Below are 69,859 nucleotides of genomic sequence, written 5' to 3'. Positions count from 1 at the left end.
AGAGCAATTTGGGCTTAAGCCAAAGGATACTGGAAACTTATATCGGCATCCATATCCTGAGTAGTTCGAGAGGGTTCAATTGCCTAACCGATACAAAGTTCCAGATTTTTCAAAATTCTCAGGACAAGACAATGTCTCGACCTATGAACATGTCAGCCGATTCTTAGCTCAATGTGGTGAGGCATCGGCTGTTGACGCCTTGAGGGTCAGGTTGTTTCCTTTGTCTTTATCCGGATCGGCATTTACTTGGTTTTCTTCTTTACCATACAATTCAATCAACAGTTGGGCCAATTTGGAGAAACAATTTCATAGCTATTTCTATAGTGGAGTCCACGAGATGAAATTGTATGATTTAACAGCAATTAGACAAAGGCATGATGAATCTGTGCAGGATTATATTCAGAGATTCAGAGAGATGAGGAATAGGTGCTACAGTTTGAGTTTGACTGATTCCCAGTTAGCCGATTTGGTTTTTCAGGTCTAATAGCTCCAATCAAGGAGAAATTCTCACCCAGGAGTTTGATAGTTTATCGCATCTTGCACAGAAGGTAACTCTGCATGAACAGAGGTTTGCAGAGGCTAAGAAGAGCTTCAAGAAGATCAATCATGTGTATCCTTATATATATGATTCTGATGATGAAGATGATTCCGAGGTAGTAGCAGCCGAGTGGGTTAGGAGCAAAAAGGTTGTGCCATGCCCATGGGTGAGGAGTTCTGGAAAAGAAGAAAGATTTGATTTTGATATCACCAAAGCTGACAAGATTTTCGATTTGTTACTTCGGGAGAAGCAGATTCAACTTCCTGCTGGTCATATCATACCATCGGCTGAAGAGCTAGGAAAGAGGAGGTATTGCAAGTGGCATAATTCTGGTTCTCATTGTACTAATGATTGCAAAGTTTTTAGACAGCGGATTCAGGCGGCTATTGAAGGAGGAGAAATAAAGTTTGACGACTCCAAGAAGCCGATGAAGGTCGATGGTAACCCTTTCCCTGTCAATATGGTGCATACGTCTGGAAGGGCAGACGATGGAGGGAAGAATAGGAATTTTCAGATGAATTCGGCTAGAATTATCAGCAAGTACCGAAGAAAATATGACAAGCAACAGCAGGAAAGGTATTATGAAGAAGATGATGGTGGTTTTGATCCTCATTGGGAATGTGAGTTTTTCAGATTTTGCTGGAATGAAGGAATGAGGCTGCCATGTATCGAAGATCGTCCTGGATGCAGTAATGTTGCAGAAAGTTCAAGCAGATCTTACAACAGAAGTAATCAGCTGAGGCAAACAAGAGTTCCTGTTCATCAAAGATTGGGCCAAGTAAACCAAGAGTGTGATCAAAGAGATGATGAGGATAGAAAGACTCAATGGTGTCCTTCTGGTATTTTCACGAAAAATCAGAAGAGAAGGGTTCAAAGGTTATGGAACAGAGAACGTTTTGATGAGGTGGAGCAGGAGATTAATCATCGGCCGAGGCAAGAGTGGCGTGTTAAGAACCAAGCTGCTATAGCCGATGAAGTCAAAGCCGATGAAGCAAAAAGATTGGCTAAAGGGAAGAGTGTCGTGACTGCGTCGGTTAACATGGTTTTCACGTTACCTGCGGATTTTGGAGCTAAACAAGCCGATGTTGATGAAGTTGAGGAAGCTTCGGCTAGGTTGGTTTTGTCACCAGAGCAAGCAATCTTTGAGAAGCCAGAAGGGACAGAGAATTGGCTCCTTAACCTATTGTATATAAACAGCTATGTCAATGGGAAGCTGATGACCAAGATGATGGTTGATGGTGGGGCTGCGGTGAATTTGATGCCATATGTTACATTCAGGAAGCTGGGCAGAAATACTGAAGATCTCATCAAGACAAACATGGTTCTCAAAGATTTTGGTGGCAATCCATCGGGAAAAAAAGGAGTTTTGAATGTGGAGCTGACAGTCAGCGGCAAGACCGTCCCTACAACATTTTTTGTCATCGATGGGAAGGGTTCCTATAGTTTGTTGCTTGGAAGGGATTGGATTCATGCCAATTGTTGTATTCCTTCGACCATGCATCAATGCTTGATTCAATGGCAAGGCGACAAGATTGAAATTGTGCCAGCCGACAGGTCAGTTAACGTTGCCAGTGTCGATTTAGCTCTTTGGGAGATGGACGGTATTGATTGCTTGTCAGGAAAAGTTTGGGATAGAGATATTCTAAAAGTGTCCGATTGTGATATACAACCAATTGAAGACGGAGAACCCAAATTATTACTTTGAGGGCATCGTGGAGGGTTCAAACGTCTACACAAAGGACACAGTAGACGATCTCGATGACAAGCAAGGACAGGGTTTCATGTTGGCTGATGATTTGGAAGAAGTTGATATAGGTCCATGTGATAGGCCAAGGCCAACATTTATTAGTAGGAATTTATCTCTGGAATTCAGAATCAAGTTGATAGAGCTCTTGAAAGAATACAGAGATTGCTTTGCTTGGGAACATTACGAGATGCCAGGACTCAGTCGATCGATTGTTGAACATCGGCTCCCTATCAAGCCGGGGGTTAGACCATACCATCAGCCGCCGAGGAGATGCGAAAGCCGATATGCTCAAACCTGTCAAGGCTAAGGTTAAATGTTTATATGATGCTAGTTTTATTCGTCCATGCCGATATGCTGAGTTGGTTTCCAACATAGTTCCAGTTATTAAGAAAAATGGCAAAGTCAGGGTGTGTATTGATTTCCAAGACCTAAACAAGGCTACTCCAAAGGATGAGCACCCAATGCCGGTTGCCGATCAGTTGGTCGATGCTGCCTCAGGACATAAGATATTGAGTTTTATGGATGGTAACGATGGTTACAATCAGATCTTTATGGAAGAGGAGGACATTCATAAGACAACTTTTAGATGTCCTGGTGCAATCGGCTTGTTTGAGTGGGTCGTGATGACTTTTGGCTTGAAAAGTGCTGGAGCTACATATCAACGGGCTATGAACTATATATACCATGTTCTAATCGGCTGCTTGGTTGAAGTTTATATTGATGATGTGGTTGTTAAGTCAAAGGAAATAGAAGACCACATAGCCGATTTGAGGAAGGTTTTTGAGTGAACTAGGAAGTATGGCCTAAAGATGAATCCAACAAAGTGTGCTTTTGGTGTATCGGCTGGTTAGTTTTTAGGATTTCTTGTTCATGAAAGGGGATTTGAGATAACTCAGAGGAGTGTTAATGCGATCAAGAAGATTCAACCTCCGGAGAACAAGATAGAATTGCAGGAGATGATCGGCAAAATAAATTTTGTTAGAAGGTTTATCTCTAATTTGTCTGGTAGATTAGAACCTTTTACACCATTGTTGAGATTGAAAGCCGATCAAAAATTTACTTGGAGGGCAGAGCAGCAGAAGGCTTTGGATAGTATTAAAGAATATCTTAGTTCTCCTCCAGTTTTGATCCCTCCGCAAAAAGGGATACCTTTTAGATTATATTTGTCGGCTGGTGAGAAGTCAATCGGCTCGGTTTTGATTCAGGCACTTGAAGGAAAAGAGAGAGTTGTGTTTTACCTGAGCTGTCGGCTTTTGGATGCAGAGACAAGCACTACAAGAAAAATGCTTTGTAGAGACATTTTTCTAGTACTATAGAGACACTTTTCTAATGCCTTTACAATACTGTAGAGGCATTTTAAAAAATGTCTAATTAGTGCCTTATGGTGAATTGTCTCTACAAACGAAGAGGCATTTTATAAAATGTTTATAAGGTGGTAGAGGCATTTTCTAGAGACATTAAATTGTACCACAACCATATAAAACCAATGTGAAAAGGAGAATAAAATATTTTCCCTTGTTTTTGCCAATCCTTGAACTCATGATCTCTTGAACAAATCATTCTTATCTTCAAGGCACTAACCAACTCAACCCCATATCATGTTAGAAGATTGTTTCAAATATTATAAAGGATGTCAAGATTATCAAAAGTTTGGATCAATTCAAAGAGCGCCAGCATCGGCTATGAATCCTATCATCAAGCCATCGCCATTTAGAGGTTGGGGAATTGATATGATCGGTATGATTAATCCACCATCGAGCAAAGGACACAAGTTTATATTGGTGGCAACCGATTACTTTACCAAGTGGGTAGAGGCGATTCCTTCAAAGAAAGAGCATATTATTTATCGATTTGGTATTCCTTAGACCATTACAACTGATCAAGGCTCGATTTTTGTGTCTGATGAGTTTGTTCAGTTTGCCGATAGGGGTATTAAATTGTTGAATTTTTCGCCTTATTATGCACAAGCTAATGGGCAAGCCGAGGCATCTAACAAGTGTTCGATTAAACTGATTAAGAGGAAGATTTCCGAATATCCTCGGCAATGGCATACTAGATTGGCCGAAGCATTATGGTCCTATCGGATGGCTTGTCATGGTTCGTGTCACGTCCTGATAAATTCATCCCGAATTAAAAATCATTCGCTAAAAGGAATAATAGAATTAATTAAAATTCGAAAAGAAATTGGCAAACACTAAAATACGTACAAGAAAAAAAAATTCGAATGTGGCCCGGAGAATTTTTGTTAAATTCTCCTTGGTCTAAAAGGAGCCCTCAAATTTTACTTGAATTTTCAGAGCACCGGAAATAATTATTAAGCAACAAAAACAATTATCAAAGTTTATTAAAAAGAAGACCTAAAAATAATCCTCCTTTTCTTTTGGGCCAATTTTGGCCCAAAGTCCTCCCTCTCTCTCTCTCGGTCCGCGGCCGAAGTCCTCTCTTCCTCCCTCTATTCCTCTCCCTCTCCTTCTCTCTTGGGCCTTCCCTCCCCCTCCCGGCCCAGCTCCCTCCCCTCCCATCTCTCTCCCGGGCCTCCTCGCCCTCCTCTCCTCCTGGGCCGCCTCTCGGCCCAAGCCTCCCTGCCCCCTCCCACCTGGGCCGCCGCCCGGCCCAAGCCGAACGGCGCCCTCCCGCCCGTGCCGCGCGCGTGCGCGCGCTGACGACGCCGCCTGACCGGTGGGTCCCACCCGCCCGATCGTCTCCTTCCTCCCGCCCGGCATCCTCTCTCTCTCTTCTCTCCCGTGAAACCTAGCGTCGATTCCTCCCTTAAATCCACACGATTCAAGCCGGCTCTTTCCAAATTGATTAGGGGGAATTAATCCCCTTTCCCTCCTCACTCTCTTTCCCCCTTAATTCCCCCTTGAATGACGCCCCCAATCGTCGGGAATGCCCGCGCCTTCCTCGGCAGCCTCCCATGGCCGCCGGCCGAGTTTTCCGCCGCCGTTCCTCGCTCCTCCCGTGGCCGGCTCCCTCCCAGCGCCTATAAAACAGAATCCCCTCGCTCCGTTTTATCGTTTTAGCCCCCTCCCGCGGTCTCCCGTGGTCCCTAGCCATCTCCCCGCCATCCTCTTCTCTCTCCCGTGCCGCCGGCCGCCTCCAGCCGCCTCTCCCGCCTCGCCCGCGCGCCGTCCGGCCGTGCCGTCGCCTCCCTCGGCTCTGCAACACCGTCCCCTTCACCGGCCTCACCGTCTCCTCGCCGGAAACTCGCCGGAACGGTGCCCCCGCCGGCAACCAGTGGCATTGGTGCCACTGTACTCCCTCCAGCCGGCTGCTGTTCGTCGCCGGTGCGCCGATCGACGCCGCCGTCTCCTCCTTCGACACCGCGGCATCGCCTCCTTCCCCGGCATCACCTCCTCCTCGCCCGAATTTCGCCGGAACGCCGTCGCCCGCGCCGGCCTCTCCTTCCTCCTCGTCGGCATCTCCTCCGGCAGCCCCTTTCGCCATGCCCGTGCGTCAGTCGGTGCTGCCGTCCCCTCCCTCGGCACGGTGACGTAGCCCTCCACCTCGTCCACCCCTCGGCATCGCTTCCCCTTCGGCCGAACACCGCCGGTGTCCGACGTCGTCTTCACCGTTCATCCTCGCCGGCTCGTCGTCTCGCGGCGCCGCCTCCGTCGTCGGCATCGCAGCGGCGCGTTCCACGGCATCCTCGCCTCCGTGCAGCCACTGCCGGCTGCCCTCGTCGTCTCCTCGCCGGCCCCGGTCGTCATCGTCGTCCTCTCGTCGTTCCCGGTCGTCGGGGCGTTCGTCCCTCCGTCGAGCCGTTCTCGTCCGTCCTCGGTGTTTCGTCAAGGTCGCTGCAGCCCCCGTCATCGTCTTCGTCCACGCCTCCGCGTCGTCAAGCCTCGTGCCGGCCGCGTCTCGCCTTCGTCCAAGGATCGCCGCCGAAGTCGTCCCCTCGCCGTTCGTCTCCGTCGTTCCCGGCCGCCTCCGCCGCGCCCGGTCGTCGTTGTCGTTCCCACGCCTCGTCGCGTGGTGGTAAGGATCCCTCTCCCTCGCTGCCCCGTCTTCGTCCTTTCGGTGTCGCCCGTGCTCGTTGTGCGGTTGTCGACCCCGGTACCCGTGTACCGGTGTCGGTAGTCGTTCGCTTGTGCGTGTGGTGACCGTGTTAGTGTGCCCGCTCGGTAGCCGCGTGGTTTCTACGTGTGCAGCCCGTGTGGTGTCTAGTGGAGTCCGTTTGTCGGCCACTCGCCTCGGTTGACACACGGGATCTGCTTCCGTCGACCCGTGGACCGTCTCTGTGTACTCGGTCTACCGCGGTCCTTTAGGTTGACATGTGGGGTCCGTATGTCAACGGCGCAGCCCTCCTGTCTTTTCTAGGCTAGCACTTACACATGTTTTATAATTGCAAAGCTTAATTATAATAATCCGCAAATCTCCATATAACAGCATTAAACTTCGGATGATCATATTTTGGTCATACGAACTCTGAATCGACCCGTTCAAGTCTCCTAATGTTTGTTATAACCTAAAGAACTGTGTGCTTTCTTTTTATGTGTTGTTATTGCTTCTTTATAGGCTTGTAGCTTTGCTTGTGTGCTTCGCGTAGCTTTCGTCGTTCCGGAGGTTCCCGAAGCGTGGTTCGTGGTCGTCGCCGAAGGTTCGGAAGGCCGTTCTCTCTGAGCAAGGCAAGTCACATCATCCTTGAACATATTGAATCCTAGTTTATAAAATTATTTTGATTTAAATTATTGCATTATCGCTTTATTTAAATTCCCGCGTTATCACTGTTTTATCTAGCCATGCCTATTTACCTTTGTTATGACCTTATTATTGCTATTGTTATTATTATCTTGTTCACCCTAGGAAAATAAAACCCCAACTAGTGGGTACTCTATTCATGGTTCCACTAGTATGAATTTAGGTAGATGCTTCGCTGATTAATTAGGCAACATTAGGTGGTTTTATAACTTTAGACTTTGGGAATTCTCATATCATTTGGACATTATGGAATTGTTGGATTATGGTGGAATTGGACATACCCCTCTCTTCCTCTTTCAAAGCCCCTAAAACCTGTTTTTCGGTGGGGTTTGGGTGCATGCTAGTTGTGGGAAGTAGCACCCCGGCCACTATAAGGATTAAGCTCGGGCCTCTGTTGCAAAGCACTACCGTACTTCCACATGTCTAGTGGGTAAGGCTTAGTTTGTGGCTCAGTCTGGTTATAAACAAAAGTACACGGATGGAGATGGACGAAGTCGGGGGTCGATGGACATCTCTAGGACAAATGAAGGCTACACGAGCTGCGGCCCGGTAGTCGAGATGTCATGGCACAGGGCTGGTGTCCTGCTGCTAGGGGCTCAATCCTGCCTACCTGTCCCGGAGGTTCCGGCCGTAGGTGGGGTTGGGTCGGTACTCTTGTCTATGGCTAGGATGGGTTGGAAACTATGTCACGTCTTCCGTCCGTATACCATGGTGGTATGTGGCACGTGGTTACACGTGAGGAAGATGTGTCTTGTGGGTAAAGATGTACACCTCTGATCAGAGTATAATCTATTCGAATAGCCGCGCCCTCGGTTATGGGCAAGCCAAGCAATGTACCCAAGTTAGTGTTTTAAATCTTAAAATTTGCTTAACAACTAAAATGTGGAATGGTTGGCCTGGGTTGGCTTGGGACGAGCTGGGACCCAGGGTCGGGTTGCCAGTTCGGTCTGAATCATCGTAGGCCTTGGGTTAAGGCAGGTTCGTGAGGGTTCACGGCCTTGATTAATAATTTTGTGTAGCTCTAGGATCGTCTTTATAAAATGGCTTTGGGTAACTAAGTGACTTTTAAATGCTGTTTACTGCAAAACTTAACCCCTATATTATTACCCCTTGTACCCCCTTGCATTAATCATGCATCTGCTGGTGTGGCTTGCTGAGTACTGTGGTTGTACTCATTCTTGCTCAATCTTTTCCCCCATTCAGTAAGAGAAGCTTTGGAGAAGAAGTCTTAGGTGGAGTCCTGGCTTATACTCCAGTTAAGCGCCTGTGATGATGGAGCCGTAGGCCCGCTAGTCCGCTGCTGTTTATTCTTGATTGTCAGGCCTTAAGTGCCTTTGTAATAATGTAAATATTATCGATATAATAAAGATGTGTCTTTTATATCATGTTTGTATGGTGTACCCCGGCTTTTCCTGGGACGGGGATTAATACACTAGCGTTCGGGAAAATGCAATTTTCACGGTCGCGACAGTTCGATTCAAGTTCCTCCATATAAACTTGTTTATGGACATTAGGTTGTTTTACCATGGGAAGTTCGAATTGGCTCAAGAAGGATAGACTTACAAAATGAGGTTACAGCCGATGAATATTACAATATCATGGCCGATGAGAGGGAGGACTTGGTTCAATCAAGATTGAGGGCCCTTGCAAAAGTTAACAAAGATAAGGAGAGAATTGCTCGACATTACAACAAAAAGGTGGTGACCAAGTCTTTTTCGAAAGGTGAACTTGTGTGGAAATTGATTTTGCCGATAGGAACTCGAGATAACAAGTTCGGCAAGTGGTCACTGAATTGGGAAGGGCCGTTTCAAATTCATAAGGTTGCCTCCAAAGGGGCTTATATGTTGCAAGGACTTGATGGAGAAGTCTATGGACGAGCGCTCAATGGCAAATACTTGAAGAAATATTACCCAAGTGTTTGGGTTAATGCATGATCGGCTGGTGTTGCCGATACATGATAGCCAATGTATTTACATCGCCTTGAGATGGCCGATATGGTTATATCGTCCTTAGTCATTTTTATTATTGTAATCGGCTGTGTTTGGCCGATGTACAATGGCCGATATGGTTATATCGCCCTTAGTTGTTTTATTATCGTCATCGGTTGTGTTTTGCCGATGTATAATGGCCGATATGGTTATATCGCCCTTAGTCCAAATTATAATTTTATCAATGCCTTTATCATTGCAAAATTAGGGGGGCACATATACATGCAAAAGTTGCAAATTTTTGCAAATTTTTGGGCAAAATGAGAAGTTATATTAATCGGCACATCAGTTCAGCAATAAATGAAGTACCAGAATTTCTTAGCCGATTACAAAAATTTTCCTAAGTCCTATTACATGGAAAGTCACTGAGATAAGTATCGCCGGATAGTCGACACAGCCCGTTGTCTGATTTGTTCTACTCATTCGATTGCCTGGGCATCTTGGGCATCGGTTCTAGGGATGACTTTTAAGGATTTAGTCATATCGGCAACATTTCTAATGGCCGATTTCAGCCTAGACTTCTGTTCTTCAACAGCACTTGGAAGATCGGCTAGCTTTTGCTTTTCAAGATCAAACTCGGCATTGCATTCTTCGAGTTGAGCTATAAGATCAATCTTGCGGGCTTCAAGCCAATCTATGTTTGACTGAATCGGCCCAACAGAGAGTTGATCGAGCTTGACTTTCTCCTCATGCACAAGTTGCCGAGTGGCTTGGTGTTGACAGAAAACACGAGGCCTGGGAGATCTGCTTAACTCCAGTGCAGGTCCAAAACTTGCATTCAGATATGTGAGTGTGCCAGCTGATTTGATCCAGCAATCAACAAGAAATAAAGACAAAGGAACTGTGGTTAAATTTATAAATGATAGCCGATCGGCCAGATGCCGATGACATATCATTTATATCCGAGCCGATGTCATCTGTGTATCGATCGGCAATCGTGAATGACTAAGGAAAAACTAAATCTACTTGATCGGCTGTAGATATTAACGACATATAATCCTTATGTTGATGTTTACTTAAATCAGGTGATTAGGATAGATCGGTCATCATGCCGAGACAGTATAAATCACTTAGATCGAAATATGCATCCATAACAGGATTATATATGTTTATAGCATAGCCGATCAGATAGGTCTAGCATGTATCGGCTAATACTCCGATACTACTTTATATTAAGATGTTAAAGCAGTAATAGTATATTGAACAATAGTTTACCACATTTGAATATAGCAATGTCTTGATATAAAGGGCAGATTTAACATAACAGCGAAGCAAATAGGGATTATTGTGGTTAAATCAGATACGATCGGCTGAAACTCCGATGCTATTCTAATCGACAACTAGGTGGCAGGCTAGAGATCAATATTCTAAGCACGACTTAATAGATCAAACTCAATTGATGCAGCATTAAGTATGAAAAGAAGAATAATATCTAGACAATCAAGCCGTTAGAAGATTCATAGAATGGTAGATATCTTATATAATCTGGATCAACATCAAGATCTAACCTAATCGGCTGTCTTCTGCATACAGATGTTGGCCGATAGTAGATTAGATAACGATATTGCTGAAGATTATGTAAGATATATGATAACTTGACGAATTATATAAATAAGATTAGAGTGTCATGAAGATGGAAGCACTAATCCTAAAAACACGATCCGTCATAACGAATTTTACCTCTTGTTGAAGATCAAAACCGATGCAGCTCAACCCAAAAGCAAGAACTCGTCGAAACAAAATTAAAGCAAAAGGATGGCGATGCGCCGGAATTGTATTGAACGTGTGTGTTAAAATTACATAGGGCTCGGGGTCTATTTATACCCGAGGATTACAAGATATGCCCATACCGGACACGACCATTATCTCTAACAAACTCTAAAATATCACAAGTCTTTGCGGCAGACTTTTGCCCACACTTATCTATAAGGAATTTACATAAAACATCCTAATTAATAGATACAATTGCCTTCCCAGGACTCTATCCATGCATGCCAATCATCTTGAAGTACATCAACCTGCGCCTGACGTCGCGCACAAGTTGTATTGTCAGAATTGGCTATATCAGCTAATTTAGCTTAACTCAACCTCAGCCGATCCTAGCCGTAGCCGATCCGGACTCCAGCCGATTCCTGCTCTGTTCCAGAACTCGATCTCCGCCTCCAACTCTTCTTTGATCAAATCCCCTTTCCTGATCCAAATGCTACCAAATTCGGTTGTTAACACATGCCCCCTAAGTCCGGGATATTCGATAATGTTCCGGATTTGCTGCAAGCCGACTCCGAGCAAGTTTCGCACTTTACCGTTTTCCGACCGTTACCGCCATGCTTTAAATATTAACCGTCACCCCCGAGAAACCTCACACCGTGACTTCCGTTTTCACCGCTCAAGCAAACTCAATCCCCTTTCTTCTCCTGCGATTTCACCGACGCAAAGGTGACTCCCAGGCAATCCCCTTCTCGATGAGATCTCCGCCCGCGGCCATGTCTTCTTCCGCCAGCCCATCGGGTGCGCCAATAGCTGAGTACGCCGAGGTAAGTTCTAATCGGCTAAATCCCCTTTTCTCAGCAACAGATTGATTTTCTTTCGTCTCATGCTGCTTTTCTCTTTTCAATTGCTTTTGGATTCATAGCATCTTTCTCACCAAGTTGCAATTCCAAGTCTTTCACACCAAAACCACTATTTCCTTGGCCCAATCGGCAATCTCGACCCTACCGATTTTATCACTGGTGAAACCAACCGGATTCCTTTCAGGCTAGCCAACCCCAACCTAGGTCATTGGAAGAACACCTTCAAGTCCTGGCCGTCTCTCGAAAAACTTTCACCTGACAGGAGTTGGTCCACTTGGTATCAACGTGTATCGGCTAGCAAGAAAGTTCATTGGGATGAGATCGGAATCAGCCAAGCACTCGCCCTAACCATAGCCAATTCTGCCAAAGACGAACCCCTGATGGCTGCTGCCACTTATTTTTGGTCAAACACCATCAATGCTTTCCTGTTTAATCAGGGGCCGATGACTCCAACCCTAATCGATATCACTATGATCACTGGATTAGATGTAACTTCATCGGCCAACCCCATGAGCATGAACACCCGGAACCAATTTGATTTCAAGACCAAGAGCATAGGTGGCTGGTCCGGCTATGTAGCAGCATACATGGGTCAAGGATCCGTTACCCCCCGAGAGCATGTAGCCTTTTTGCTCATGTGGCTAGAAAAGTTCCTTTTCTGTGGATCCAGTTGCGGCCCTACAACCAACTGGCAGTTCGTAGCCGAAGCCCTGGAGTCAAAGAAAGAATTCCCCTTGGGAAAAATTCTTCTCGGCTATTTGTACCAGATGTTAAACAACGCATCGGCTAGAATCGCCGTCGGCTCAGCAGTTGGAGCAGGTGGACCCTGGTGGTTACTGCAAACCTGGTTAAATCTGATGGTTATGAAAGTTGTCAATCGGCCTCCTGTGACAGAAGCTGAGTTCCCACTGCCAGAGCCGATTGTTGGTGATGATGGAGAAGAACGTACTCATCGCAGGTGCACATCATATGGGGAATATGCATCCACACCAACCGATGCTGGAGCAAAGCTATCGGCTGAACTGCTTAAGGACTGGTTCTACAGCTTCTATGAAGGCTTCAAGAAAGATGCTCGGATCTGGTTCCCTTATGAAGATTCAACAGACCTCGAACTTCCATCAGATTTCAGATTCGAAGACATAAATCATGAGAAATTCCAGAAATCCAGAGAAGTCCTTATAGCCGCAATCAGCCCTTGCATCCTTCCCGTCGGCATTCACCAAGGAAGAAACATCCAAGTGTCCTATGAATTTTATCATCCAATGAGCTCAGCTAGGCAACTCGGATTGGGCCAACTTCCGATCGGCCTATTCTTTGCCGACAAGATTCAATGCCGAGGCCAAATTACATCTGCTCTAATGATGGATTGGCTGCTCAATCTACCGGGACCTCCTCTGGGCAGCATTGAGAATATTGAGTTGGCCGGTTTCAGAAGCAAGAACTTTGACAGATGGTGGGGTGAGTGGAAGCTACATCTATTTCACCAATCGGCCACGATGTATATGACAGATCTATTCCCCGACGTCATACCCCAGGTAAACATTGTCATTATCGAATTGCATAATCAATTGCTCGATTTATTACTTAACCAATTTCTTTTCCTTACTTTGCAGACAACAGAATCATCTCCTCCTCATCAAAGTAATAGTGGTAAAGATATTGAATATGCTGCAGGCTTAATTCCAAATGGAGGTGGACTATCTCCCCCTGTTATCGGCTACCATGCCCCCAAGACCTCAACTCTCCTTCACGGCCTCACTAGAGAACCAGCCGATGCAGGCCAAAAAAGGAAAACCAGATCCTCAGCCATGAGCACCTCAATCTTGGCTCCAAAGAAAAAGACCAAGGTCAAGAGAGCCAAACCAACTGACAAGCCAGCCGATGATCTACCCGACTTGGATCCATCTATTGAACAAGCCTTAGATGAAGAGATAATCGGAGACGAAGTCGATCAGGCTGCAGCCGAAGTGAGCGATAATGAAAAGACACCATCGGCCTCGCCTAAGCAAACCCTTCCAACTGCGTCTGCTCCAGTCCACTTCTCAAGGGTAAGTGCTCCCCACTAATTCTCTTCATAATTCTTTTGCCTTATAGCTGATCATTCCCAAGTCTTACGATTACAGAAAAAGAAGACAGCGGTGAAAAAGAAATCGGCTGCAACAACATCTAAACCAGCTCCACCAGTAAGATCATTTTAACTTTCAATGGTCAACTTTTAGCCGATTCTACTTAACACTTGCATTCTTTTCAGCCTTCACCTCCTCCTTCTCCTTCTGCTCAACAATCGTCAAGTGACCAGACCCCTTCAACTGTAGGAAGTCATCATGTTGAGGAAGAAGAACAACCAGCCGCTCCTGCTATCCCAGTAAGTTTCTCCTAATAAGCATCCAAATCGGCTACAATTGTTTAACCTCTAACTGCTTTCATACTATCACCGCAGGTCCTAGCCGATCTTTTCTCTTTTGATATCAGAGATTATCTGGACGAAGGAGAAGAAGATACTACAAGCAAAGCACTGGCCCCTCTATCTGATGATCTAAAGAAGACTCTAGAAAGTATTTCAGATCGGCTAGAGGCATCATCGCTAGACAGCTTAGTAGTTAACTGTGGCTAGATCAGGGCTCGATTACATGAAATTCAAGCTTTAATCCCAGATGAGTTAGCCGACATCCTTACTCCAGCTGTTTATCTTGAGCAGCACCAATTCAATCTGGAAAAAGCCAAATTAAGATTAGCCAAAAGACGAGAACGCAAGGACATTGAGGCCACTATCCAAGCCAACCGTCAACTTGTGCATGAAGAAAAATCCAAGCTTGATCAATTATCTGAAGGTCCAATCAAATCTAACATTGATCGGCTTGAAGCTCGCAAGATTGATCTCTTAGCACAACTTGAAGAATGCAACGCCGAGCTGGATATAGAACGCAAGAAGCTAGCCGATCTCCCCAAGTCCATTGAAGAGCGGAAAGCCAGGCTTAAATCGGCTATTAAGCATGTTGCTGAACTGACCAAGTCCTTAAAAGTTATTCCTGGAACCGATGCTCAAGATGCTCAAGCCATAGAGGAAGTAGAGCATATTAGGCAGAAAGCTATATCGGCTATCCAGCAATACTTATCACAGTAATCTTAATGTAATAGGACTTAGAACTTTTGTAATCAGCTAAACATTCTGATACTTTATCACTTAACATCCTTCTGTGCCGATTAATATGACTGTGAGATTTGCTCAAAAAAATTTGCACTATATTTACTGCATTTTAACAGATATATGCCCCCCCTAGTTTTACAATGTCAATAGAATTGATAAAACTATAAAACAACTAAGGGCGATATAGCAATATCGGCCATTGTAAATCGGCAAACCTCCACCGATTACGTTAGAAAACAACTAAGGGCAATATAGCAATATCGGCCATCGCAAGGCGATGTAAACACATCGGCTATCATGTATCGACATTAGGAGCCGATCATGAATTAATCCATACACTCGGATAATATTTCTTCAAGTATTTACCATTAAGCGCTCGTCCATAAACTTCTCCATCAAGCCCTTGCAACATATATGCTCCCTTAGAAACAACTTTATGAATCTGGAACGGTCCTTCCCAATTCGGCGACCACTTGCCGAATTTACTATCATGAGTACTAATCGGCAAAATCAACTTCCATACAAGTTCGCCCTCTGAAAAATCCTTAGGCACAACTTTCTTATTATAATGCCGAGAAACACGTTCCTTATCCTTAGTAACTTTCGCAAGGGCTCGCAATCGTGACTGAACCAAATCCTCCCTCTCATCGGCCTTAAGATTGTAATACTCATCGGCTGTCAAATCATTCTGCAACTCCGTTCGTCGAGAGCCGATTCTAACTTCCCATGGCAAAATAGCCTCATGTCCATAAACAAGTTTGTAAGGGGGAACTTGGATCGATCCATGACAAGCCATCCTATAAGACCATAATGCTTCGGCCAATCGAGTGTGCCACTACCGAGGATAATCGGAAATCTTCCGCTTGATCAACTTAATCAAACTCTTATTAGATGCCTCGGCTTGCCCATTAGCTTGTGCATAATAAGGTGAAGAATTCAACAACTTGATACCCACGCTATCGGCAAACTGAACAAACTAATCGGACATGAATATTGAACCCTGATCCATAGTAATAGTTTGAGGAAGACCAAATTGATAGATTATATGCTCTTGAACAAACTGAATAGCATCCCCCGAATCAACTTTCTTCAAAGGAATTGCCTCTACCCATTTGGTGAAATAATCGGTCGCCACCAATATAAATTTATGTCCTTTACTTGATGGTGGGTTTATCATGCCGATCATATCAATTTCCCAACCTCTGAATGGCCATGGTTTAATTATAGGATTCATAGCCGACGCCGGTGCGCGTTGAATTGCTCCAAACTTCTGACAATCTTGACAACCCTTATAATATCGGAAATAAACCTCCAACATCGTCGGCCAAAAGTATCCTGTACGTCGAAGCAACCACTTCATCTTGTGAGCCGATTGATGAGTACCACAAATCCCCTCATGAACTTCACCGATTGCAACCTTAGCCTGATCGGCACTCAAGCACTTAAGTAATACCCCATCAATCACCCGATAATAGAGCTCATCACCCAGCAACGTATACTTCAATGCCTTATATCGTAATTTTCTGGAAGCCGATTGAGATGGATTGCTCAAATACTGATGCACATCATACCTCCAGTCATCGGCTGACATTGCCGCAATTTCAACCTTAACATCTTTGATCATCGGCTTATACCCCGACGCCCCTTGAGCCAAATCATTAGCTTCAAGATTTTGTTCTCGAGATACATGCTTCAAAGTAACCAGCCGAAATTCTTTCATTAATTCCAGGCACTTCTCATTATAAACTATAAATGTATCACTCTTGCATTCATATTCGCCCGCCAACTGGCTGATTACTAGCAAAGAATCTCCCATGATTTCAATAATATTGGCTTCAACTTCCTTAAGTAATTGCAACCCCTTAAGCACTGCTTCATATTCAGCCTGATTATTAGTCGCATATGATTTAATAGTATAAGCAAACTCAAAACATGCCCCCCTAGGGGAAATTATAACTAAGCCGATGCCACAACCATGAGTGCAGACCGATCCATCAAAGAATAAAGTCCATGGCACTATTTCAACTGAGCCGATTGAATCATCACGATGTTCCACAATAAAATCGGCTATAGCTTGTCCCTTAATCGCCTTCGGTGATTCATACCGAAGATCAAACTCAGTCAAAGAAAATATCCAATTTCCAATTTGTCCCTTTAATATTGGAGCCGACAGCATGTATCTGACTACATCGGCTTTGCATATAACAGTGCACTCATTAGATAATAGATAATGCCTCAACCTCGTACACAAAAAATAAAGGCACAAGCATAACTTCTCCATAGGGGAATACCGAGTCTCAGCATCCAAGAGCCGTCGACTAATATAAAACACAACTCGCTCCTTCCCTTCCAATTCTTGAATCAGAACTGAGCCGTTTGACTTCTCACCAGCCGATAAATACAACCTAAACGGTATTCCTTTCTGTGGGGGAATCAAAACAGGAGGAGAACTGAGATACTCCTTGATATTGTCCAAAGCTTTTTGTTGCTCTGCCCCCCAAGTGAATTGTTGATCGGCTTTTAACCTCAATAAAGGTGTAAAAGGTTCCAACCTTCCAGATAAATTAGAGATAAACCTCCTAACAAAATTTATCTTGCCGATCATCTCTTGTAGCTCAGTCTTATTTTCAGGGGGCTTAATTTTCTGGATTGCATTAACGCTCCTTTGGGTTACCTCAATCCCTCTTTCATGAACAAGAAATCCCAAAAACTGTCTAGCCGATACGCCAAAAGCACATTTTGTCGGATTCATCTTCAAGCCATACTTCCTGGTTCTCTCGAAAACTTTTCTTAAATCGGCTATGTGATCATCAACTTCTTTGGATTTAACAACCACATCGTCAATATCAACTTCGACCAACGAGCCGATTAAATCATGATATATATAGTTCATGGCCCTTTGATATGTTGCTCCAGCACTCTTTAAGTCGAAAGTCATGACAACCCATTCAAATAAGCCAATGGCACTAGGACACCTAAAAGCCGTTTTATGGATATCCTCCTCAGCCATAAAGATCTGGTTATAACCTGTGTTCCTATCCATAAAACTCAAAATCTTGTTCCCTGACGCGGCATCAAACAGCTGATCGGCTACCGGCATTGGATATTCGTCCTTCGGTGTCGCTTTATTCAAATCTCGAAAATCAATGCACACCCTAACCTTGCCATTCTTTTTAATAACTGGAACTATGCTAGAAACCCATTCAGCATATCGGTAGGGATGAATAAAACCAGCATCATACAATCGTTTAATTTCAGCCTTAACAGGTTCAAGCATATCAGCTTTGCATCTCCTCGGAGGTTGCTGACGTGGTCTAACTCCCGGTTTGATAGGTAGCCGATGTTCGACGATCGATCGGCTGAGTCCAGGCATTTCATAATATTCCCAAGCGAAGCAATCTCTAAACTCTTTTAGGAGCTCTATCAGCTTGGTTCTAAACTCTGAAGACAAATTTTTGCTAATGAATGTCGGTCTTGGCTGATCACCTGTGTCACGACCGGAAATAACCCAACGGGCGTTCCTTACGTGCGTGCATTAATCCTTGTCCCAGGAGGCAAGGTACACCAAAAGTTGATACAATTCAGAGTTTAACAAGCGGAAGCGTAAATAGTTAATTTATTACATGGGCAGCGAAGGCCCAGCACACACAAAGACAAACGAGAAACAGCGGAAGACTAGGGCGACGACCACAGGCACTTGACGGCAGGCACGAGCTAGACACCAAAGCCTTCATCCTCCAGGAACTCCTCTTCTGGGTTTGGGAAAAATTGAGCAAGACTGAGTACAACCACCGTACTCAACAAGACACACCCACAAGTGCAGAATAAATGCAAGGGAGTACAAAGGAGTTATACTATAAAGGGTTAGGGTTGCAGTAAACAGCATTTAAAGACATTAGTTGCTCAGGGCTATTTTGCAAACATGATTCTAGTACTATACAATATTATTTATCAAGGCCGTGAACCCACACGAACCTGCCTTAACCCAAGGCCTACGATGATTCAGACCGAACTGGCAACCCGACCCTGGGTCCCAGCTCGTCCCAAGCCAACCCAGGCCAACCATTCCACATTTTAGTTGTTAGGCAGGTTTTAAGAATTAAAACACTAACTTGGGTACATTGCTCGGCTTGCCCATAACCGAGGGCGCGGCTATTCGAATAGATTATACTCTGATCAGAGGTGTACATCTTTACCCACAAGACACATCTTCCTCACGTGTAACCACGTGCCACATACCACCACAGTATATAGACGAAAGACGTGACATAGTTTCCAACCCATCCTAGCCATAGACAAAAGTACCGACCCAATCCCACCTACGGCCGGAACCCCCGGGACAGGCAGGCAGGACTGAGCCCCTAGCAGCAGGACACCTGCCCTGTGCCACGACATCTCGACTACCGGGCCGCAGCTCGTGTAGCTTTCATTTGTCCTAGAGATGTCCATCGACCCCCGACTTCTTCCATCTCCATCCGTGTACTTTTGTTTATAACTAGACTGAGCCACAAACTAAGCCTTACCCACTAGACATGTGGAAGTACGGTAGTGCTTTGCAACAGAGGCCCGAAGACCGGTCCTTATATGGCCGAGGTGCTACTATCAAAACCATGCACCCCGAGCCCAGCCTAAAACCATTTTTGGGGATTTTGAATAGAAGGAGCGGTGTGAAGCCAATTCCACAATAACCAAACCATTCCATGGTGTCCAGGTGATATGAATATTCCCCAAAGTCTAGAGTTGTAAAACCGCCTAATGTTACATAATTAAAAGCGAAGCATCTACCTAAAATCATACTAGTGATACCATGAGTAGAGTGTCCACTAGTTGGGGTTTTGTTTATTCTAGGGTGAGCAAGAAAGTAATAACAATAACAATAATAATAAGGTCATAACAAAGGTAAATAGGCATGGCTAAATAAAACAGTGATAATGAGGGAATTTAAATAAAGCGATAATGCAATAAGTTAAATCAACATAATTTTACAAACTGGGATTCAATATGTTCAAAGATGATGTGACTTGCCTTGCTCGCTTTCCCAAACGTCGGCTTCAACCTCCACGAAGAGCGGATCTTCCGAAGCTGCAGCGTCTACACGACCAACGGAAAAGAAACGGCTTTTACTCTACTAAACTCCATATAACAAGCAGAAACAAAGCACAAAAATGAGTTCTTGGCTTCTTAAGGAAAAATTAGAGACTTGAACGGTCCAATTCCGAGTTCAAATGGCCAAGTAATGGCCATTTGAAGTTTATATGCTCTTTAAATGGATATTTACAAATTTCTTCATTTAATTTTTAATTTAAAAACATATTTATTGCGTCAGCCGGGAGAGAGGAGCGCGCGGACCGGGTCCACGGGAGTGGGGCCCACGCGGCAGCCTCTCGGTCCACGGTGGACCGGGTGCACGCGGCTTACGCCGGCCGGCGCCGTGGGTCCCACGCGTTAGCCGCACCCGAGGGCGCGGGCGGCTGACGGCCGGGCCCCACATGGCAGCCGCGGGGCGCGCCCGAAGGCGGCCTCGCAGGCACAGCCGACGGGAGGCGACGCGCCCGCGCCCCTATGGTCGCCGGTGGCGGCAATAGGCACGGCGGAGCGGCGGCCGAGAGAGGGGAGGGAAGGGGGAAATGAAATGGGCGGTCCACGGCTCACCCCGGGTCGACGACGACGACGGGAACGGCGACCGGAGCGGAAGAAGGCGGCGGCGTGGCACGGGTCGACGGGGACGGCGGCGTTCCGGTGGTCGGCGGGCGAAACGGAGGGGTGGACGAGGTCGGCGAGGACGCGGCGGAGCCGAAGGAGGCGACGCCGAGGCGGGAGAAGGTCCGAGGCGACGACGGCGACGGACCGGAGCTCGGCGGTGACGGCGGAGAGAGAGAGCGACGGCGCGAGCTCGATTCCGGCGGAGAGAGAGAGCGGCTGTCACGTCCTGATAAATTCATCCCAAAATTAAAAATCATTCGCCAAAAGGAATAATAGAATTAATTAAAATTCGAAAAGAAATTGGCAAACACTAAAATACGTACAAGAAAAATTCAAATGTGGCCCGGAGAATTTTTGTTAAATTCTCCTTGGTCTAAAAGGAGCCCTCAAATTTTAGTGGAATTTTCAGAGCACAAATAATAATTAAGAAGAAATAAACAAAGTTAAAATGGTTTTATAAAAAGAAAAGCTCTAAAAAGTCTTTTTCCCCCCCTTCCCCCTCTTGGGCCGGCTCGGCCCATCTCCCTCCCTCTCTCTTCTCCTCCCCGCGGCCCACTCGGCCTCTCCCCGCGCGCGCGCCGCTGACGGGCGGGCCCGCCCGCCACCCTCGCTGACGGGTGGGGCCCACCCGTCATCCCCTACCTCGCGCCGCGCCCGCCGCCTCGCCCGTGCCCTAGCGCCGCCGCCGCCGCGGATTCCGCCGCATCCCGCCGCCCGCGCGCGCAATAAAGAGGGGGAAATCACTCCCCGTGATTCCCTCCCTCTTTCCCCCCACTTTTCCCTCTCTCTCTCTCGGATTCGTTTGGAAATCCTCCCGCAAACTTCGCCGGCGTCATTGATGGAGCCGAGATCGCCGCGCCGGTTTCCTTCCCCTCCGGCCGCCCTCTCTCACTCCCAACACTATTTAAGCACTCCCCGTGCCTCCCTCCTCCGTTTCCGACCCTTGCCGCTTTCTCTCCCCGTCGGAATCGAGCTCGCGCCGTCGTCCTCTCTCTCCGCCGTCGCCGCTGAGCTTCGGTTCGCCGCCGTCGTCGCCCCGGACCTCCTCCCGCTTCGGCATCGCCTCCTTCGGCTTCGCCGCGTCCCCGTCGACTTCGTCCACCCCTTCGTTTCGCCCGCCGACCGCCAGAACGCCGCCGTCCTCGTCGACCCGAGCCGCGCCGCCGCCTCTCTCCGCTTCGGTCGCCGTTCCCGTCGTCGCCGTCGACCCGGGGTGAGCCGAGGACCGCCATTTCGCTTCCCCCTTCCCTCCCCTCTCTCGGGCGCCGCTCCGTCGCGCCGGAGGTCGCCGCCGGCGACCATAGGGGCGCGGGCGCGTCGCCTCCCGTCGGCTGTGCCGGCGAGGCCACCTTCGGGCGCGCCCTGCGGCTGCCATGTGGGGCCCGGCCGTCAGCCGCCCGCGCCCGCGGGTACGGCTGACGCGTGGGACCCACGGCGCCGGCCGGCGCAAGCCGCGTGCACCCGGTCCACCGTGGACCGTGAGGCTGCCGCGTGGGCCCCACTCCCGTGGACCCGGTCCGCGCGCCCCTCCCCTCGGCTGACGCAATAAATCCGATTTTAAATTAAAATTTAAATGAAGAAATTCGTAAATATCCATTTAAAGAGCATATAAACTTCAAATGGCCATAACTTGGCCATTTGAACTCGGAATTGGACCGTTCAAGTCTCTAATTTTTCCTTAAGGAGTCAAGAACCCATTTTTGTGCTTTGTTTCTGCTTGTTATATGGAGTTTATTAGTGTAAAAGCCTTTTCTTTTCCGTCGGTCGTGTAGACGCTGCAGCTTCGGAAGATCCGCTCTTCGTGGAAGTTGAAGCCGGCGTTTGGGAAAGCGAGCAAGGCAAGTCACATCATCCTTGAACATATTGAATCCCAGTTTATAAAATTATTTTGATTTAAATTAATGCATTATCGCTTTATTTAAATTCCTGCGTTATCACTGTTTTATTTAGCCATGCCTATTTACCTTTGTTAAGACATTATTATTGCTATTGTTATTATTAACTTGTTCACCCTAGGAAAATAAAACCCCAACTAGTGGGTACTCTATTCATGGTTCCACTAGTATGAACTTAGGTAGATGCTTTGCTGGTTAATTAGGCAACATTAGGTGGTTTTATAACTTTAGACTTTGGGAATTCTCATATCATTTGGACACTATGGAATGGTTGGCTTATGTTGGAATTGGACACACACCTCCCCCTCTATTCAAAACCCCCAAAATGGTTTTAGGCTGGGCTCGAGGTGCGTGGTTGGGTTTTGTTAGTCGTACCTCGGGTACTATAAGGATTAAGCTCGGGCCTCTGTTGCAAAGCACTACCGTACTTCCACATGTCTAGTGGGTAAGGCTTAGTTTGTGGCTCAGTCTGGTTATAAACAAAAGTACACGGATGGAGATGGACGAAGTCGGGGGTCGATGGACATCTCTAGGACAAATGAAGGCTACACGAGCTGCAGCCCGGTAGTCGAGATGTCATGGCACAGGGCTGGTGTCCTGCTGCTAGGGGCTCAATCCTGCCTACCTGTCCCGGAGGTTCCGGCCGTAGGTGGGGTTGGGTCGGTACTCTTGTCTATGGCTAGGATGGGTTGGAAACTATGTCACGTCTTCCATCCGTATACCGTGGTGGTATGTGGCACGTGGTTACACGTGAGGAAGATGTGTCTTGTGGGTAAAGATGTACACCTCTGATCAGAGTATAATCTATTCGAATAGCCGCGCCCTCGGTTATGGGCAAGCCGAGCAATGTACCCAAGTTAGTGTTTTAATTCTTAAAATTTGCTCAACAACTAAAATGTGGAATGGTTGGCCTGGGTTGGCTTGGGATGAGCTGGGACCCAGGGTCGGGTTGCCAGTTCGGTCTGAATCATCGTAGGCCTTGGGTTAAGGCAGGTTCGTGAGGGTTCACGGCCTTGATTAATAATTTTGTGTAGCTCTAGGGTCGTCTTTATAAAATGGCTTTGGGCAACTAAGTGACTTTTAAATGCTGTTTTCTGCAAAGCTTAACCCCTATATTATTACCCCTTGTACCCCCTTGCATTAATCATGCATCTGCCGGTGTGGCTTGCTGAGTACTGTGGTTGTACTCATTCTTGCTCAATCTTTCCCCTCTTCAGTAAGAGAAGCTTTCGAGAAGATGTCTTAGGTGGAGTCCTGGCTTATACCCCAGTTGAGCGCCTGTGAAGATGGAGCCGTAGGCCCGCTAGTCCGCTGCTGTATATTTTTGATTGCCAGGCCTGAAGCGCCTTTGTAATAATGTAAATATTATCGATATAATAAAGATGTGTCTTTTATATCATGTTTGTGTGGTGTACCCCGGCTTTTCCTGGGACGGGGATTAATACACTAGCGTTCGGGAAAATGTATTTTTCTCGGTCGCGACAGGCTGGTATCAGAGCCATCTCGACTGTAGGATAAGCCAAATGGATAAAACCTAAGGACATATTTTATAAATGAAACTATTTGCGAAAGTCCCTTTTTCCTCCTTTCCCCTGTGCTATTTGCAAAATGTTTATTCTCTTTTCTTCCTCCTTCGGATTTTCCACTAGTACTAGATGGTTAGTTTTGCAAAGAAGAAGATGTCGTCAATTGTCTGCCGAAGCTCCAGAAGGCTGCAGGATCCGCTAGTGAAGTGAGGGAAGCAGTGAAGCCAGCTGTGAAGCAGGAGTGAAGATCTTGGAGAACCCGTCGCAGAACCTAAGCCACCCTCTAGTGTTTCGTTTGTCATGTGTTTCCTTGCTTGTGTGTGTAGCGCGTGGTTTGCATCGGTGGGTTGTGATGTAACCATGCTAGGTTGTTTGCTTAATCAACCTGCAGAATAAGCAAAACAAACAACACATCAACAAAAAGAGTTAGTTCCTTTAAGGTCTTGTCCCTAGTTCTGGTCGATTCTTTCCTTGTATGCTTCCCCTCTCAACCTCTACCTTGTGACAGATGGATAACACTGGTAACAAAGGCTATGGGAATGATGGATCCGATGACTCAAGAACCCAAGCCAATGGGAATGAGAAAAGCATCAACGAAACCTCACCAGAGCTAATCCAAATTGTGGTTAACCAAACCAACATGTTGGCAACAGCCTTTCAACTATTACAGAATTGGAACAACCCAGCAGGGGCAACCAACGTTCAAGTACCCACAGTCCAGCAACAGTGCAAGTTATCAGAATTTCTCAAAACTGAGCCTCCAACCTTTGCCATTGCCGTCGATCCTATGGAAGCCAGTGATTGGTTGCGCACAGTCGAGAAGAAGCTAGGGTTGATTCAGTGCACCGACCAGGAGCGGGTTGGCTTCGCAACTCATCAGTTGGTTGGACCGGCTTCAGAGTGGTGGGATAGCTACGAAGCATCACAGCCAGAAGGACATACCATCACCTGGAACGAGTTTTCATCTGTATTCAAGAGATCACATGTTCCCGCAGGAATGATCACGCTAAGAAAACGAGAGTTTCGCTACCTGAAGCAAGGAGATTTGACCGTCACAGAGTACCTGCACGAGTTCTATCGTTTGGCTCACTATGCACCAGAAGATGTGGAAACGGATGAAGACAAACAAGAGAAGTTTCTCCAGGGGTTAAAAGATGAGCTTGCAGTGCAACTACTCCTAGAGGATTTTGAAGATTTTGAGAAACTTGTGGACAAAGCCATGCAACTTGAAAGTGAGCATAATCGGATGACGAACTGCAAGAGAAGGATGGTCAACATCCCAGTATTTCCATGTGGTAACCAAGGACAGCGCACTGAGCCACTTCAGATCACCGGATCTTCTGTTGCGCATCAAGAGTTTCCGCCCCAAGAAGATGGACACAATGCAGACAACAACATTAGCAATACTAATGATGATGATGTTACCACCAACAACCATGCTTCTTGCCCCAATAGTGACCACTCGAATCAAGCGTGCAATGTCAACATCATTCACCAAGATGTCGACGATAGTATCAATGATGGCACCCAAAATGACAACCCTAGCAATTGGGACTCTGGGAAAGACTCCGATGGTGATAGCAACTATGGTACCACTGATGCCAATGTTAGCAAGGATTTCTAGCCACCAATTCCAACTCCAAGTCAGAATGACCGTCCCCAGACGGATAGCTCAGCAAAGAAGACGTTGATTTGCTACAATTGCAAAGAAACAGGGCATTACTCGAGGGACTGCCTGCAACCAAGGCAAAGTCGACCTCCACATTACCGCCAATTTACACAAAGCAGACATCCCAATCGTATTGTGGTCACTGGAGCAAACGCCGTACCCGTGAGGCCTCGTGTTAATCAGAACCCATAGCAGAAACAATGTACCGATGCTAAGCACTGCCTAAAAGGAAAGGTGCTTACAGACAAGTTCTATGAGGATTCTTTTGGAAGATGCGGATATGTGATTATGTGTATAATTGCTTGCTGATAAAGGAGACCTAGGGTCTCATTTCAGAGGAACTATGTTCTAACCTCGAGTTAATAACCAACCTGTTGATGGAAAAGAAAACCAATTAAACTGTGTTGGGTTAAAAAGCCAATGAGACAGTAGTTGGGGATAGGAGTTTGGATACGCCTTTTACAGATCAAGATAAGGATTGTTGGATGAAACCCATAAGGGTACCCGCCATGCCTCTACATTGATAAGTTCGGATATACCTACAAACAGTTAAGAAGATCCAGGAGACATCAATATTTGAGAACATAGTAGTCGATGGTTGGTAATTAGTCTATCAGGTATCAGAAAAGGGTCAAAGGTGATATGGCAGAAGAACAATTTGGATGCTCCCCATCTCGAGGAAGCACTAAAGATGATCATCGGCAATTAAACCCTAGTGGCATAGATATAGATAGCAAGCAATGTATTTCCCTGAAGGTAGTCAGTGCAGCTTTTTGACAAACCACATCAAGGTTTCACTGAAAGGCAGCAAGCCAAAGGACCTCATCGTCCCCAGAAGCGTCCGCAATCCACATTAAAGAATACCACCTGTTAGAGATAAGCCGAAAGAAGATTGATAAAAGAGATTGGCAAAGATGTTCTCTAGCATGAAAGAAGTAGGCCGAAAGGTGATTGATAAACAGAAACATGCTCTGCATCGCTCAAGGAAGACCCCTAATTGTAATTGCCCCGCAACTGTCACCTTGTCATTAAGTAAGCAAGATGACCTAGGTAAAAGTGTTTCTATGAAGGCAAAGATTGAAATCTTCAACTCGGTATCAGATGCTACACGGAGTGAAAAGTGCAAGCACCGGTTACCAGGCAATGCCATGTCTTGGGAGATGATCCAATGGGAAAGAACACATCAAGGTTAAAGGTGTAAAGGAATACGTTGAATGCTAACTGAGGACAACCTGAAGATAATAATGGGAAGTAAACTGAATGTAAAGAAAGTGAATCCGAGTTGCTTGTTCGTGGGAGCTATTCCCAGTTATGAACCAAGTGATATGTTCGAAGATAGTCTACAGAGGTCAGATTAAAATCACATCTAACAACGAAGCTTCAAATTTGGCAGGATAATGATTAGACAATAACAAATCCAGCAATAAAGCCATTTGGGAAGACGTCAAAGTATGTCAAGTGGGATAAGTTGGTTCTCTTGGGAAGCATAATTCAAAGGCAAAGTTACCGACCCTTGCATCGAATAGCAGAAGTAGCTAGCACCCGGAGAGCAGGAGAGCTAATATGAGGCAGTTGGTGGCAAGTTAGAAGTAAATGACAAGCATGGTATTCTCATGATGACAAGCATGGTATCTTAGTAATGACAAGCTAGTGTTGACGCATGACATGAAGTGGTAACTTGTATGAGGGTGACTCCAAAGATATGAGTTATAAGAAGTTCTGGAACTGAAGCCCCATCTTCCAATGCCGCCGCCAGTCGAAGTCAGCTAGAGGTGCAACCAGGGAAAAGTCATGTGAAGAGAAGATTCCATCTATAACAGGAGATCGAGCCAAGCAGTCCAGAGTGGAGAAGTTTTGCTAGGCAAGTTTGTTATAGAAGACGCGACGGAAGAAGTCAACCAAGAAGAGAAGACCGCCCAACCTATCTTCTTGCTAGCCTCCTCGAATCTCGGGGACGAGATTCTTGTAAGGGGGGTGGATTTGTCACGTCCTGATAAATTCATCCCAAAATTAAAAATCATTCGCCAAAAGGAATAATAGAATTAATTAAAATTTGAAAAGAAATTGGCAAACACTAAAATACGTACAAGAAAAATTCAAATGTGGCCCGGAGAATTTTTGTTAAATTCTCCTTGGTCTAAAAGGAGCCCTCAAATTTTAGTGGAATTTTCACAGCACAAATAATAATTAAGAAGAAATAAACAAAGTTAAAATGGTTTTATAAAAAGAAAAGCTCTAAAAAGTCTTTTTCCCCCCCTTCCCCCTCTTGGGCCGGCTCGGCCCATCTCCCTCCCTCTCTCTCCTCCTCCCCGCGGCCCACTCGGCCTCTCCCCGCGCGCGCGCCGCTGACGGGCGGGCCCGCCCGCCACCCTCGCTGACGGGTGGGGCCCACCCGTCATCCCCTACCTCGCGCCGCGCCCGCCGCCTCGCCCGTGCCCTAGCGCCGCCGCCGCCGCGGATTCCGCCGCATCCCGCCGTCCCCGCGCGCAATAAAGAGGGGGAAATCACTCCCCGTGATTCCCTCCCTCTTTCCCCCCACTTTTCCCTCTCTCTCTCTCTCTCGGATTCGTTTGGAAATCCTCCCGCAAACTTCGCCGGCGTCATTGATGGAGCCGAGATCGCCGCGCCGGTTTCCTTCCCCTCCGGCCGCCCTCTCTCACTCCCAACACTATTTAAGCACTCCCCGTGCCTCCCTCCTCCGTTTCCGACCCTTGCCGCTTTCTCTCCCCGTCGGAATCGAGCTCGCGCCGTCGTCCTCTCTCTCCGCCGTCGCCGCCGAGCTTCGGTTCGCCGCCGTCGTCGCCCCGGACCTCCTCCCGCTTCGGCATCGCCTCCTTCGGCTTCGCCGCGTCCCCGTCGACTTCGTCCACCCCTTCGTTTCGCCCGCCGACCGCCGGAACGCCGCCGTCCTCGTCGACCCGAGCCGCGCCGCCGCCTCTCTCCGCTTCGGTCGCCGTTCCCGTCGTCGCCGTCGACCCGGGGTGAGCCGAGGACCGCCATTTCGCTTCCCCCTTCCCTCCCCTCTCTCGGGCGCCGCTCCGTCGCGCCGGAGGTCGCCGCCGGCGACCATAGGGGCGCGGGCGCGTCGCCTCCCGTCGGCTGTGCCGGCGAGGCCGCCTTCGGGCGCGCCCCGCGGCTGCCATGTGGGGCCCGGCCGTCAGCCGCCCGCGCCCGCGGGTACGGCTGATGCGTGGGACCCACGGCGCCGGCCGGCGCAAGCCGCGTGCACCCGGTCCACCGTGGACCGTGAGGCTGCCGCGTGGGCCCCACTCCCGTGGACCCGGTCCGCGCGCCCCTCCCCTCGGCTGACGCAATAAATCCGATTTTAAATTAAAATTTAAATGAAGAAATTCGTAAATATCCATTTAAAGAGCATATAAACTTCAAATGGCCATAACTTGGCCATTTGAACTCGGAATTGGACCGTTCAAGTCTCCAATTTTTCCTTAAGAAGTCAAGAACCCATTTTTGTGCTTTGTTTCTGCTTGTTATATGGAGTTTATTAGTGTAAAAGCCTTTTCTATTCCGTCGGTCGTGTAGACGCTGCAGCTTCGGAAGATCCGCTCTTCGTGGAAGTTGAAGCTGGCGTTTGGGAAAGCGAGCAAGGCAAGTCACATCATCCTTGAACATATTGAATCCCAGTTTATAAAATTATTTTGATTTAAATTAATGCATTATCGCTTTATTTAAATTCCTGCGTTATCACTGTTTTATTTAGCCATGCCTATTTACCTTTGTTAAGACATTATTATTGCTATTGATATTATTAACTTGTTCACCCTAGGAAAATAAAACCCCAACTAGTGGGTACTCTATTCATGGTTCCACTAGTATAAACTTAGGTAGATGCTTTGCTGGTTAATTAGGCAACATTAGGTGGTTTTATAACTTTAGACTTTGGGAATTCTCATATCATTTGGACACTATGGAATGGTTGGCTTATGTTGGAATTGGACACACACCTCCCCCTCTATTCAAAACCCCCAAAATGGTTTTAGGCTGGGCTCGAGGTGCGTGGTTGGGTTTTGTTAGTCGTACCTCGGGTACTATAAGGATTAAGCTCGGGCCTCTGTTGCAAAGCACTACCGTACTTCCACATGTCTAGTGGGTAAGGCTTAGTTTGTGGCTCAGTCTGGTTATAAACAAAAGTACACGGATGGAGATGGACGAAGTCGGGGGTCGATGGACATCTCTAGGACAAATGAAGGCTACACGAGCTGCGGCCCGGTAGTCGAGATGTCATGGCACAGGGCTGGTGTCCTGCTGCTAGGGGCTCAATCCTGCCTACCTGTCCCGGAGGTTCCGGCCGTAGGTGGGGTTGGGTCGGTACTCTTGTCTATGGCTAGGATGGGTTGGAAACTATGTCACGTCTTCCGTCCGTATACCGTGGTGGTATGTGGCACGTGGTTACACGTGAGGAAGATGTGTCTTGTGGGTAAAGATGTACACCTCTGATCAGAGTATAATCTATTCGAATAGCCGCGCCCTCGGTTATGGGCAAGCCGAGCAATGTACCCAAGTTAGTGTTTTAATTCTTAAAATTTGCTCAACAACTAAAATGTGGAATGGTTGGCCTGGGTTGGCTTGGGACGAGCTGGGACCCAGGGTCGGGTTGCCAGTTCGGTCTGAATCATCGTAAGCCTTGGGTTAAGGCAGGTTCGTGAGGGTTCACGGCCTTGATTAATAATTTTGTGTAGCTCTAGGGTCGTCTTTATAAAATGGCTTTGGGCAACTAAGTGACTTTTAAATGCTGTTTTCTGCAAAGCTTAACCCCTATATTATTACCCCTTGTACCCCCTTGCATTAATCATGCATCTGCCGGTGTGGCTTGCTGAGTACTGTGGTTGTACTCATTCTTGCTCAATCTTTCCCCTCTTCAGTAAGAGAAGCTTTCGAGAAGATGTCTTAGGTGGAGTCCTGGCTTATATCCCAGTTGAGCGCCTGTGAAGATGGAGCCGTAGGCCCGCTAGTCCGCTGCTGTTTATTTTTGATTGCCAGGCCTGAAGCGCCTTTGTAATAATGTAAATATTATCGATATAATAAATATGTGTCTTTTATATCATGTTTGTGTGGTGTACCCCGGCTTTTCCTGGGACGGGGATTAATACACTAGCATTCGGGAAAATGTATTTTTCTCGGTCGCGACAGCGGCGAGTGGCGGAAACGGTGGAGGGAGGCACGGGGAGCGTTTATATAGTGTTGGGAGTGAGAGAGGGCGGCCGGGGGAGAAGGAAACCGGCGCGGCGCTCTCGGGCTCCATCAATGGCGCCGGCGAGATTTGCGGGGGCAAATCCGCCCGTTTGAACGCGAGAGAGAGAGGGAAAAATGGGGGGAAAGGGAGAGGGAATCACGGGGAATGATTTCCCCCTCTTTATTGCGCGCGGGGACGGCGGGAGGCGGCGGGATTCGCGGCGGCGGCGGCGCTAGGGCACGGGCGAGGTGGCGGGAGCGGCGGGAGGTAGGGGATGACGGGTGGGCCCTACCCGTCAGCGAGGGTGGCGGGCGGGCCCGCCCGTCAGCGGCACGCGCGCGGGGAGGAGGCCGATTGGGCCGCGGGGGAGAGGAGAGAGAGGGAGGGAGGTGGGCCGAGCCGGCCCAAGAGGGGAAGGGGGGGGAAAAGGACTTTTTAGGGTTTTTCTTTTTATAGAACCTTTTTAACTTTGTTTATTTCTTAATAATTATTATTTGTGCTCTGAAAATTCCACTAAAATTTATTTACGCATTTTAGGCTTTTAGGAAATATACAAAAATCCTCCAAGCCTTATTTGACTTTTAACTTTGCACATTTTAATTGTTGGAGGCTTTCACATGGATTTTACTTATTCTATGCATAATTTTGAGGATGTATTTTAGAGTCGTTTTGGGACGCGACAAACCTACCCCCCTTAAACGGAATCTCGACCCCGAGATTCGGAAGAACTGGCGAAGAGATCAGGATGGGCTGCCTTCAGCTCGTCTTCACGCTCCCAGGTAGCTTCTTCTTCGGCGTGGTTGCTCCACTGGACCTTGCAAAAACGGATTACCCGGTTCCTGGTCCTGCGCTCCATGGTGTCCAGGATTTTCACTGGCCTCTCCACGTAGGTCAAGTCTTCGCGAACTTCAATTTGCTCTGAGTCGGCCTGCTCGGATGGCACTCGAAGGCATTTCTTGAGTTGCGACACATGGAACACATCATGCACGTTGCCCAAGGAGGCGGGCAGCTCCAATTGGTAAGCGACTTCTCCGCGTCGGGCAACGATACGGAAAGGACCCACATACCGAGGTGCGAGCTTCCCTTTTGTCTGAAACCTGTGTACACCCCGCAATGGCGTGACCCGAAGATACACAAAATCGTCCGCTGCGAATTCCAGGTTACGGCGACGGTTATCTGCATAACTTTTCTGCCGGGACTGTGCCACCTTTAGATTATCCCGAATGGTTCTGACTTTAGCTTCAGCTTCTCTCAGGATATCAGTCCCGAACACTTGGCTTTCCCCAACTTGATCCCACAAGAGTGGTGTCTGGCATTTGCGCCCATACAACGCTTCATAAGGTGCCATTTGTATGCTGGCTTGATAGCTGTTATTGTAGGAGAACTCGGCATAGGGGAGACTCTTATCCCAGGTCTTCCCGAAATCCAGGACACATGCGCGAAGCATATCTTCTAGGATCTGATTTAGACGCTCGGTCTGCCCATCTGTCTGCGGGTGGTATGCGGTGCTGAAGTTTAATCGGGTACCCAGCTCTTCTTGGAGCTTCTTCCAAAAGTGAGAGGTGAATTGGCTTCCCCTATCAGATACGATTTTCTTGGGAACGCCATGGAGACTCACGATCCTAGCGAAGTAGAGCTCGGCTAGTTTGTTCCCTCCATAGGTGGTCTTCACAGGAATGAATCGAGCTACCTTGGTTAATCGATCCACCACTACCCATATAGAATCATATCCACCTTGGGTCTTTGGAAGTCCGGTGATGAAATCCATCCCAATTTCATCCCATTTCCATTCAGGTACTTGGAGAGGTTGGAGAAGTCCGGCCGGTCGTTGGTGCTCTACCTTGACACGCTGGCACACATCACAAAGGGCCACGAACTCTGCAATTTCCCGCTTCATACTAACCCACCAGTATTTCTCCTTCAAGTCTAAGTACATCTTCGTACTGCCAGGGTGGATGGAATAAGGACTTTCGTGGGCTTCCTGAAGTATCAGCTGTTTAAGTTCTCTGTTATCTGGAACGCATACTCGATTTCCGTTCCATAGGGTTCCGTGTTCATCCTCTGTGAAACCAGCGGCTTTACCCTGTTTCATATTCTTGAGGAGTCCATGCATGTCCGGATCGTTCTTCTGAGCCTCGCGGATTTGATCGAGCAAGGTAGGCTTGGCTTCCAACGCAGCCAAGAATCCGCGACCAACTATGCTTAGGTTCAGGGCTTCCATCTGTTGACTAAGTTCGGGTGGAATGCCACGGACGTTAAGAGTGTTGCAATGGCTTTTTTGACTTAGAGCGTCGGCGACCACGTTGGCCTTACCAGGATGATAGTGAATTCCCACATCATAATCCTTGATGAGTTCTAACCATCTCCTTTGCCGAAGATTCAGGTCCGACTGAGTGAAGATGTATTTCAAACTCTTATGATCAGTATATATTTCACAGCGATTCCCAATGAGATAGTGCCGCCAGATTTTTAGAGCATGAATGTCACGCCCAGAAATTTAGCCCAAATTTCCAGACTATTTTGTGTATTAAATCCCTGTCCAGGACCAGCCAGGGTACACAAAACGACAAGTAATATACAGTTCCAAACGTAAATAGAGCGTAAAATACTTACAGAAGAGGCACTTAGTCCTCACACCGAAACAAAAGCAGCAGCAGCGGAAAAAGGCGATCCTAGCGGGGCTTCAGCTCCACTCCACAGGCAAAACTCAACTGGGGTCTGAGCCTTGGTCCTCTAACTTCGTCTTCAGCTCAGAAGCACTACACTTCTGAAAAGGGGGAATAATAGCAAGACTGAGTACAACCACCGTACTCAGCAAGCCACACCAACGATGTAGACGTGCAAGGGGGAACACAAGGACGGTTTGTGGCTATTTGCATAAAGGTGGTTGTAAAACATTTTATTGAGCAAAACAGTAAAACTGTTGAGTAATTAAAGTAATATTGAATCTCCACTGATCAACGCTACACCACGTTGAACAGGCCCAACCAACCCACCTGGACTACAGTGTATTGGGTCGATTTATTAAGGTGGGACTAATCACGGTGAATCTGGTCGACCGCCCATAACCGCGGGCACGGCTATTTGAATAGTTTTACTCTGATCAGAGGTGTACAACTGTACCCACAAGACACAGCCCCACGACACGTTTCCGTGCGCCGGCATGCCACCACGACATACCGGAAAGAGGCCGTGACAGGACCCTTCGCATAACCCCCTCTAACCAAGCACACCACACCTCAGGTTTCACCCCCACTCCTCGCAAGGCAGCGGGCAGTCCCCTCTCGTGCCTAGGTGAATCCGGAAGCCGCATAGGCCGTCGCAGGGCCCATCCAAACTCCATCACGCCCACCCTTGCCTAGATGCGTCGGCTAGAGGAAAGCTACACTACAAGCCCAGCCGTTGCCCACGCTGGCTTGTGGTAAGTACGATAAGTTCTTCCAGGGCATCCCGCGAACCGGTCCTTAATTGCCATGGGTGCGACTAGCAAAACCATGCACCCACAGCCCACCATTCAGTTGCATTTTAGTTGGATAATTACGACCATGAAGCATGGCCAGGTGTCTCGAGCACACAGCTCAATCTGATACTAAAAAGGTCTAATACTGCAATTATCCCATCAACTGAGCTAGTGGTAATTAAGCATGGCTAAGCATATAGTTCTAGCTAGGTCACATAAGTAACACAAGCTAGTCGATTTATTACCCAAGGTTGACAAAGAACAGATATCAAGTAAACATGGCACAAGCGAGCAGATAGGTAATACCCTGATCCCGTGTAATTAGCAAAACATGCATATTTATTTGCAAATAGTAAAACATTTGTAAATTAGGATCAAAATGCTCAAGGGGAATGTGTGACTTGCCTTGCTTCTTCACTTGGATCTTCCGAACTCTTTTCCTTGCGACCGCGGACTTCCGAAACGACGGAAACTACACGCTGGCACGCAAAACGAGAAAAAACTCTAATAAAAACCAAGGAAACAGTACATAAAAACTAAACAAACATGTAGAGCTCAATTTTAGATGAATTTTGCAAGTTGAATGGCTCAATTCGGAGTTCGAATGAATTAGATATGAATTTTAGAAGTTTTGAGCCATTTAAATGGATTTCTATAATTAAACTCGATTTATTGCGCAATTATTATTTATTTTTACAAAGGAAAAGGTCCTCGCTGATGTCAGCAAGGGGCGGCCGGCGCCGACACGCGGGCCCCACACGTCAGCGAGTCAAAGGGGGAGGGCACACGGTGGACCGCGTCCACCGCGACCTCGGGCGCGCGTCCACCACGTGGACGGCCCAGATCGGCCAAGGCCGATCGGACGGCTGGGGACAGCCGGGTGGCGCGGCCCGGCCAGCGCTCACACAAAGCTGGCGGCGGCGGCGGCCGGGACCGAAGCGACGGCGGCACACGGGCTGGGCGGCCACCGGCGGCGGCACACGGCGCGCGCAAGCACGGGAGGCGGCCGGCCAAGGGGAGAAAGAGGGAGGGGAGAGGAGTGCTCACCGAGGGCGGCGACGGCGAGACGACCACGGAGAGGCGACCGGCGGCGGAAAGGATGGCGGCGGTCGGCACGGGAGGCGACGAGAACGGCGTTCCGATGACGCCCGACCACGGCGGAGCCACGGCCGAGGGGCGGTGGGATGCAGCGAATGCGGTGGAGGCGGTGGCGCGGCGTGAGGTAGATGGGGATGGCGGCAAGAGGCAGCCGACGGAGGGAGGCGAGATGGCGGCAGCGCGAGAGAGGTAGATTTTCCGGAGGCGGAGAGGGGAGATGGAGTAGGGGCCGGGGTAGAGCTTGGCACGGCGTTGCCGACGGCGCAAGCGGCGAGGTGCGGCGACGACTAACGTGGCGGCAGCGGCCGGCTGAAGGCGGTGTGTGGCGGTAGTGGCTCGGCCTCGCGATGGGAAGGTGGTTCCGGCGGTGGAGGAGGGAGATGGAGTGGATGCCGGGGTGCGGCGGGGAGCGGCGAAGCCGGTGGTGGTGACGGCGCAACGCGGGGATGGCGGGAGCGGCGGCAGGGGCCGGCTGGAGGCCGCCGGCGAGCGGCGGAGCTAGCGCGCGCGTGGGGAGAGCGGGAGAGAGTGCGGGGAGTGCGGGAAAGTTGGGGAAAAGGGAGAGGATGGCCGGGGAAGTGATTTTATAGGCTCGGGAGGGAGTGGCTCAGGCCGGGATGGGCGGCAACCGGCGTCGAAGTGGGAGGCGACGTGGAGCTCGTGGGGAGGTCAAACCGGCGCCGTTTTGTTGGGGGAAAGTGGGGGAGGAGAGTGGAGGAGGTGGGGCGACGCGGTCCCGCGGTCGGGGCGAGCGCGCGGGTGGAGGAGGAGGCGGAATCGGCGGCGACGTGGGGAGGTCGTGGCGGCGGTTTCGGCTGAGGGAGCCGGAGGTTAGGGATGGCCCTGACAGGTGGGACCCACCTGTCGGCGGCTCGGGGGGAAGGAGAGAGGAGGAGACGGTTGGGGGAGAAGATGACAGGTGGGGCCTCGGGTCCCACCTGTCGGAGAGAGAGGGAGGGAGAGGCCGGCTGGGGAGGCAAAGCAGACTTGAGGGAGAGAGAGAGCCGAGCGGGCCGAGGGAGAAGGCCGGCCCGAGAGGGAGAGAGGGGGGGGGGGATTGGGCCGAAAGGGGCCCAAAGAGAGGAGGGAGGATTTTATTTGTTTTCTTTTTATTTTAATTGGTTAAATGATCTTCGTGACTTTAAAACTATTTCTCGAGCTCCGAAAATTCACGGAAAAATTCGGAGAGTATATTAGGGCACAGAGAATATTACAAAATATTTCCGGCCGATGATTTTTAAGGGAAAATTTTAATTCTCCCATTATTTCACTTGATTAAATTGATTTAACTTTTATTTAATTTCTAGAAAATGCATTATTTAATGATTTTTAAACCCGAACGAAAATCGGGGCGTTACAATGAACCACCGCAGCTAACTCCAAATCATGGGTAGGGTAGTTGCCTTCATGAGGCCGTAGCTGGCGTGAGGCATAGGCCACCACATGACCATCCTGCATGAGCACGCACCCCAATCCTTGGCGCAAAGCGTCACAATACACCATGAAATCCTTGCGAGTATCCGGCAAGATTAACACTGGCGAGGCAACCAGCTTTTCTTTGAGAGTTTTGAACGCCTTCTCGCATTGCGAGCTCCACACAAATTTCTCTTCTTTCTTCAACAACTGTGTCATGGGTCGAGCGATTTTGGAGAAGTTCTCGATGAACCTCCGGTAGTATCCTGCCAAACCTAAGAAACTGCGGACTTGAGTGACTGTCTTGGGTTGCTTCCAATCAGTGACGGCGGTCACTGTTTCGGGGTCCACAGCAACTCCTTTAGCAGATATCACGTGCCCTAAGAATTTGACTTCGGACAACCAGAACTCACACTTGCTAAGTTTGGCATACAATTGATGTTCCCGCAACTTTCCCAATACCAGACGGAGATGGTGCTGATGGTCTTCCTCGGATTGTGAGTATATCAGAATGTCATCAATGAAAACCACAACAAACTTATCCAAGTATTCCATGAACACTTTGCTCATTAAGTTCATGAAAAAGGCAGGTGCATTGGTTAAACCGAAGGACATCACCGTGAATTCATACAGTCCGTATCGCGTGGTGAATGCGGTCTTCGGAATATCTTCATCACGAATACGTAATTGGTGATATCCGGAACGAAGATCGATCTTGGAGAATACAGTGGCACCTTTAAGCTGATCGAACAGATCATCGATCCGGGGAAGAGGGTACTTGTTTTTGATGGTGACTTCATTGAGAGCTCTGTAGTCAACGCACATCCTCTTCGTCTTGTCTTTCTTCTCCACAAAAATCACAGGAGCACCCCAGGGGGAAGTGCTCGGACGTATATACCCCTTTTCTTTCAACTCTTCCAACTGTTTCTTAACTTCAGCCAGTTCATTTGCTGCCATACGGTAGGGTCGCTTGTACAGAGGAGTGGTTCCTGGAGCAAGATCTATCCGGAACTCAATCTCTCGTTTGGGCGGCATACCGGGTAGTTCTTCCGGAAACACGTCTCCGAACTCTCTGACGATGGGGATTTCTGACAGTCCTATCTGATGAAGTTCGGAACTACTGACAGAGGTTGGGGGTGCAAAGAAAACAACCGGTTGTTCCGGCCCTCGGTACAGAGTGACAGTGCGTCTCGCACAATCCACTACTCCTTGGAATTGAGCCAACCAATTCATCCCAAGGACCACATCCAAGTTCTTGGTGTCTAGCAGAATCAGATCCGAGGGAAAAGGAATCCCCTGAATTTCTGTGGGGACGGCAGGGCTATAATACTTTGCTATCATAACCCCTCCAGGGGTGGTGATGAGCAGAGGGTTCCTAAGCCTTTCTACCCCCAACTGATTTCTCCCCACGAATGGCACAGATATAAACGAGTGGGAAGCTCCAGAGTCGAACAGAATGGTAGCAGGGATGGAATGAATGAGGAACGTACCAACGATGACGTCTGGAGTTGTCAGCACGTCCTCGGCCGTCACGTGGTTCGCCCGACCCCGAATGACATCCTTCCCACCGTTGTTGGAGCGGGGAGGCGCTTGGCCTTGCTGACGCCTCGGCTTTGGGCATTTATCCGCAAAGTGCCCGGGCTAGAAGCAGTTGAAGCACAGACGCTGCGGACCTTGAGCGTCCCTGCGGCCTTGACCAGGCTGCACAGTTGGCGTAGGAGGACGGGGCGCACGAGTCCCTTATTGATTCTGCTGCTGCTGCGGCTGTGGGACGCGCACCACGAATTGAGGTCGAGGCGCGGAGCGAGGTTGCTGCTGCTGTTGTTGCTGCTGCGAGGAGGATCCCCCTGGATAGGGATTGGTGTAGCGGACCCTTTGGTTAGCACCCTGTTGATTGCGGAAATTCGCCAAGCGGCGCTTGTGCGACTCCAGTTCCTTGTGCTTGGCTTCCAAGCGGATGCTCTTGTCCACCAGACGTTGGAAATCCGGATAGTCCCCGGAGACTAGACGGACGGACAGCTCAGGGTCCATTCCTGCCAAGAACTTCTCTTGCTTCTCCTCATCTTCCCGCACATCCTCCGGGGCGTAACGGGCCAGGTTGTTGAACTCATGCAAATACTCCGTCACGGAGCGGTTGCCTTGCTTCAACTCTCGGAATTCTCTTTTCTTAAGGGCCACGACTCCGGCGGGCACATGGGTTCTCCGGAAAGCGGCGGTGAAACGGGCCCAAGTAATAGGTTGCCCCTCTGGCTGCGTAGCCTGGAAATGGTCCCACCATAGAGATGCGGGCCCCTACAGCTGGTGGGCGGCGAAGATGACTTTCTCCTCATCGCTGCACTGCACAGTGTCTAGCTTTTTCCCCACGGCATGCAACCAATCCAACGCATCCACGGGGTTGTTGGAGCTAGAGAAGGTAGGTGGGCGGAGGTGGGCGGATGCGGAGGAACTCGGCGAGCTTAGAGTGTTGGGGAGGTGGTGGTGGAGCATTATGTTGTGGCGGATTTTGGAGGTGGTGGAGGAAAGCAGTCATCATGTTGGCCTGCTGGGCGAGGATTTGGGTGAGAATGGCGTTGGTATCTGGCGGTGGTGGTGGAGGCGGAGGAGGAGGTGGAGGTGGGCTGCCCTGGTGGTGATGGTTGCTGCCTTCAGGTTGGTTGCCATCACCGGTGGCAGCACTTCTCCTGGTCGTCACCATCTGAAAACCCCACACAGAACCAGCAAACAGAGAGAGCTGACAATTAAAGCTAACCATCCATGACTACCATAATTCTTGAATTTATTACTGCTATTAAATTGGTTCATTAAAGTTCAAGTTGCTTAGGCAAATAAAATAAAGACAGGCTCCGACACAGTTATACCACACACCGGCATAACCATGCCCCACACAACTCCAACAAGAAAACAAACGAGAAAGAACACATGCGCAAGCCTACTAACTGCTCGTCTACCGCTGCGACGGGCCAGGACGGAAGGTGAGCAACAGCGCATCCTCCGTGCTACCAACGCCGGAGGCTTCCCCCTCCTGGGGAACCACGGGCGCGGGCTCGGCACGAGGGGTCTCGACGAAGCAAGTCCACGCCAGGGACTGACGAACAAGCTCGGGCCTGGAGGTGCTCTTGCGAGCGGTGATCTTCTGGCCGCGGCAGACACGGCGACGCTTGCGGCGGCAGACCTCTCCCTGGGCGATCTTGAGCTGATGCAGCTGCGCCTCCACCGCGTCTAGGTCCTTCTTGAGCTGCAGGTTCTCTTGACGCAGCTCCAGGATCTTCATGTTCTTCTCGACCATCCCACGGCGCACCATCTGATGGAAGTCGATACGAGCCGCGTCGTACGCCTCCACCATGCGCGCCAGGTGCATGATGGTAGCGTCATCCTCCGAGCTAGCATCCCGGAAGGTGGCGTAGTCGCGGGCTCCTCCGCGGCGAGGGTGGTAGCGGTAGGGCGAGTGCTGCAACTCGTCCGGGTAACGCTGGTGAAGAGTGCCGATGGCGAGGAGAGCGGCGCTCTGGCAAGCGGAGGGGAAAGAATCTCCACCCGCGGTGACTGCCAGCGAAGTCCGCTCGGGAGAGCCAGCGAGGATCACTGCAGTGACCTCCCAAGCAGCGTGGGGCTCTGCATCGTCACCCTCCTGCTCCGGAAGCGGCCTGCCCTGGTAGTCCACTCCATGTGGATACCCCAGGACAACGCACATGCCCCGCAGCTCCAAGACGAAACCAGTCATGTCCAAACCACGACGGGTGACGCTGCCGGCCATCTACAAACAAAAACAAAAAGAAAAGCAACATTTAAAAAGGGCAGATTTTGGCGATAAATGAAGCAGCAAGACAGAGAAAGACTAGAGGGTTTTCACAAATAACAGAGGATTTTTATTTCGAAAATACTGCTAAGGCTTGGGATCTACGGCTCATCCTAGGGTCAAGGGGGCTCTGATACCAACTTGTCACGACCGGAAATAACCCAACGGGCGTTCCTTACGTGCGTGCATTAATCCTTGTCCCAGGAGGCAAGCTACACCAAAAGTTGATACAATTCAGAGTTTAACAAGCGGAAGCGTAAATAGTTAATTTATTACATGGGCAGCGAAGGCCCAGCACACACAAAGACAAACGAGAAACAGCGGAAGACTAGGGCGACGACCACAGGCACTTGACGGCAGGCACGAGCTAGACACCAAAGCCTTCATCCTCCAGGAACTCCTCTTCTGGGTTTGGGAAAAATTGAGCAAGACTGAGTACAACCACCGTACTCAACAAGACACACCCACAAGTGCAGAATAAATGCAAGGGAGTACAAAGGAGTTATACTATAAAGGGTTAGGGTTGCAGTAAACAGCATTTAAAGACATTAGTTGCTCAGGGCTATTTTGCAAACACGATTCTAGTACTATACAATATTATTTATCAAGGCCGTGAACCCACACGAACCTGCCTTAACCCAAGGCCTACGATGATTCAGACCGAACTGGCAACCCGACCCTGGGTCCCAGCTCGTCCCAAGCCAACCCAGGCCAACCATTCCACATTTTAGTTGTTAGGCAGGTTTTAAGAATTAAAACACTAACTTGGGTACATTGCTCGGCTTGCCCATAACCGAGGGCGCGGCTATTCGAATAGATTATACTCTGATCAGAGGTGTACATCTTTACCCACAAGACACATCTTCCTCACGTGTAACCACGTGCCACATACCACCACGGTATACAGACGAAAGACGTGACATAGTTTCCAACCCATCCTAGCCATAGACAAGAGTACCGACCCAATCCCACCTACGGCCGGAACCCCCGGGACAGGCAGGCAGGACTGAGCCCCTAGCAGCAGGACACCGGCCCTGTGCCACGACATCTCGACTACCGGGCCGCAGCTCGTGTAGCCTTCATTTGTCCTAGAGATGTCCATCGACCCCCGACTTCTTCCATCTCCATCCGTGTACTTTTGTTTATAACTAGACTGAGCCACAAACTAAGCCTTACCCACTAGACATGTGGAAGTACGGTAGTGCTTTGCAACAGAGGCCCGAAGACCGGTCCTTATATGGCCGAGGTGCTACTATCAAAACCATGCACCCCGAGCCCAGCCTAAAACCATTTTTGGGGATTTTGAATAGAAGGAGCGGTGTGAAGCCAATTCCACAATAACCAAACCATTCCATGGTGTCCAGGTGATATGAATATTCCCAAAGTCTAGAGTTGTAAAACCGCCTAATGTTACCTAATTAAAAGCGAAGCATCTACCTAAAATCATACTAGTGATACCATGAGTAGAGTGTCCACTAGTTGGGGTTTTGTTTATTCTAGGGTGAGCAAGGAAGTAATAACAATAACAATAATAATAAGGTCATAACAAAGGTAAATAGGCATGGCTAAATAAAACAGTGATAACGCGGGAATTTAAATAAAGCGATAATGCAATAAGTTAAATCAACATAATTTTACAAACTGGGATTCAATATGTTCAAAGATGATGTGACTTGCCTTGCTCGCTTTCCCAAACGTCGGCTTCAACCTCCACGAAGAGCGGATCTTCCGAAGCTGCAGCGTCTACACGACCAACGGAAAAGAAACGGCTTTTACTCAACTAAACTCCATATAACAAGCAGAAACAAAGCACAAAAATGGGTTCTTGGCTTCTTAAGGAAAAATTAGAGACTTGAATGGTCCAATTCCGAGTTCAAATGGCCAAGTTATGGCCATTTGAAGTTTACATGCTCTTTAAATGGATATTTACGAATTTCTTCATTTAATTTTTAATTTAAAAACATATTTATTGCGTCAGCCGGGAGAGAGGAGCGCGCGGACCGGGTCCACGGGAGTGGGGCCCACGCGGCAGCCTCTCGGTCCACGGTGGACCGGGTGCACGCGGCTTACGCCGGCCGGCGCCGTGGGTCCCACGCGTCAGCCGCACCCGAGGGCGCGGGCGGCTGACGGCCGGGCCCCACATGGCAGCCGCGGGGCACGCCCGAAGGCGGCCTCGCCGGCACAGCCGACGGGAGGCGACGCGCCCGCGCCCCTATGGTCGCCGGCGGCGGCAATAGGCACGGCGGAGCGGCGGCCGAGAGAGGGGAGGGAAGGGGGAAACGAAATGGGCGGTCCACGGCTCACCCCGGGTCGACGACGACGACGGGAACGGCGACCGGAGCGGAAGAAGGCGGCGGCGTGGCACGGGTCGACGGGGACGGCGGCGTTCCGGCGGTCGGCGGGCGAAACGGAGGGGTGGACGAGGTCGGCGAGGACGCGGCGGAGCCGAAGGAGGCGACGCCGAGGCGGGAGAAGGTCCGAGGCGACGACGGCGGCGGACCGGAGCTCGGCGGTGACGGCGGAGAGAGAGAGCGACGGCGCGAGCTCGATTCCGGCGGAGAGAGAGAGCGGCGAGTGGCGGAAACGGTGGAGGGAGGCACTGGGAGCGTTTATATAGTGTTGGGAGTGAGAGAGGGCGGCCGGGGGAGAAGGAAACCGGCGCGGCGCTCTCGGGCTCCATCAATGGCGCCGGCGAGATTTGCGGGGGCAAATCCGCCCGTTTGAACGCGAGAGAGAGAGGGAAAAATGGGGGGAAAGGGAGAGGGAATCACGGGGAATGATTTCCCCCTCTTTATTGCGCGCGGGGACGGCGGGAGGCGGCGGGATTCGCGGCGGCGGCGGCGCTAGGGCACGGGCGAGGCGGCGGGAGCGGCGGGAGGTAGGGGATGACGGGTGGGCCCCACCCGTCAGCGAGGGTGGCGGGCGAGCCCGCCCGTCAGCGGCACGCGCGCGGGGAGGAGGCCGATTGGGCCGCGGGGGAGAGGAGAGAGAGGGAGGGAGGTGGGCCGAGCCGGCCCAAGAGGGGAAGGGGGGAAAAAGGACTTTTTAGGGTTTTTCTTTTTATAGAACCTTTTTAACTTTGTTTATTTCTTAATAATTATTATTTGTGCTCTGAAAATTCCACTAAAATTTATTTACGCATTTTAGGCTTTTAGGAAATATACAAAAATCCTCCAAGCCTTATTTGACTTTTAACTTTGCACATTTTAATTGTTGGAGGCTTTCACATGGATTTTACTTATTCTATGCATAATTTTGAGGATGTATTTTAGAGTCGTTTTGGGACGCGACAACCTGGACCTATATCTATCTCTTCCAAATCATCGGCCGACATAAAACCTTGACCTTGCTTATCATCGAGATCATCTACTGTATCCTTAGCGTAGACATCTAAACCCTCCACAACGCCCTCAAAGTAATAGCTTGGGTTCTCCATCTTCGATTGGCTGTATATCAGAATCGGACACTTTTAGAAAATCTCCATCCCAGACTTTTCCAGATAAACAATCAAGGCCATCCATCTCCCAAAGGGCTAAATCGGCATTGGCAACATTAACTGACCTGTCGGCTGGCACAACCTCTATCTTATCACCTTGCCACTGAATCAAGCACTGATGCATAATTGAAGGGATGCAACAATTGGCATGAATCCAATCTCTTCCAAGCAACAAACTGTATGAACCCTTCCCATCGATGACAAAAAACGTAGTAGAAATAGTCTTGCTGCCGACTGTCAGCTCCACATTTAAAACACCTTTGGTCTCCGATGGATTACCACCAAACTCTTTGAGCACCATATTTGTCTTGATGAGATCCTCGGCATTCCTACCCAGCTTCCTGAATGTCACGCCCAGAAATTTAGCCCAAATTTCCAGACTATTTTGTGTATTAAATCCCTGTCCAGGACCAGCCAGGGTACACAAAACGACAAGTAATATATAGTTCCAAACGTAAATAAAGCGTAAAATACTTACAGAAGAGGCACTTAGTCCTCACACCGAAACAAAAGCAGCAGCAGCGGAAAAGGCGATCCTAGCGGGGCTTCAGCTCCACTCCACAGGCAAAACTCAACTGGGGTCTGAGCCTTGGTCTTCTAACTTCGTCTTCAACTCAGAAGCACTACACTTCTGAAAAGGGGGAATAATAGCAAGGCTGAGTACAACCACCGTACTCAACAAGCCACACCAACGATGCAGACGTGCAAGGGGAACACAAGGACGGTTTGTGGCTATTTGCATAAAGGCGGTTGTAAAACATTTTATTGAGCAAAACAGTAAAACAGTTGAGTAATTAAAGTAATATTGAATCTGCACTGATCAACGCTACACCACGTTGAACAGGCCCAACCAACCCACCTGAACTACAGTGCATTGGGTCGATTTATTAAGGTGGGACTAATCACGGTGAATCTGGTCGACCGCCCATAACCGCGGGCACGGCTATTCGAATAGTTTTACTCTGATCAGAGGTGTACAACTGTACCCACAAGACACAGCCCCACGACACGTTTCCGTGCGCCAGCATGCCACCACGACATACCGGAAAGAGGCCGTGACAGGACCCTTCGCATAACCCCCTCTAACCAAGCACACCACACCTCAGGTTTCACCCCCACTCCTCGCAAGGCAGCGGGCAGTCCCCTCTCGTGCCTAGGTGAATCCGAAAGCCGCATAGGCCGTCGCAGGGCCCATCCAAACTCCATCACGCCCACCCTTGCCTGGATGCGTCGGCTAGAGGAAAGCTACACTACAAGCCCAGCCGTTGCCCACGCTGGCTTGTGGTAAGTACGATAAGTTCTTCCAGGGCATCCCGCGAACCGGTCCTTAATTGCCATGGGTGCGACTAGCAAAACCATGCACCCACAGCCCACCATTCAGTCGCATTTTAGTTGGATAATTACGACCATGAAGCATGGCCAGATGTCTCGAACACGCAGCTCAACAAGATACTAGAAAGGTCTAATACTGTAATTATCCCATCAACTGAGCTAGTGGTAATTAAGCATGGCTAAGCATATAGTTCTAGCTAAGTCACATAAGTAACATGAGCTAGTCGATTTATTACCCAAAGTTGACAAAGAACAGATATCAAGTAAACATGGCACAAGCGAGCAGATAGGTAAACCCTGATCCCGTGTAATTAGCAAAACATGCATATTTATTTGCAAACAGTAAAACATTTGTAAATTAGGATCAAAATGCTCAAGGGGAATGTGTGACTTGCCTTGCTTCTTCACTTTGATCTTCCGAACTCTTTTCCTTGCGACCGCGGACTTCCGAAACGACGGAAACTACACGCTGGCACGCAAAACGAGGAAAAACTCTAATAAAAACCAAGGAAACAGTACATAAAAAGTAAACAAACATGTAGAGCTTAATTTTAGATGAATTTTGCAAGTTGAATGGCTCAATTCGGAGTTCGAATGAATTAGATATGAATTTTAGAAGGTTTTGAGCCATTTTAATGAATTTCTGGAATTATTACCGATTTATTGCGCAATTTAAACCAATTATGACGTCATCCAACGGGGGAGAGGTGGCGCCGGCAAGCGGGCCCCACCTGTCGGTGACTCACGGGTGGCGGGCGCACCGTGGACCGAGTCCACGCACGCGCTGGTCCGCGGGCGCACCACGTGGCAGACACGTGGCGGCCACGACGGACGGCTAGCGGAGGTGGCGCCGACGTGGCGCCACAGAGGCACTGACGCGGGCGGCACGGGAAGGCCACGTGGACGGCCCAGATCGCCCCGAAGGAGGATCGGGCGGCCACGGGCGAGCTGGAGCCGGCTCACCGGTCGGCCGACCGGGAGCGACGGCGCACGGCCCGATGGTCGCCGGCGACGACCACCGGCGCGACGGCACGCGCGGGAGGCGGCGAAAAGAGGGAAAAGGGAGAGGAGACGGAGGGGGTCCTCACCGAGGAGCGCCGGCGACGGGACGACCATGGGGAGGCGACTGGCGGCGGAAAGGATGGCGGCGGCTGGCACGGGAGGCGACGGGAACGGCGTTCCGACGACGCCCGACCATGGCGGAGCCACGGCCGAGGGCCGGCAAGACCTGGGGAAATTATTGGAGCGGTTAGGGAGGGAAATAGGCGACCGAAGCGGCGAGAATACCACGCCGGAGAGGAGAGGAATGGTGGGGCTCACCGGCGACCGAGAGATACCACGTTCCGGTGGGTTTCCGGCGATGATCAACGGTGACCGAGGTGCTGCACGGCGCTGCGAGGCGAGAGGTGAAGACGGAGCGACGCGGCGGCGGCTAAGGCGACGGTGGCACACGGCTGGAGGCGGCGTATGGTGGAGGTGGCTCGGGATGCACGGTGGAAGGGTGGTTGCGGTGGTGGAACGGGGAAACGGAGCGGAGGCCGGGGTAGAGCTTGGCACGGGGTTGCCGATGGCGCAAGCGGCGAGGTGCGGCGACGACTAACGCGGCGGCAGCGGCCGGCTGAAGGCGGTGTGTGGCGGTAGTGGCTCGGCCTCGTGATGGGAAGGTGGTTCCGACGGTGGAGGAGGGAGATGGAGTGGATGCCGGGGTGTGGCGAGGCGCTGTGATGCTATAGGTGGCGGCGGCGCAGCGCGGCAGCGACGGGAGCGACGGTGGCGGGCGGCTGGAGATTGCCGGCGAGCGGCGGCGAAGGGGATCGGCGTGGAGAGCTCGGTAGAGGGCGTGGGGGACTCGGGAAAACAGGGAAAAAGGAAGAGGAGTCCACGGGGATTGATTTTATAGCTCAAGGGGGCGAGGAGAGGGCCGGGGAGCGGCGGATTTCGAGGGGAAGTGGGGCGGCGTCGTGGGGGAGAGAGAGACGCGGGAGGCGGCGACGTGGCCGGATTTTGCGGGGAGAGTGGGGGGAAACGGCGCGGACGTGGGCGGCGAGGTCCCACGGACAAGCGCGCGCGCGGGGTGGAGGAGGTGGGCGGAAACGGCGGCGACGTTGGACGGCTCGGGCGGCCATGGCGGTTGCTGGCCCGGGCTGGAGGTTGGGGGTGACCCCGACAGGTGGGGCCCACCTGTCGGCGGCTCGGGGAGAGGAGGGAGGATGAGGGAGGCGAAGCGGACTTGCGCGAGGAGGGGGCAAGCCGGGCCGACGGCCCAAAGAGAAGGGAGGAGGGGAAAAGGAGGGCGGCCGGGCCCGAGAGGATGGAGAGGGAGAAGATCTTGGGCCGAAAGCGGCCCAAAGACAAAGAGGGGAAATTTTATTTGTTTTCTTTTTATTTTAATTGATGCAATGATTTTTGTGCTATTAAAACTATTTCTCGAGCTCCGAAAATTCACGGAAAATTCCGGAGAGTACATTAGGGCACAAAGAATATTGCAAAATATTCCCGGCCAATGATTTTTAAGGGAAAATTTTAATTCTCCCATTATTTCACTTGATTAAATTGATTTAACTTTTATTAAATTTCTAGAAAATACATTATTAAATGAATTTTAATCCCGAACGAAAATCAGGGCGTTACACTGAACGTAGCATAAGGCATCAAATTCACCGCAGCCCCACTGTCGACCATCATTTTAGACATCGGCTTCCCATTGACGTAGCCGTTTACATACAACGGTTTAAGATGCCGATTCTCCGTTCCCTCGGGATTCTCGAATACCGCCTGCTCTGGTGATAGGACCAACTTGGCCGATTCTTCCTCTACTTCATCAACATCAGCCTGATTGATTCCGAATTCGGCCGGCAGCGTAAAGACCATGTTGATTGGTGCTGTAACAACACTCTTTCCTTTGGCCAACCTCTTCGCCTCATCGGCTGCAGCATCATCGGCTGTAGGAACTTGATTCTTAACACGCCACACCTGCCTTGGTCTTGGTTTCCTCAGCCGATGATTGATTTCCTCTTCAACCTCCTGAAAACGTTCCCTGCTCCTCAATCTCTGGACCCTCCTTTTCTGATTCTTTGTGAAAATCCCAGAGGGACACCATTGATTCTTCCTGGTCACCTCATCTTCTTGGCCATGATCTTGACTCATCGGACCCAATCTTTGATGAACAGGGAGTCTTGTCTGGCTTGGCCGATCACCCCTATTATGTGGTCGGCTTGAGCTCTCAATGACGTCACTACACCCAGGACAGTTTTCAATAGATGGCAACCTCATTCCTTCATTCCAGCAGAATCTAAAGAACTCGCAATCCCAATGAGGATCAAAACCATTGTCGTTCTCTTCATAACGCCTCCCCTGCTGCTTATCATACTTCCTTTGATACTTGTTAATAATTGTCACATCCTGATTTTTGTTTCAGGATTTATAAATTATTTAATAAATTATTAATAGAATTTATATTAAATGTTCTTTAATTTTCAAGTGAAGTAAAATGTGGGAAATAAAATTTCTTAAATCTAAAGCATGGATGGATTTAATTTTTGTTAAATTCTCCATGGTTAAGTCAACTCTCTGAAATTTTCTCGGATTTTTCAGAGCTCAATTCTTAAATAATACAAAGAACAGTTCAGTAATTATTTGATCATTAATGATCTAAATATAATTGTTAAGAGCTTTTCTTGTTTAAAAATCCTTAACTTATAAATTGTTGTTTAAAAGGAATTATTAGAAATGATTTTAAAAGCCTAAAAGAGAAGATCTAATTTTAATTTGCTAAATCTCAATATAAAAAGGGGCCAGATAAAATTTCATTAAATACTTTGCTTAATTCTATAATTCCTAGATTTTTCTGGGATTTATTTGAGCTAAGGAAGTATTTTTAATAAATGGAATTGCATTTAAGAAATAATTTAATTGAAAAAGGTTTTAAAAAGTCTTCTTTTGGCTTTGGGCCGAAAGCCGGCCCAAAACCCTTCTCTCTCTTTCCCTCGGCCCAGCCGGCCCAGTCCGCCGAGCCGCCGCTCTCCTCTCTCTCTCTCAGCCGCTGACAGGTGGGCCCCGCTTGTCAGGTTCTTCGTCCTCCTTCGGCCGCCGCCGCCCGCAAACCCTAGCGCGCTGCCGCCGCCTTCTCCTTCCAAATCCGCTCGATTCTTTCCTTCTCCGGTGAAATCTTTTGAGGGGAAATGATCTTCTCGATCTCCTCTTCCTTTTCTTTTTTGGAATCTCCGGTCAATTCGGTTTGGAAACTCGATGGAATCGAGATCGAATCGGATTCCTCTCTCTCCCGAACCCTAAAGTTTCCTTCTCGCCGCCGGTCGCCGTGGGCCTTTGCCGCCGCCTCCTTGCACCTATATAAGGACCCCCGAGCTCCCCTCTACCCGTCGCCTCCTTTGCCTTAGCCTGCCGTCGCGTCTAGCGCCGCCTCCGCGTAGCCTTAGTCGCCGCCGTCGTTGCCGTCGGTTCAGCCGCGCCGCGCCGCCGTTGCAGTCGCCGTCGTCGGTCGCCGTCGCCACCATCGGGTTCGCCAAGTCGTCGCCGTCCCCGTCCACCGCTTCGCCGCCGCCGAAGACCGTCGGAGCGCCGTCGCCGTCGTCGACCCGAAGAGCTTCGCCGCTTCCTCCTCGTCGCCGCCGCCGTCCGTTGGTCTTCCGCCGCCGTTTTGGTCACCGGTGAGTTCGCCGCGTCGTCCTCTACGTGCTGGTGCCCTCCGTTTGTGCCGAAGTGCCGCCGTTCGCCGGCGAGCGTGCGCCGTTCGAGCCGTCTCCTCCGCCGAGCCGCCGCCGCTGTCGGTGACGTCACCGCTGACGTCATCGGAGTCGTCCGCCGTGAGCCGGTCGTGGACCGATCGATCTCAGCCGTCCGTTTTGGATAGGGTTGATCTCGGCCGTCCGTTCCCGTGAACCGTCGCCCGTGCGCCCGGTCCACCGAAACCCTAGCCCGCTGACGCAATAATCCTTCTTTTCCTTTTCAAAAATAATTCATTATTGCGTCATAATTCAATTAAAATTCATATAAAGGTTTTAATCCGATTTAATCTTTAAAAATTCATAACTAATTCATCTTAACTCAGTTTAATGTGGTTCAAGTTGCAAAAGTTGTGTAAAATAAAGATCTACATATTAAAATTGTCCATAAATTGAATTAAATTTATTTAATTCTTTTTAAATGGGCTTTAATTAGATTTAATCTTGTAAAATTCTTAATAAATTCATTTGAAGTCAGAATGAGGCCGTTCAAGTCTCATAATTCATCTAAAATTATGATCTACATGTTTGTTTACTTTTTATGTATTGTTTATTTGGTTTTTATTAGTCTTTTCCTTGTTTTGCGTGTTAGCTTGTCGTTTCCGTCGTTGCGAAGGTTCGCGAGTGCGCCGGAAGTATTCAAGAAGATTAATTGAAGACCGATTATTGCAAGGCAAGTCACACAGATCCTAAACACAATCCTTTGAGCATGTTGATCCTATATTTAAATTCTCTATTTATTTCAACTGTGCATTTATTTTCGAATGTCACTGGGTGGTGTGAACCTATTCCTTTGTTATGGCCTGTTTGCATTGATTATTCTATTCCTTGATACCTTGGGTTATTATAATTGGACTAGTTGAGCTTTATATATATATTGGTTCAACTAGATATTAGATATAATTGCTTAGCCATGCTTAGAAACATTAGCACACAATTGGGATAACTAATGTTTCACTATCACTTATGGTTATATTTAATGGTAGCTCACGATGGTCAATCGTGATTGGTTAATTAATTACTTGCCAACTAAAACTTGATAATGGTGGGTTGTGAGCACATGGTTTTGAGAGTCGTGCTTATGACAATTAAGGACCGGTTCGCGAGCTACTGTTGTGAAACATTAACCGTGCCAACCACAAGCCAGCGTGGGCAACGGCTTTACCTTTTGTATAACATGATTCATTGCGGAGCACCAGACTGAGAGGTGGCGGAGATAAGCCCACGGGGGTCGCTGGGGAGTCCATGCCTTGTTTTATAAGGGGGTGATTATGATCCAGGAATGGTGCACTGTGGTGAGTTGTGTTATGCAGAGGGTATTGTCACAGCCTCTATTCGGGTACTTTCCAGTATCGCGACGCATGGTAGACATGATGTTGAGGCTGTGTCTTGTGGGTACAGTGGTACACCTCTGGCCAGAGTAAAACTATTCGAATAGCCGTGCCCGCGGTTATGGGCGAGTTGAGCAATGTTTTTCGTGATTAGTCTCACACCTCTCACAATAATTATGGATGTTATACCTGATAATAATTTGCTTAGCTCCTGGTTTGGAGATTAGATCTGTACAGCCGGGTATGGTTGTTCAGGATGGTTGGGCCTGTGCAGCATGGGTGTGCTGTTCAGTGTTGATTAAAATTCCTGATTAATTACTCCACTGTTTTACTTCTCTTAAATGTTTTGCTAAATGCTGCTTTTGCAAATGAGCCTATATTATGCCATCCTTTGGTATCCTTGTGCACTTGCATATTTGCTGTGTGGCTTGCTGAGTATGTCATATGCTCACCTTGCAATAATCAATCAACCTCAGTTGAAGACAAGTTGCGAAGGAGAAGACGTTTGGCTTATACCCCAGTTGAGCTGCCTGTGGGAGTGGAGCTGGAGCTTCGCTAGATTTTATTTTCCGCTGCAGTTTTCTTCTTGGTGAGGACTTAGTGCCTCTTAAGTAAGTATTTATCGTTTTAGTTAATTTGATGAATCTGTATATTAAATTGTCAATTTGTGTACCTCGGCTGATTCCTGGACGAGGATTTCATGCACAAATAAGTTCGGAAATTACTAGTGAATTTTCGGGCGTGACAATAATCTTAGCCGAATGTACTTGGAAACCCTTCGCACGAGCTCCATCGGCTTGACTAGCTGTATGCACCATGTTGACGGGAAAAGGATTCCCATCGACCTTCATCAGCTTCTTGGAATCGTCAAACTTAATCTTTCCCCCTTCGATGGCCACTTGGATTTGCTGTCTAAAGACCTTGCAATCATTAGTAGAATGAGATCCAGAATTATGCCACTTACAATATCTCTTCTTGCCTAATTCCTCAGCCGATGGGATCGTATGACCGGCAGGAAGTTGAATCTGCTTCTCTCGGAGGAGCAAATCGAAAATCTTGTCGGCTTTGGTGATATCGAAATCATATTTCTCCTCCTTTCCAGGACCTTTCACCCATTGACATGGTATAACAATTTTGCTCCTCACCCATTCAGCTGCAGCTATCTCAGAATCATCATCTTCATCGTCCGATCCATAGATATACGGGCAAACGTGATTAACCTTCTTAGAGCTTCTCCTGACGTCGGCCGACCTATGCTCATGCAAGGTTACCTTTTGTATCAGATGCGATAAACTATCGAAGTCTTCGGACGAGAATTTCTCCCTGATCGGAGGAATCATACCCTGGAAGGCCAAATCGGCTAACTGGGCATCGGTCAAACTTAAGCTAAAGCACTTGTTCCTCATCTCTCTGAACCTCTGGATATACTCGTGTATGGGTTCATCATACCACTGCTTGATCGCCGTTAAGTCAGATAACTTCATCTCGTGGACCCCGCTATAGAAATAGCTGTGGAATTGCTTCTCTAAATCAGCCCAACTATTGACCGACCCATATGGCAAAGATGAAAACCAAGTAAACGCTGACCCGGACAAAGATAATCGAAACATCCTAACTCTCAGGGCGTCCACAGCCGATGCTTCACCACACTGAGCAAGGAATCGGCTAATGTGCTCATAAGTCGACACGCCCTCTTGTCCTGAAAACTTGGAGAAATCCGGAATTTTAAACCGATTGGGAAGAGGAACCCTTTCAAACCACTCGAGATAAGGCTGCTGATACAAACTCCCAGTCTCTTTTGGTTTAAGCCCAAATTGCTCCCTCATTACATCGGCAATCACATCAGTCCATGGTCGTTGCTGAGGTGCTCCTTGCGGTTGCTGCTGCATGGGCTCGAACTGACCAAACTAAGGAGCAAACTGTTGCTGGGCCGATCCCCCCGGTTGATATTGGGCTTGCGGGGATGGAGGCTGATACTGATAGCTCAAGTTACCGCCTTGGTAGTTATGCAGATTCGGCTGAATATTGCGTACCAAGTGCTCAGGAACCATCTAAGGTACCAAGGCGCCATCCGGTTGTGCATGATGAACCAAATGCTCCGGGATAACTTGATTCACAAATTGCTGCGCAGGTTGCCCCCCAGGTGCTGCAAACCCAGCCGATGCATTGACCGACCCCGGGTGCTGAATCGGCTGAACGATCTGCTGTCGTACCGGAGTCTGTTGGATCGGCTGAAGCCGTTGCCTTGGCGGTGTTTGTTGGATTGGTTGGAGATGCTGCTGCGTTGATGGTGCTTGCTGAGCTGGCTGCACGACCTGTTGCTGGATCGGCTGTACAACCGGCTGAATTGGTGGTGTCTGCTGAGCTGGCTGCACGACCTGTTGTTGGATCGGCCGTACAACCGGCTGAATTGATGATGTCTGCTGGATCGGCTGCTGCTGCGCTGGATCAACAATTGGTGGTGGTGGCAATAACATAGCAGCAACCTGATCTTGAGTCGGCTGATTCACAGTCTGCCCAACAGGCTGTGGGTGCTCCCTCATTAATAGCCGAGGGTTCATCGGCCGACCTGGCGCCGTGGCTTATGTAGCAGGTAAGGGCGTTGACGCTGGCGCTGTTGGTTGAGTCGCGGGTGCGACAGATGGAGCTGCCTGCACAGCTGGCTGAGCATCAGTGACCAAAGCTCGATAATTCGGGAAAACGCCTCCTTGCAAGTAAACCGGGCCTGTAGCCTGATGCTCAGCTATCGAGCCATCGGCTATCGTCTTCATCATGTTTGACAATGTATTGACTAAGACCCCGGATTGATTGATCAAAGCATGATGCACCGCGTAATCAACCCGATCCTGAAAGTTGTTGAAAAAATCTTGTGCTAGCTCAATATTCTGGTTAAGATTTCCTCCTTGCAGCCCTTGAGCAACATCACTTGGAGCTCCGTGCACTTCTTGAGGGTTATCGCCTTGATTTCCTATAGGACCACCGGTAGCACCTTTGTTGCTCGGCTGAGCCGAGCCATCTGGAGCCTGTTTCACTTCTCCATCTTTAGAAGAACCGGTTCCAGGGCTATCAGCAACTAGTTTTATCTTGTACTTCTGAACCAGCGTTCCCTTGTGGGTTTGCATGAACGAGCTCAGATACTGATCCCGTGCTTGCTGCATTATTGCTTCGAACTCCTGCTTCTGGTCAAGCGTGAATTTCTCGGGATCGATCGGCAGGACATTGTCATCAATGATGTCAGTCAATCCCGGCTTCGGTGCTTTGCCCTTAACGGAGCCTGGGCTTGATGGTAGTGGTGCCTGTTTCTCGGCCATGAGGAAGAACTGACGTCTGACTTCTAATCAGGTCCCACCGGGTGTGCCAAAAGCGTGTTGACAGAATACACGAGGCCTGGGAGATCTGCTTAACTCCAGTGCAGGTCCAAAACTCGCCTTCGGATATGTGAGCGTGCCAGTTGATTTGATCCTGCAATCAACAAGAAATAAAGACAAAAGAACCGTGGTTAAATCTATAAATGATAGCCAATCGGCCAGATGCCGATGACATATCATTTATATCCGAGCCGATGTCATCTATGTATCGATCGGCAATCGTGAATGAGTAAGGAAAAACTAAATCTACTTGATCGGCTGTAGATATTAACGACATATAATCCTTATGTTGATGTTTACTTAAATCAGGTGATTAGGATAGATCGGTAATCATGCCGAGACAGTATAAATCACTTAGATCGAAATATACATCCATAACAGGATTATATATGTTTATAGCATAGCCGATCAGATAGGTCTAGCATGTATCGGCTAATACTCCGATACTACTTTATATTAAGATGTTAAAGCAGTAATAATATATTGAACAATAGTTTACCACATTTGAATATAGCAATGTCTTGATATAAAGGGCAGATTTAACATAACAGCGAAGCAAATAGGGATAATTGTGGTTAAATCAGATACGATCGGCTGAAACTCCGATGCTATTCTAATCGACAACTAGGTGGCAGGCTAGAGATCAATATTCTAAGCACGACTTAATAGATCAAACTCAATTGATGCAGCATTAAGTATGAAAAGAAGAACAATATCTAGACAATCAAGCCGCTAGAAGATTCATAGAATGGTAGATATCTTATATAATCTGGATCAACATCAAGATCTAACCTAATCGGCTGTCTTCTGCAAACAGATGTTGGCCGATAGTAGATTAGATAACGATATTGCTGAACATTATGTAAGATATATGATAACTTGACGAATTTTATAAATAAGTTTAGAGTGTCATAAAGATGAAAGCACTAATCCTAAGAACATGATCCGTCATAACGAATTTTACCTCTTGTTGAAGATCAAAACCGATGCAGCTCAACCCGAAAGCAAGAACTCATCGAAACAAAATTAAAGCAAAAGGATGGCGATGCGCCGGAATTGTATTGAACGTGTGTGTTAAAATTACATAGGGCTCGGGGTCTATTTATACCCGAGGATTATAAGATATGGCCATACCGGACACGACCATTATCTCTAACAAACTCTAAAATATCACAAGTCTTTGCGGCAAACTTTTGCCCACACTTATCTATAAGGAATTTACATAAAACATCCTAATTAATAGATACAATTGCCTTCCTAGGACTCTATCCATGCATACCAATCATCTTGAAGTACATCAACCTGCGCCTGACGTCGCGCACAAGTTGTATTGTCAGAATCGGCTATATCAGCTAATTTAGCTTAACTCAACCTCAGCCGATCCTAGCCGTAGCCGATCCGGACTCCAGCCGATCTCTATTCCAGAACTCGATCTCCGCCTCCAACTCTTCTTTGATCAAATCCCCTTTCCTGATCCAAATGCTACCAAATTCGGTTGTTAACACTTGGATGGTGGCTTCAATGTCTTTCCGCTCCCGCCGATCGGCTATCCGTTGCTTAGTCTTCTCCAGCTTGAATTGATGTTGCTCGAGGTATACAGCTGGAGTAATGATGTTCGCCAGATCATCCGGGATTAAGGCTTGGATTTCAGCAAATCGTGCCCGGATTGAACCACAATCAACCACCAAGTTGTCTAATGATGACTCTAGCCGAAGGGATATATCTTCAAGTGTTCTCTTGAAAGTTTCATCCAGAGGGGCTAGAGCTTTACTTGTGGTTTGTTCCTCTATCTCATCAAAGTAATCTTTGATATCGAAAGAAAACAGATCGGCTAAGGCCTGCAAGAGAGAAATTCAAAGACAATTAAATAATCAAACAACTTTAGCTGATCTAAGATCTTATTATAGAGAGAGACTTACTGGGATGGCAGGAGCGGCTGGGTGCTCCTCTTCTTCAATATGATGGCTTCCCGTAGCCGATGGGGTATGGTCACTCGACATTTGCTGCACAGGTGGTGAAGGAGGAGGAGGAGGCTGCAAAAAGACAAGCGTTAAGTAAATATCAGCTATGATCGGATAAGAGAAAGAATTTATACAGGACAATCTTACCGGTGGAGCTGGTTTAAGTGTTGTTGCTGCCAATTTCTTCCTCACAGCAGTCTTCTTTTTCTGCAAAAACGAGATTTATAAGTAATTGGCTATGAATAAAACAATGGCAAGAGGAAATCAAGGAGAGATGTGTACCCTTGAAAAATGAGCTGGAGCAGCATGAGTGGGGGGAGTTCGCTTGGGCGAAGCTGATGGTGTTTTTTCTCCTTCACTCAACTCGGCTGCTGCTTGATCGACATCTTCCCCGATTTCTTCTTCATCCAGAGCTTGCTCGATGGATGGATCTAAGGCTGGCAAGTGATCAGCTGGCTTGGGCTTATACTTTTTGGCTTTCTTTTAGGAGCCAGAGCCGATGGATCAATTGCTGGTACCTTGGTTTTTCTCTTCCTACCGACATCGGCTGGTTCTCTCATCTGCCCTTGAAGCAGACTTAAGGTCTTGGGGGCATGATAGCCGATGACTAGAGGGGTCAATCCACCACCATTTGGCAAAAGGCCTGGAGCATATTCTATGTCCCTGCCACTATTACTTTTACGAGGAGGGCAAGATTCTGTTGTCTGCAAGGTAAAGAGAAAAGTTAGTCAAGATTCAAATCGGCTAACAATTGTTTAAATAGAATTGACAAGAGTGAAGATGTACCTGAGGAATGACATCTGGGAACAAGTCTGTCATGTACATGGAATATGTGTTGCTTCCATTCACCCCATCATCTGTCAAAATTTCTGCTCCTGAACCTTGCCAACTCTATATTTTCAATGCTGCCCAATGGAGGTCCTGGGATGTTGAGTAGCCGATCCATCATAAAGGTTGAAGATATATCTCCTCTGCATTGGATCTTATCGGCAAAATATAAGCCGATTGGGAGTTGGCCCATTCCAAATTGCCTAGCTGAGCTCATCGGATGATAGAACTCATAGGAGACTTGAATATTCCTTCCTTGATGGATGCCGATAGGGAGGATGCATGGGCTAATAGCAGCAACAAAAACTTCTCTGGACTTTTGATATCTCTCATGGTTGATATCCTCAAATCTAAAGTCTGCTGGGAGGTCGAAATTCACTGAGTCTTCGTAAGGGAACCAAACCCTATCATCTTTCTGAAATCTATCATAGAAACTGAAGAACCAGTCCTTCAGTAACTCAACCGATAACTTTGCTCCAAAATCGGCTGGTGTGGATGCATATTCCCCATAGGACATACACCTGCGGTGGGTGCGTTCTTCCCCATCGTCATATGTAATCGGCTCTAATCTTGGAAACTCAGCTTGTGTCATAGCTGGCCGATTGACAGCTTTCATGGCTACCAGGTTTAGCCAGGTTTGCAGCAACCACCATGGCCCACCTGCACCAACGACTAAGCCATCAGCAATCTTGGGCGATGCATTGTTTAGCATTTGATACAAGTAGCCGAGGAGGATCTTGCCTAAAGGAAATTGCCTCTTTGTTTCTAGGGCTTCAGCTAAAAACAGCCAGTTGGTTGTGGGGCCGCAACTTGATCCACAAAAAAGGAATTTCTCAAGCCACATCAGTAGGAAGGCCACATGTTCTCGGGAGGTGACAGGTCCTTTGCCCATATATACTGCTACATACCCAGACCAGCCACCTATGCTCTTAGTTATGAAGTCAAATTGATTCTTAGTGTTCAAGCTCATGGGGTTAGCCGATGAGGTCACATCCAAACCGGTGATCATGGTGATGTCAAGTAAAGTGGGGGTCATCGGCCCTTGGTTGAAAAGGAAAGCATTGATGGTGTTGGACCAAAAATAGGTGGCGGCGGCCATCAGGGGTTCATCTTTAGCCGAATTTGCTATGGTAAGGGCGAGTGCCTGGCCGATTCCAATTTTGTCCCAATAGCCCTGTTTGCTAGCCGATACCCGTTTGTACCACACAGACCAACTTTTCTGAGTAGTTTTTTCAAGAGAAGGCCAAGATTTGAAAGTGTTTTTCCAGTGACCTAGATTTGGGTTGGCCAATCTAAAAGGGATCCTATTGGTTTCGGCGATGATGAACTCGGTGGGATCAAGATTGCCGATCGGACCAAGGAAATAGTGATGCTCATGTGACAGACTCGGGATCGCGACCAGGTTGGATAAGTGCTACAGATGCAAATAAGAATAGAGAAGAAGAAAACAAGATGAGAACAAGAAGAAACCGATCTACAACATGAGAAAGTGGGATCTAGCCGATGGATACTTACCTCTGCGTACTCGGCCGATGGCGCGGCGGATGGGCTGGCGGAAGTTGACATTGCCACAGGCGGAAGTGCACCGAGGGGATCACCGGAGAGAGAGAAAATGAGTTTGGCTTAAGCGGTGAAAACGGAAGTAACGGTGTGAAGTTTCTCGGGGACAACGGTTAGTATTTAAAGCAGAACGATAACGGTCGGAAAAACGGCAAGTGCGATATTTTTTCGGAGATGAGATATGGCAAATCCGAAACATTACCAAATATTCCGGACTTGGGGGACATGTGTTAACAACCAAATTTGGTAATTTCTGTATCGAAGACAAAGATAAAACTGAAGCGGAATATAAGATGGAAATCGTTTCGGAAACAGGGCAAGGATCGGCTAAAGTCCGAATCGGCTGCGATCGTGATCAGCAGAGTCCGAGTTGGACAAGGTTAGTCGATTGAGCCGAATCCGACAATGTGACACGGACATATTTTGTAATCTCGGGTATAAATAGACCCCGAGCCCCATGTAATCAATCTAACACACTTTCAATACAATCTCGGCGCATCGCCACCCTTTTTACTTTCATTTTATTTCGACGAGTTCTTGCTTTCAGGTTGAGCTGCATCGGTTTCGATCTTCAACCAGAGGTAAAACTTGTTATGGCGGCTTGTATTCTCGGGATTAGTGCTTCCATCTTTATGATAATCTAATCTTGTTTACGTAATTCGTCAAGTTATTATATATTCTATATAATCTTAGGCAATATTGTTATTTAACCTTCAATCGGCCAAAATCTGTTGCTAGAGGGCAGCCGATCAGGTTAAATACCAACATTGACTTAGATTATATAGGATATCTACCACTCTATGAAACATCCAACGGTTTGATTGTTCTAGATATTGTCTTTCTTTTCATACTTATAGCTGCATCAGTTAGGTTTGATCTTATAAGTCGTGATTAGAATCTCAATCTCTAGCCTGCTTTTTGGTTGCCGATTAGGGTAGTATCGGGGTTTCAGCCGATCTTACCTGATTTAGCTTTATATTTCATATGATTGATTGACATGCTAGATCCACCCTTTATGTTAAGATCTCATTACAATAAAGTATGTTAGGCTAATGTTTGATGTATTTTACTTGCTTTAATATCTTAATATAGAGTGATATCAGAGTATTAGCCGATGCATGCTAGATCTATCTGATCGGCTATGCTATGAACATCTATAATCTCATTGTTAATATATACTTCGACCTAAGTGATTTATACTGTCTCGGCATGGCGACCGATCTATCCCAATCACTTGGTTTAAGTATATATCGACATAAAAATTATATATTGTTAATGTCTACAGCCGATCGAGTAGATTTAGTCCTTCCTTATTTATATTTGCCGATCGATTCAAATATGACATCGGCTCACAGATAAATGATATGTCATCGGCAACTAGCCGATCGGCTATCATTTATGGATTTAACCGCGGTTTCCTTGTCTTTATCTTGTTGACTGCAGGATCAAATCAATTGGCACCCAAAGGCAAGCTTTTGGACCTGCACTGGAGTTAAGCAGATCTCTCAGGCCTCGTGTTTTTACATCAACAATGCTATGTGGATATTATACCTGCGAGTTTCTTAGGGTCAACGGGAGATACTGTAAGAATTATGGAGATATGTTTGCAAGTGACTATAGAACAATCTCCTTCATGAATAGTTCAGTAAAAATTATTTCAGAGGCCATGGCAAATAGACTGCAAGGGAAAATGGTTCAGTTGATCCACCAAAATCAATATGGGTTTATCAAAACTAAGACAATTCAAGATTGTTTGGGCTGGGCTTTTGAATATCTGCATCAATGTAAGCCGTCTAAGAGAGGAATTGTAGTCTTAAAGCTAGATTTTGAAAAGGCTTTTGACATGATAGAGCACCCTGCAGTCCTTCAGATTATGACTTCAATGGGATTCCCTCCCAAATGGATTGAGTGGGTTCAGATCTTATTCAGTTCAGCTTCAACTTCTATTCTTCTTAATGGGGTACTAGGAAAGTTTTTCCCTTGCAAAAGGGGTGTTAGGCAGGGAGATCCTCTGTCTCCTCTGCTTTTTGCTATTGGTACAGATATTTTGCAAGCCATTGTTAACAAAGGTCATCAAAAAGGGGTGTTCAAGCTTCCTATTCCTGTCATTGGGGATCAAAATTTTCCAATTGTGCATATTAATAGTGTTCATAATTAATGGAATATTTGAATATTTGTTGGTAACCTCAAATGCCTCGGGTGTTGCAAGTCCTCCCTCTCCAGTGAATGATTTTATCCTCATCTCCATGGATGAGAACGCCTGAGGAACTTCCTCTCTTCTATCTCTTCTGAAGGAAATAGCTGTTCCATAGTATGTCGATGCAAAGGGAAGCCTATGATAAACAAGAGCATCTTGACATGGGTGACAAACTCCCCGCCGGTGCTGAGATGCTTGGCATGGAATCCAGCCCCACAATTTTGCGCGACGTAGCAAATCATCTCCACACATACCAACGAGATGAGTTGCGTGATAGGTTCAGATATGTTGTCATTAGAAACTGTCCAAAGGAGTCAGGGATCCTACCAAACAACCGGTTCAGATATGAGTTATATCCACATGCATGTACATGATGAGTTGGGAGGTACGAGATGAGTTATATCCACATGCATGTACATGATGATGAGGAAGAAAGCCAAGCAAGAAGATAGAATCATTTCTCCTGATATGGAAGATGTGCTCAACAACAGGTTGATCTCTTACCATGACATTGTCCGAGCCACGGATAATTTTAGTGAGACTAACTTCTTGGGGGCTGGAAGCTTTGGAAAAGTTTTCAAGGGCCAACTGAACGACGGTACTATGGTGGCAATAAAAGTTCTCAACATGGAGCTGGAACAAGCTGTGAGAAGCTTCGATTCGGAGTGTCATGCCCTGCGCATGGCCCGGCATCGCAACTTGATTAGGATACTCACCACATGTTCTAGCCTGGATTTCAGAGCTTTGGTTCTTCCCTACATGCCCAACGGAAGCTTAGAAACACAGCTACACTCTGAAGGTGGAGAGCAACTGGGATTCCTTCAGAGACTGGACATTCTGTTGGATGTGTCTATGGCAATGGAGTATCTTCACTATCATCACTGTGAGGTAGTCCTACACTGCGACTTGAAGCCTAGCAATGTCCTATTCGACCAAGACATGGTTGCATTGGTGGCCGATTTCGGGATTGCAAAACTGTTATGTGGTGACGACAACTCTGTTATTTCTGCAAGTATGCCTGGAACAGTTGGTTATATGGCACCAGGTATTTCTAGTATGTTCTTTAATTTGTCTCGTTTTTATTCAATTATTAGTTTTATTACTAATTTATTCCTCTCCTGTTTGGAAAAAAATATTGCCAGAGTATGGGTCAGTTGGGAAAGCATCACGGAAAAGCGATGCATTCAGCTACGGTATTATGCTTCTGGAGTTATTCACTGGAAAGAGGCCAACTGATCCCATGTTTGTTGGAGAACTATCTCTAAGGCAGTGGGTTACTAGTGCATTTCCATCAAATGTCATGGATGTGGTGGATAACCAGTTACTGGTGCAAGATTCTTCTAGTTCATTGAATAACTTTATAGTCCCAGTTTTTGAGTTGGGATTACTATGCTCACATGAATTACCAGACCAAAGAATGACAATGAGCGAAGTGGTTGTGAGACTGGCGAAGATAAAAAAGGATTACATGGCTTCTGTCTAAAGAATGCAGAGTGCTTAGTGAAGCAATTCATTCGACAGCATGATTAGTTATACAAATTTATGATCAGCCATGCATGCAATACATATAAGAACCAATTACGGGGCCTTTTACTCATCTATGATTTTGAAATCATCATGTGTTGTGGTGTAAGTTAATACCAATTTGAAATTACGTATACTTATATTTGCCCTCGATCCAGTGCATAGAGTTAATGGTTTTCCTCCCAACCATTTACGGTGCGCAGCTTGGGAGGTATGTCCAGTACCTCCCGACATTCTTCACATCCACCGTTCATTTTTTGAGGGGTAACTTAGGAAAAAATAATGTAAACAAGGTCAGTTTAGTAATTGTTTAAGCCAAACCATCCCTAACTAACTTCTCAACTCGATCCTATTTTACCGCTACCCTCCATCTAACTCCTCTTCTCGCCATGATCTGCTGCTTGTAATTCTCGTCTCAAGCTCATTGCTTGAGCACCTTATTTTATCAATTTTGCCGTCTATATACGTATATGTACGGACACCTACCGCTAATCTAAAACTAATATTCTCATCTAATCTAAAATTTGATTCTTTGTAAAGATTCCCCTCTTCTAATCCATACGTACGTGAGCGTGAGGTAGAGATTTATTTAATCCATCTTCCTTCACCATCACCGGTAACTATGATGAAAGTAAATCACTCAGTTTTAGGTCCTAACCCAGCTCGCTTCTTTTCTTCCACCTCCAAATGAAATGATTTTAAATACCCTAGCAAAATCATGCGCTACTATAAGATGATCATAACAACGCAGAAATAATTAACAAAGCCTGCAATGTACTGATTAGTCCTTGACCTTAAGATGATTCAAAGTGATGATAAAAGACAATTACCATTATAACCTTCTAGCTTTTATACCTGGCCCACGCTCTTATGTACCTTTGCACCGGTACCTTCTTTCTTAGTTCGTTAGATTAAGAGCAATCAACGGCTCTAATATATGCCAAGCATGGTAGAAAGTCTCCCTCTCTCTCCAGTGAATGATTTTATCCTCGTCTCCATGGATGAGAACGCCTGAGGAACTTCCTCTCTTCTATCTCTTCTGAAGGAAATAGCTGTTCCTTAGTATGTCGACGCAAAGGCAAGCCTATGATAAACAAGAGCATCTTGACATGGGTGATAAACTCCCCGCCGGTGCTGAGATGCTTGGCATGGAATCCAGCCACACAATTTTGCGCGACGTAGCAAATCATCTCCACACATACCAACGAGATGAGTCTCCACCTGTCGTGTGCGTTCATCTTAAACAGCTTTGAGGACACACGGTGTGCTCGATCAAGTGCAGGGAATTCCTTAAGGTTCACATTTGGGTCGCCATCGCGGACTTTCTGGACGAACTCCCTCCGGCTAACAACCATTCCCAGAAACAGCTTCACATCGCGTCGTGCAACTTTGACCACATAATGCCCGTCACTTCCAAGCATCACATTGCACTTGACAATAAGGTAGATGATGTAATTTGACAGCTCTTCACTGGACCTTCCACTGGTGGAGAAACCCTTTGTAGTCCCGGTTCGTAACCCCCCTTTAGTCCCGGTTTCCAAACCGGGAGTACCAATCCGGGACTAAAGATCGCTATCTTTAGTCCCGGGTGAAATAACCGGGAGTAAAAATCGATCTTTAGTCCCGGTTGGTAACACCAACCGGGACTAAAGATGGCTCAGCCACGTGGCCGGCTGAGCCATCTTTAGTCCCGGTTGGTAACACCAACCGGGACTAAAGATCGAGCTGACCATTTTTTTTTTTGCATGGCCCTGTTGCTGCATGGTTTATATATATATATAGTTTATATATATATATATATATAAACCATGCATATATATGTTTCAATACATATATATGCATACATATATATATATGTATATATATATATATATTATATTATATTATATGTATATACATGCATAATATATATGTATTTATACACATATATATGTTATGCAAATTAATGCATATGTATATAGATATATATATATGACCAAAATATATTTACATTATAGAAAATGTGTACACATGCATATAGAAACATATGTAGTCATGTATTAATTACAATCCATTATATGTCCTAGCTAGCTAGCTATCATTTCGACGTAGTAGTACTCGCTGCTAGCTCAGAAGCTAAGGACCGGTGAATTGTGTTTCCGTCGTAGTAGAATTCACCCTTGGGATTAAGGATTTCTTCGTTGATGAATCCCATGAGTTGTTCTTGAACCGCCGTGATAAATTCCTTGTGTGTGGTCAGGTTATCCCTCATGCGAATAAACTATATGAATGTATGAAATTGATTAGTAATTAAACAAGAAATCGCTACGTAATGAAATTTTGAATTTATTTGTACGTACATCGAGCTCTCTTGTGGTGATGATTTGGTTTGCAAGGCAGTGGCAATACTCGCACACGTAATAGCCGCACAAGTTAGTTCCCTGCTTTTGCTTTGCGCACTACAAATAAATGACAAACAACGAGAGATCTAATTAATATACACTTGTATGTATTTGAATCGGAGAAATATAAATATAGAGCATGTGTACTCACAGGAAATTTGAACTTCCGCCTAAGTCTTTCTCTCCATTTGCCGCGGACCAAATGACGGAACCGATACCAAGCCCTACATGGAGTTTAAAGCTATGATTCGTAGTAGCAATTAACATAACAAGATTTTCTTAATTAACAAAGGAACTTATGACGGTACCTGTCTATAAGTTCGAAAACCTTGTCAAACGTAGACTCTTTTTTATCCATTGAGTCATATACGTTGACGGTGCAGGCCTCCAGGTCGAAGAGTAAAAGCACCCAGTGGAATCTGCAATGTGCGTGGGATGCATTACATATGAAACACTTAGCAAGTTCGTACGGGAATGAAATTTGGTATGTAGGAAGACAGTAAAATTAAACTAACTCTGTGTTGTATGGCAACAGTATGAACGTCTTGTAATGCTGCGCCTTCAGGAGATGGACGAGATTGTCCTCTGTTTCTTGTGGATATTGGTCGAGCATTGCGACGTTTACTCTCCGAGGGTCGATGAATCCAGTATCGAAAACCCTCCGCCGTCGGGCCCTTTGAATCTCCATTCTACAACGATAAAAGGGAGTATATTATTTTCTATAGTCTACTTATATACAAGGACCTAATTTATTAAAGGAGACGTATAGTAAGAAATCTAACCGAACGATATACTTACAAAATCCAGCAACTCATAATAGAGACGTCGAGGGCGTCCAGCTGGTATAGTTCGTAGATTCCCTTGAAATTGATCCAGAGAATGTCATCTCCTTGCAAGAAGTCCGTGTCCCTGATCCTCGCTCCGATCATCTCTCTACCGGCGGCGCTCATCTCCATGTACAGCTGATGGAACTTGTACATTTGTGTGGGTAGGGACTGCAGCAGCTCAGGCTTGACAAGCGGTTTACCGAGTTCGTACATGTATTTCACTTCCGCCTTTTCGATTGGTGCGACTCCTAGCAATTGATCCGTAGTTAGACCGGTGTCAGTAATAAATTGTTCTATCGTCATTTCTTTACCGGTAACCAACGGCTCGATCTCCTGTTTTGGTTGCTCTCCAAGCTGAGGGACTGGTTTGGACTTTCCAGAAGATGCTTTCTTCAGCGTTCGCTCATAGTCCGATAGCTTGATGGCCTCCTTGACAGATGCAGACATACCCCTGAAGAAGTTCCTGACACTGGGGTCTATAGGAATCTTCTTTTCTGGACTTCGAGGCTTGAATTGTCTCTTGACTTCTGATGCAACGTAAGCGTCAAGCTCCTCTTGCGTGCAATCGTACCCCGGGTCCTTGTTCTTGGCGGCGTCAACTTTCGCCTTCTTCGTTGCCCTTGTGTGGGCAGGCGGTGCAGCTGGGGGGGCCCTTGACTTTGAAGGTGCCGGAAGAGGAGCTTGCGGGGGAGTAGGTGTAGGAGCACGAGGAGGAGTCGGTGCAGGATCCTGAGGAGGAGTCGATGCTGGAGCCTGAGGTGGAGACGGTGCTGGCGGAGCATGAGGAGGAGACGGTGCAGGATCGTGAGGAGGAGATGGCGGAGCCGGAGGAGATGGTGCACGAGATGCCGCTTGTCGCCCAGGGAGGATGATGTACCGCCTGCGCCATAGAATAATGGCATGGCTTGTGTCTCGTAGATGCGTCTCACCGTCTCCTCCAGGGTAATCCAGCTCGAGGTCCTCGTACGCGCCTTCGACCAACTCAACTTCGACCTTCGAGTATCCTGCTGGAATCGGCCTGCAGTGGTAAGTACCTGAAGGGTCCGTTGGGATGGCCATGCCCGACGCCACCTTCATGTTGTGAGAGATTATTTATTAGTAATCAACATATATAAGCAGGAACTAGCGGAATGGCTAAATCTTACCTTTATTGATAAGTTCTTGAAAGGAATATGCAGCTCACATGGTGTCCGCTGAGTGATGTCATCAACGGGACAGGTCGATTCGTCCTGTGTTTGCATGGCGTCCATGCTCTGCGATCCTACCTGCCCCGTTGAGGCGCAGCTGCTACGGTTTCCTGACGGGCTCACCATTGCAGGAGGAATGGTCGGCTGGGGATCATGGGACCGATGTGCGGCCATGCGTTCATCAACCTTCCTTGCCACCTCCTCTTGCATGTTGAGTTCGTAGCTCGATACCCGGAACTCTAGGTCTGCAATCTTCGCCTCGGTATCTCTCTTGCTCCTCATCCGACTCCTGTACGTGTGGATGTCCTCCTTGAAACCAATCTTCCAAGGAATCACCCCTTTCCCTCGTGTTCGTCCTGGATGCTCTGGAGTCTGCAGGGCGAGTGTCAGCTCGTCCCTATCTCTGTCGGGTCGGAACGTGCCCTGAGAGGAGGCTTCCACTGCATCTGTTAGTCGTTGCGCAGCCTCTCGTATCTGAACGCCGAATACCAGTGAGCCATCAGCTGGGTTGAGCGTTCCACCGTGAGCATAGTACCAGAACTTCGATCGTTCCGGCCAATTGGCTGTTGCCGGTTCGATACCCCTCTCAATCAAGCTAGCCTCCATCTCCTCCCACTTCGGCATCGCGACGCTATAGCCTCCTGACCCCAAGTGGTGATGGTACTTCTTCTTGGCGGCATTTTCTTTGTTTCTTTCCATCATCGCCTGCCCTTGTTCACCTGTCTTATATGCAACGAACTCGTCCCAGTGATCCCTTAGCTTTGGGAATGTGTCGAAGTTCGGTGTCTGCCCCTTCAGTATATACTTCTTGTACAGATCTCCCTTGAAGCTCTGAAACTGTTCTGCCATTTTCTTCAGAGTCCACCTTTTCACTTTGTCCTCTGTACCCGCAGGAATGGTGAATGTCTCGAGCATTGTGGTCCACAGCATCTCTTTCTCCGAATCTGGGACAAAGCTCTCATGATCTCCTCGTGCCCTTGTTCTTCGCCAGTACACCGTACTGACAGGCACGTTATCCCGCACAACCCAACCGCTGTGACGTACATAGTTCTTGGCGGCTTCGGCCGGGGCACTAGGACGTCCATCTTCTTCCACTTCCGTTATGATGTGCCGACCCTCAAGCTTCTTCGCTGCACCTCGTTGCCCGCGTGCCCTCTTCTGTCCAACGGAGGGTTGACTACCACTAGCCTCCTCCTCCTGGTTCCCCTCCACATCCCTTTCCACGTGCCCCTGCTGGTTCCCCTCCGCATCCCTCTCCACGTTCCCTTCCTCGTTCAAGTACTGGTTTGGATCCTCGTTCCCCTCTTCTTCATTCCAGTACTGGCTGCTTCCCTCCGCGATTGTATCGTACAATATCTGTTCCTCATCGCGGTCAGCCATCTGTTGATACAAGAAACATCTGCTAAGTCACGAGACATTTATGTTTTAACAATCTAAGTCATGTATGCTAAGTGTAAATGTCGTACATTAGAACCCTACACAAACTTACGTGCTAAGTCTAATTACAAATCGTGATATAAGCTAAGTCTAGGTGACGTATATTATACAACCCTAGCTAGTAAATAATTATATACTAAGTCTAATTACAAATAAAGTAATCTTATATATATATTCAAATAATATTACATGCTAAGACTAAAATAGTCATGTATGCTAAGTGTTTCGTGCATATATGCTAAGTCTAATTAAGACAACAATAGTCAATTGCTACTTGTCGCACCATTTCCGTAGTAAATAATTATATACTAAGTCTAATCTCAAATAAAGTAATCTTATATTAAAACTCAAATAATATTACATGCTAAGACTAAAATAGTCATGTCCGCTAAGTGTTTCGTGCGTATATGCTAAGTGTAATTAAGACTACAATAGTCAATTGCTACTTGTCGCACCACTTCCGTAGTCAATAATTATATACTAAGTCTAATTACAAATAAAGTAATCTTATATATATATTCAAATAATATTACATGCTAAGACTAAAATAGTCATGTATGCTAAGTGTTTCGTGCGTATATGCTAAGTCTAATTAAGACTACAATAGTCAATTGCTACTTGTCGCACCACTTCCGTAGTCAATAATTATATACTAAGTCTAATTACAAATAAAGTAATCTTATATATATATTCAAATAATATTACATGCTAAGACTAAAATAGTCATGTATGCTAAGTGTTTCGTGCGTATATGCTAAGTCTAATTAAGACTACAATAGTCAATTGCTACTTGTCGCACCACTTCCGTAGTCAATAATTATATACTAAGTCTAATTACAAATAAAGTAATCTTATATATATATTCAAATAATATTACATGCTAAGACTAAAATAGTCATGTATGCTAAGTGTTTCGTGCGTATATGCTAAGTCTAATTAAGACTACAATAGTCAATTGCTACTTGTCGCACCACTTCCGTAGTCAATAATTATATACTAAGTCTAATTACAAATAAAGTAATCTAATATATATATTCAAATAATATTACATGCTAAGACTAAAATAGTCATGTATGCTAAGTGTTTCGTGCGTATATGCTAAGTCTAATTAAGACTACAATAGTCAATTGCTACTTGTCGCACCACTTCCGTAGTCAATAATTACATACTAAGTCTAATTACAAATAAAGTAATCTTATATTAAAACTCAAATAATATTAGAACACTACACAATCTTATATGATA

At 47.6% G+C, this 69,859-nt stretch overlaps 3 protein-coding genes and 2 long non-coding RNA genes across 5 annotated transcripts; 1 reads left to right on the top strand and 4 right to left on the bottom strand.

Moving 5' to 3' along the window:
• Positions 1–20,478: 20,478 nt before the first annotated feature.
• LOC136355965 (uncharacterized) lies at positions 20,479–36,074 on the bottom strand. Its single transcript, XR_010740571.1, has 3 exons — positions 35,184–36,074; positions 34,542–34,615; positions 20,479–20,621 (listed from the first exon to the last, which is right to left on the bottom strand). It is a non-coding gene; the product is annotated as an uncharacterized lncRNA (long non-coding RNA).
• A 17,321-nt stretch (positions 36,075–53,395) lies between these two features.
• Positions 53,396–54,655, bottom strand: LOC136356149 (uncharacterized). The gene is made up of 2 exons (XM_066309729.1): positions 54,173–54,655; positions 53,396–53,830 (listed from the first exon to the last, which is right to left on the bottom strand). Exons 1-2 carry the CDS (start codon positions 54,653–54,655, stop codon positions 53,396–53,398), a joined length of 918 nt encoding a protein of 305 aa, XP_066165826.1.
• A 7,050-nt stretch (positions 54,656–61,705) lies between these two features.
• Positions 61,706–62,741, top strand: LOC107280600 (receptor kinase-like protein Xa21). Its single transcript, XM_015779248.3, has 2 exons — positions 61,706–62,303; positions 62,401–62,741. The coding sequence occupies exons 1-2, from the start codon at positions 61,727–61,729 to the stop codon at positions 62,739–62,741; spliced, it is 918 nt and encodes a 305-aa protein (XP_015634734.2). The 5' UTR covers positions 61,706–61,726.
• Positions 62,742–64,784: 2,043 nt separating this feature from the next.
• Positions 64,785–65,495, bottom strand: LOC136355958 (uncharacterized). The gene is made up of 3 exons (XR_010740559.1): positions 65,315–65,495; positions 65,122–65,220; positions 64,785–65,042 (listed from the first exon to the last, which is right to left on the bottom strand). It is a non-coding gene; the product is annotated as an uncharacterized lncRNA (long non-coding RNA).
• A 170-nt stretch (positions 65,496–65,665) lies between these two features.
• LOC136356304 (uncharacterized) lies at positions 65,666–68,331 on the bottom strand. The gene is made up of 2 exons (XM_066310036.1): positions 65,962–68,331; positions 65,666–65,852 (listed from the first exon to the last, which is right to left on the bottom strand). Exons 1-2 carry the CDS (start codon positions 67,065–67,067, stop codon positions 65,669–65,671), a joined length of 1,290 nt encoding a protein of 429 aa, XP_066166133.1. The 5' UTR covers positions 67,068–68,331; the 3' UTR covers positions 65,666–65,668.
• Positions 68,332–69,859: the final 1,528 nt, after the last annotated feature.

Source organism: Oryza sativa, chromosome 4, assembly GCF_034140825.1.
Source record: "Oryza sativa Japonica Group chromosome 4, ASM3414082v1".
NCBI lineage: Eukaryota > Viridiplantae > Streptophyta > Magnoliopsida > Poales > Poaceae > Oryza > Oryza sativa.
This window is presented reverse-complemented; position numbering and strand designations above follow the sequence as displayed.

Coding starts and splice junctions, on each gene's coding strand:
- LOC136356149 (XM_066309729.1), bottom strand. CDS start 54,655: ATGGCCGAGAAACAGGCACCACTACCATCAAGCCCAGGCTCCGTTAAG. Junction 53,831..54,172: donor AGGATCGGGTTGATTACGCG/GTGCATCATGCT, acceptor ACTCAAGATCAG/GTTGCTGCTATGTTATTGCC.
- LOC107280600 (XM_015779248.3), top strand. CDS start 61,727: ATGGAAGATGTGCTCAACAACAGGTTGATCTCTTACCATGACATTGTC. Junction 62,304..62,400: donor AGTTGGTTATATGGCACCAG/GTATTTCTAGTA, acceptor AAATATTGCCAG/AGTATGGGTCAGTTGGGAAA.
- LOC136356304 (XM_066310036.1), bottom strand. CDS start 67,067: ATGAAGGTGGCGTCGGGCATGGCCATCCCAACGGACCCTTCAGGTACT. Junction 65,853..65,961: donor ATTATGAGTTGCTGGATTTT/GTAAGTATATCG, acceptor TTATCGTTGTAG/AATGGAGATTCAAAGGGCCC.